Below are 72,089 nucleotides of genomic sequence, written 5' to 3'. Positions count from 1 at the left end.
TCTTGCTGGGTGACTTCAGTCACCCTGAAATCTGCTGGAAATGCAGGGCAGCAAGCTGCAAGCAGTTTAGGAGACTCTTGAAGTGTATTGAAGATAAATTCCTAATCCAGGTGTTAGAAAGTCCGACCAGAGGAGATGTGTTACTGGACCTGCTGCTCACTAAGGCAGAAGAACTTATTGGAGAGGTCAAGACTAGTGGTAGCCTCACCTACAGTGGTCATGTCCTGTTGGAATTCATGGTCTTGAGGGATACAGACAAGGTGAAAAGTGTAGTGAGGATCCCAAACCTTAGGAAAGAGAATTTCCAGTTTTTTAAAGACTAGTGAATGGGACCACCTGGGAAACTACACTTAAGGATAAGTGACTAGAAGAGAGCTGGCAGCTACTTACAGACATTTTTCTTAGAGCACAAAAGCTCTTGATTACCCTGTGCAGAAATAAGACAAGGAAGGTAAGAGACCAGCATGACTGAGGAAAGACCTCCTGGTCAAAATGAAACATAAGAGGAAAATGTATAGGTAGTGGAAGTAGGACACATGTCCATCTTGGGAAGAATACAGTGATACTGCCTTGGGGTGTAGGACAGAGATCAGGAGAGCTAAGGCACAGCTGGAGCTAAATTTGGCAATGGATGTGAAGAGTAGTAAGAAAGACTTCTGGAGTTACATTAGTCAGAAAAGAAAGACAAAAAAAATTTATACTGCCTAATTAATGAAACAAGATCTCATGACAACAGACATGGAGAAGTCTGAGTTACTAAAAATTTTTGCCTCAGTTTTCACTAGTGATTGCTCCTCCTACATCTCTCAAGTGCCTGAATTTCAGGGTAGGAATGGGGGGTATGAAGTCCCACCTGATATAGGAGAAGATCAGGTTTGAGAACATTTGAGTAACGTGAACATAGTCCATAGAACCCAACAAGATGTATTCCAGAGACCTGAGGGAACTACCAGATGTAGTTCCTAAGTCACTCTACATCATATTTGAAAAGTCATGGCATTCAGATGAAGTCTCCAGTGACTGGAATAAGGGAAACATCACACTAATTTTTTTTTTTAAAAAGGGGAAAAGTAGAACACTGGGATCTACCAGGTATTCAGCCTCACCTCTGTGGCCATTAAGATCACGCAATAGATCCTCCTGGAAGCTATATCAAGGCATATAGTTGATGGGAAGGTGATTAAAGACAGCCAGCATGGCTTCATCAAGGATAAATCGAGCCTGACTAATTTGATGGGCTTGTACAACAGAATGTGTTGGTAGATATGGGAAGACTAACTGATGTCAGCTACCTTGTCTTCTCCAAAGCCTCTCGCATAGCCCCACATAGCATCCATGTCACTAAACTGGAGAGATATCAGTTAGATGGATGAGCTAATTGATGGGTAAGGAATTGGCTGAGTGGCCACATCCAAAGAGTTGCAGTCAATGGCTCAGTGTCCACGTGGAAGCCAGTAACACGTGGTGTCCCTCAAGAGTCCGTATGGGGACCAATACTGTTCAATATCTTTATGAATAACAAAGAGTATGGGATTAAGTGCACCAAGCTGGGAGGTGCAGTTGCCATACTTGAGGGAAGGGGTGCCACCCAGAAGGACCTTGCCAGGCTTGAGGAGTGGGGCCATGTGAACCTTGTGAAGTTCAAGGAGTTCAAGTGCAAGGTCCTGCAGAGAAGGACTTGGGGGTACCCGTGGCTGAAAATTTGGATATGAGCTGGCAATGTGTGCTTCGCAGCCCAGAGAGCAAATCATATCCTGGTCTGCATGAAGAGAAACATGGCCAGCAGCTCAAGGGAGGTGATTCTTCCCCTCTACTGCACTCTCATGAGACCCTGCTGGCAGTATTGTGTCTAATTCTGGTGTCCCCAGGATGAGAAAGACATAGACCTGTTAGAGTAAGTCCATAGGACAGCCACAAAAATGGTCAGAGAGCTGGAGCACCTCTGCTATGAAGGCAGACTGAAAGAGTTGGGGTTGTTCCACCTGGAGAAGAGAGATCTCCAGGAGGACCTTATTGTGGTCTTTCTGTACTTAAAAGGGGCTTGTAAGAGAGAAAGACTTTTTACCAGGGACTGTAGTGACAGGAGAAGGAGTAATGGTTTTAAACTAAAATACAGTAGATTTAGATTAGAGTCAAGGAGGAAGTTCTTTACTAGGAGAGTGTGGAGACAGTGTAACAGGTTGCCCAGAGAAGCTGTGCATTCCCCATCCATGGAAGTGTTTGACGTCACATTGGACAGGGTTTTAGCAACCTGATATAGTGAAAGATGTCCTTGCCCCTGGCAGGAGGGTTGAAGGAGATGGCCATAGAATCATAGAATATCTCAAGTTGGAAGGGACCAATAAGGAACATGGAATCCAACTCCCTGCTCCTTGCAGGACTACCAGAAAGTAACACTGATGTCTAGGAGTGCCATCCATATGTTCCCGGAACTCTGATAGGCTTGGTGCTGAGACGACTTCCATGTGGAGCCTTTTCCCATGCCTGACTACCTTTTCAGTGAAGAGCCTTTTCCTGATGTCTAATCTGAACTTCCCCTGACACAGCTTCATTCCATGTCCTTGTGACCTATCACAGGTCATCAGAAAGAAGAGATCATTATGTCTCCCTCCAGTGCCCACCTTGAGGAATTTGTAGACTGCCATGAGGTCATCCCTCAGCCTTCTCTTCTCCAAGCTGAACAAACTAAGTGACCTCAGCTGCTCCTTGTAAGTTTTGCCCTCAAGACCTTTCACCATCTTGGTCACCCTCCTCTGTACATACTCCAATAGTTTGATGTCCTTCTTATACTGAAGCCCTCAAAACTGCACACAGGACTTGAGATGGGGTCTCACCAATGCAGCGTAGAGTGGGACAATCATGCCCTGGCTATGCTGTGCTTGATGCACCCCAGGACACAGTTGGCCCTTTTGTCTGCGAGGGCACACTGTTGACTTATATTCATCTTGTCGTCAATATAAACCTCCAGATTTCTTTCCATGGGGCTCCTCTCCATCCTGTCATCCCCTGATTTGTATGTATAATCAGAATTACCCTGTGCCAGGCAGGGAATTCGGCACTTGCTCTTGTTAAATTTCGTATGGTTGGTGATTATTCAGCTCTCCGCTCTATCCAGATCTTTCTGTAAGGTCTCTCTATTGTTGAGGGAGTCCACAGCTTCTCCCACTTCAGTATCATTGGCAAACTCACTTAATGGACATTTGACTCTTCCATCTAGATCATTTGTAAAAACATTAAATAGCACTGGCCCTAAAATCGATTCCTGGGAACCTCACTTGTAACTGGTCACCAGCCTGGGATAACCACATTTACTATAACTTTCTCAGCCCAACGTATCAGTCACTTGCTCACCCAACATATTACAGACTTGTCTAGCAGTGTGCAGGACAGCTTATCCAAAAGTATATTGTGAGAGACAGTACCAAAAGCTTTGCTAGAATTCCTAGAACACCACATTTACTGTCTTCCCTTGGTCGACTAGATGGGTGACCTTGTCATAAAAGGAAATTAAGTTAGTTAAGCAGAACTTTCCAATCATGAACTTGTGTTGTCTATGGCCAATGACTGCTTTGCATTTCGAGTGTTTTTCAATAACTCCCAGAATAACCTTCGTCACAATTTTACCAGACACTGAATTGAGACTGACAGGCCTGTGATTACAAGGGTCTTCCTTCTTACACTTCTTGAAAATTGTGACATTTGCCAAATTCCAGTCAACTTGGACCTGTCCAGACTTTGAAGACTGCTGAAAAATAATGGAGAGAGGTCCTGTGATAACACTGGCCAGCTCTTTCAATACCCTTGGATGAATTGCATTTGGTTCCATAAACTTTTGTGCATCCAGCTGGAGCAGCAATTCTTGAACAAGTTCAGGGTAAATTGGGAATTTATCATCCCCCAAGTCATGGTCCTTCAACACAGGGCTCTGGGAGTCCCATGGCCCATTGTCAGTTTTGAAGACAGAGGCAAAGAAGTTGTTAAATGTCTCTGGTTTGTCTGCATCTCTGTTTGGGAGATGACTGACCTTGCCAAGCAACAAATAATATCTCTGATCCTCCTTTTGCTGTTAACATATTTTTTTAAAAGCGTTTTTTGTTGTCCTTCACAGTGCTGGCCAGTTTGAACTCTAATTGAGCTTTGACCACATGAATTTTCTCCCTACGGTGGTGAACAGCACCTCTGTAGTCATCTCATGTTGCCTGTCTTTACTTCCAATGTTCATACACTTGCCTTTCCTAAGTTCTAGAAGAAAGTCCCTGCTCAAACAGACTCCACTTGTGTTCCACTTGCTTGACTTCTGATACATTGGAATTGCCTGCTCCTGCTCTCATAAAAGATAGCTCTTAAAAAGTGACCAGCATTCATAGACCCAGCACTTTCAAAAGCAGATTCCCAGGTGATCTTACTAACCAGCTACTTCAGCACCATGAAGTCTGCTGTCCTCATATCCAGGGCCGAAGTTTTGCTGATGATTTTTCTCCTGTGACCAATGACTTGAAACTCAACAACTTCATGGTCACTGTGACTAAGACAGCAACCAACCACCAATTTGCTGATGAGCCCCTCTCTGTTTACAACAAATCTGGGAAGACACCTTTCCTAGTTGGCTCCTTTAGTACCTGCACCAAGAAATTATCTTCAACATGCTCCAGAAATTTCCTGGACATGTTTGTGTTCACTGTATGATATTCCCACTTGACATCTGGGCAATTAAAATCACCCAAAAGGATAAGGGCCATTGATCTAGAGATGTCTTTTAATTCCTTGCAGAATAATTTGTCAATGCCATCGTCCTGGCTAGATGGCCGATAGTAGACTCCCATAACAACATTGTCTTTATTTGATTTCCCCTCATCCTTACCTAGAGACTCTGAAGTGTGTCATTGCCAACTGTAAGTGCCATACAATCCAACCTCTCACATACAGGGCCGTGCCTCTGCCTTGCCTGCCCTGTGTATATGTCCTGAAGCGCCCATAACCATCCATCATGGCACACCAGTCACAGGATTCATCCAACGAGACTTCATTTACAACAATGGTGTAGTAGTTCTGTGCCAAAGCTTCTAGCTCCTCTTGTTTATTCTTCATGCTGCATGCATTACTATAAAGACATCACAAATGTGCTCCAGTGTACTCAGCACATTGTGAAGCAGACTGAAGGACCTCACCAGCACACTGTCCCTCAAACACTGGCGTGATCCCCCTAGGCTTATCTCTAGAAATCCTTGTTTTATCCCCTTTCCCCTTCAAATCTTGTTTAAAGCTCTTTTGACGAGCCCTGCTAAGTCTTGTGCAGAGGTCTTTTCCCCTCTTTAATAAGGTGTACCACATCTGTCACTAGGAGGCCTGGTGTCTTGTAAACCTTTAAAGATTCTTTCCAACCCAAGTAATTCTTTAGTTCTATAATTCTATGTTTCTATGACTGTTTCTATGATTCTCTGATTTGGAAGACCAAACACATATTAACATTTTGAAACAAAACAAAGTATGACCTAATTTGCAGCTGCCCACTGCAACTGTTCAGTACAGCTTACTCTGTTCTTCCTTTGTCTACTACCTATGCTCTAGTCTTTTTAACATGACTGCCAACATACATGAGGGGAAAGAAGTAGATTTTGATAGAACTGGTGAAAAATCTTTGCCATTACCTGGTGTAAATGCTCTGCTTCTCCTTTGATTTCTACATGAGATGATGAGGTCATGGCTTCAGTTTCAAATGGGCTTCTTACCAGTATCAGGATCATGAGGTATCTAACAAACTATTTTTATAATCAGAGCTCTGTATGCAGCATTAGTTTTGTGCATTCCTCAGGTGTGCATCTCATTTTTTAACGAGACCAGTGCAGATGTCTATGGCCTTTTGCACATAGTTATTTAAGTGGCAGAAGCTTATAATTCAGTCCTGATAGTAACCGGGTTTCAGCCAGCTACAGAAAAGTTGGTGTACACCTCTAGTACAGAGCATGTTTTCTTTAACAGTTTCAGAAAGGCTAATTTGGGATGGCACTTACGAGGATGCAAAGGGCAGCTAGCCCTACCTGGTGGGATAAATAAATAACGAAGATGGGAATCCACTTAGATATAAAAGGCTTCCTGCTGAATGTAGAGAAAGACACGCAGGCTGTGAACAGCTCTAAAGTGGAAGATGTTGTACCCTTTAGAGGGACTGAAAGCCACTTCGGCCTGATTCGAAGGAGGGTAAAGTTATTTCTTTTTATTGCTTTTAAAAAAGTGTAATGAAGTATAGAAATATTCCTCTGTTTAATGGAAACTACCAAGATGACATGAACTTTCACTTCTGGTTTGCTGTGGCCTATTAGGTCCTTGCTAAGAGGAAGGGCAAACAATTTATGAAAAAAACAAATGTCGGAAGGATCTCATAAACTTGTATGGTTTGGGATACTAACTCAATCATATTTCATTAATTTAATGAATGTATAGATAAGTATGGAAATATGATACAGTTAAATTAAGCACTGCAGTATTTGATATCTAAGTTTAAAGTCCTGAGTTAGTTTTTTGAAACACTACATGAAAACCACAGAACATAAAAATTTTCAGAAGCAAATGGCTAACTATGCTAGCACTTAAGTTCAGGGCTTAAATAGGAGGCAAAATGGTTGGGCAGGTGAATCAGCAGACACCATGTGTGTCAGCTTCTAGAACACAGTGGGGAGAAGATTTTAGGACTTTATGTATTTAATATAAAATACAAACTTCTACACTGTTGGGAAGCTGGACACCCTAATACTCGTTGGGGAATATGTATGAAAATCATAAGCCAGAGAAGACCCATTTTTGTATTGTATTCTGAAAGCATCGCATTTCTTTGTTTCTTGTTCTCAGTTTTGTGTGCTCATGCTTACAGAGTAAAGACTTTATAATTAAGCTCTTTGACTATAATATCTTATGTTTATGTCTTCTTTATTTTGACTTCTGCATATGAAAACATTGTTTTTTCCTGTATGTCAAGCAACTTCAGCCTACTCCGTCAAACACCTCATCACATCACACACCTTTTCATCTGCAGTGCAATTCAAATTCCTGGTTTAGATTTTCTTGATATATGATGTCAAAAAGCAACTAAGAACATATAAACTCAAACAAGGTCTCACCTCTCTCTTTTTCTCCTATGTGCAATCCTTTCATTCTGCCTTACTGTGATGATCTGCTCTGTGCTTTTAATTCTGATGACAGCACCCCTCAGTTTCCACTGAAACATGTAACTTTTAAAAAGAATTCAGTGTTTTTAAGAAAATAATCAGAATCCTGAAAATTTTTACTGCATAATCCACATTGATTCTCTATGTAATATTTTCATGTTTGTTATCATATATTTTACAGTTAAGCTACTGTATTGAAACTGAGGAGTCCGCAAGCTTTGTATGGAGCTTCTGTTTTTGTTTCCTGTGGAATGTACCACACAGAATACTGTAACTGAGATTTCACCTTGTGCCTCTTGCTTTTTCTTGTCTTCTTGGCTTCAATACTTCATTACTTCTATTTCCATTAGAATATACTTTTGCATGGCATGACCATTGAGCTGTACACTAGAGTCACGGTTCTTGTGCCCTGCTGCAGTGACATCAGAATGACATGGTTAGTTTTTCTTCTAGCTAGTTCAAATAGCTAAGGAAATGGAATAATAAAGTGCTTTACTTCTTTTAGTACCTAGCCCAACGAAAACTTCCCAGGATGAGTCTGTTTAACAGATCTTTACAGTGATATGGTGTACTGGTTTTGGCTGCAACAGAGTTGATTTTCCTCATAGTTGCTACCATGGAACTGTGTTTTGCGCTTGTGCTGGCAATAGTGTTGATCATGTGTGGTTGTTTGTGCTTAAATAGTATCAAGGCCTTTTCTGCTTCTCATACTGCCCAGCCAACAAGTAGGCTGGGGATGCACAAGCCAGGACAGCCGACTCCAACTGACCAAAAGGATATTCCAGACCATATGATGTCATGCTCAGGAAAAGAAAAAAAAAAAAATCGGAGGGAAAAGGAAAGCAGGACTTTCAGAGTGATATCATTTGTCTTCTCAATAAAGCCCAGCTTTCCTGGAGATAGTTGAACACCTACCCACCAACGAGAAGTAGTGAATGGATTCCTTATTCTGCTTTGCTGGCAAGTATAGCTTTTGTTTTACCTGTTAAACTGTCTGTATCTCAGCCCATGAGTTTTCTCACTTTTACCCTTCCTTATTGTCTCCCCCATCCCACCAGTGGGGAGTGAGTGGCTGTTGGTGGTTTGTTGCCAACTGGGCTTAAACCATGACATATGGGAAGGGATTTTTTTTTTTTCCAATACATAGCTTGGTGTGCATTCCTTTTGAATATATCTAAGCACTCAATACTATCTAGACCCATGGAACTAGAATGGTACAAAATACAATACTGTTAACACAATTCCACTGTGTATTTTCACCTACATCCTAATAAAATGATGTTGTTGGAGTAGAATCTCATTTGTGTTTCTCCTTCATTTTTTTCCTTCCTCTCTCTCTCAAAAAAAAAAAAAAGGAGCAGTCAAGCTTTATTATCTTTGATTCCTGATTTTATGAGCAGCATAGGAGACATGCAAATGAAAATCCATTAAAACGTCCACATCTTTAACAAACCATATACACTGCAGCTATATTTCCAGTGGTCAGCTTTACTTGTTCCTTTTTTCATTTCTGCAATATATTTTTACAGGAAAGCTATCACTGTAGCTGAAAATTTAAAAAAAATAACAAAAAAAAATCTATACAACTTGAGTCTACTTTACACTGGGGCCTTATATTCACATATTTTTTCTTGGATTTTTGAGAAGCAGCTTTGCTCTGGTACTCTTCATCCACCTACATGCTCTGGTTAGATATTTTTAAATTCCAGTCATCATACAGTCAGAATTTGCAGGAGGTTCTCAGAGAACTTTTTCCCCTCTAGCTAGCTGTGGAAAGGACAATGCAATTAATAACAGATGTTATAGAATGACCACGTCCTTGAAAGAATGCCTTATTGGCACCTCCTGCTAATTGTATCACATATAACACAAGTAAAAGCATAATAAATCTGAACTGGGGGACATTTTATGCAAGAGCTCTTCTCTCTTTCCAGACGGTAAATTGCTCAGCTCTTGAAATATCTATAACCTTGTGAGACCCAACTTGCATTAGCCTAATTGCCTCTTTTCTTCCTCCCTCCCCTTCCTTGCTCTCCCTCCTGTTTTTGTTCCCTGGATCTGTAACAACAGTATTTTTTTGTTGATCTACCTGTTTTAGTGCTGTAAGGAAAGGATCTATATTTGCTGTCTTGGACAGAATTTTCTCAGGTCTGTTCTGCAGACTTATTAGTGAAATGCCTGTTTAAAGAGCTTTAAAGCACTTTACTTGATACCGGAACATGACTAAATGCTGAAGAAGTTTAACAGAAAACTAGAAGAGCATTGTCATTAACTGTGAGATGGGGTGAGCTTCAGATGGATCAACAGATATACTCTATTCTATTTCTGAATATTACTTCCATGATAAAAAAAAGTCCACATGTACCAGTAATTTTTCTTTCTTACAGCAATGAATAAGCAACAAAGAAGTTTTGTGGAAAAAAAAAAGAAAAGATTGATGAAGTCTTAAATCTCTTTGTACCTTGTCATGACATGGCGATGAAGAAGGGCCACTTCAGCAGTTTTCCTCTGTTGACCGTGGACAAAGGAGAAGCTGTTTCTCACTAAAGTTCTATTGGATTTTTGTTTCATTTCTACCGACATCATTAATTTCAAGCCTGATTTTGATTCAAGAAGAAAATAACAGAGAAGTGAACAGGAGCATGTATACAGAGCTGTGTGCAGGAGACCCCCTTTCAGGCACAGAATTATGCTACAGCTGCACACAGTGAACAGCATCTACAGTTGCAAGTTCCCTGTCAATGTGTAGTTGACTTTAAGCCTAAAATACTTCCCTAGCTGTCCTAGTGCCTGTATGGAGAAGGCAATTTGACAGAGAATTGGTCTTTGTGGGATATTTCAGTAAGATAGGACAAAGCCTGCAAATGATTATTTGAACTCCATTTGTGTCTGTATCCAAGGCAGAAAGGTGTCAAGTCACTATAATCCAATCCCTAAGCACCTATCATGCCCTTTGATGTCTCCTGTTCCATGTTGTGTGCTGGGGAGTGATCTGGGGAAAGGAGGTCCATCTTCCCTGGACAAGAGTAAGACATAGCACATCAATGCAATCCCCAGAGGAAGACATGCATTGTATTGGGAACAAGGACTTCCAAATCTAAGTCCCATTCCTGTTACTGACTTTCTGAATCATCATTTTGCAATTTACTTCATTTTCTGGTTTTGTTTCTGTTTGTGAGGTTTTTTGTTTGTTTATTTTCCCCTGTTCCCTCTTCTGTTTTAAACAGAAAGCTCCTGAAAAGTACCTATCCTGAGGACTCCTTGGTGCTATCGGACTATATAGGAATATTAGCAACATAATGAACTACTTTGGTATGTACTTTAAAAGCCATGTGTCTGTATTAAGAAAAACATAGAAATACAAATGGTATTCCTGAGAGACTGCTGAAATCTGAGCTAAAATTTATTCTTATGATTTTGATTTTACACCTTGAAGTGTGCCCTAAACTATCTATGAGTTTGGTTTTTTAGCAAATTCATCTGACACTTTTTTGCTACACAGCTTAGAAGAGTGGTTAACTGAGTTCTCTCATATGACCCTGTGAAGTCATTGTAGTCTGACTCTGCACTGACCTAAGTCAATAATAAGATTCCCATTGGTTTTCTGAAACAAGAAAATGAGCTTGAAAATACATTTATTTTGGAGTATATGTATGCAAAAAAAGGAAGAAAAAACGTTATGAATAAAATATATTTTGGTGCCAAGAAGAAGGCCAAAGGTTGATGGCAAATAGGGAAAGAGTACACAGTATGAAAAATAACTGAATAAATGGACAAAAACTAGAATGGCCTAGTTAATTACACAAAAACTGCTTAAGTCCCTAACTTTTCCAATGTGATGCAGGTTTTGGAATTTTCCTATCTGCCTTATACATACGCTATTTTATTTCATCTTGCTGGTATTACTACATTCTGAACTAGAACTGTACAATAAATTGTGATAACTCTGGCATCATTTGCACATCTGAATATCAGCTTTCAAATTCAGAGAAACTCAAACCTGGAAAAATACAGGAATTGATGCATAACATCAAGGATGCTATTTAGTCCCCTAAGAATAATTATGCTAATACTGTCTTTATATGAAGAATAACAATTAAATGGACATAGTGAAATTTGTAGAAAATAATGGAAAAATCTTGTGTGTCCAAATAGGCCAGACCTTGTAATTACAGGTAAGTAATATGTATACTCCAGTAACCGTGACTGTTCACTCAAATACATATCATGGAATTTATTTTCAGGTAATGTTTATCTCCATACCGAGCATCAAACAGACACCCAACTGGCAGAATGCTGATCTTAATGAAGGATAATTTTCTAATTAAATCAAAAGACCGAAAATCCAGAAAACTATGCTCTCTCCCTCATTACAAAGTATAATTTGCATGTCACTTTAGAAAGGATTTATTTACCATATATTGACTTCAGCCTCTGTACTATAAAGATGATAATATTTATGTACTGTTATACCAGTTTCCTTCAGATCCTAACATGCTTTGTTTTTCTGACCAGATTACCATAAAGTTATACATCCGTGGCTCTACCCAGTCCAGTGTTTCACCAATGCTGAAATGAGCAGGACCTGCTCGAGCTTCATGGAGAGAGGCCCTGGCTTCATACTCCAGCCTCTATTCAGGCCATGCCTGGCAACTGATAAATCTTGTTTTCAAGCAGTTCAGCTGTTGAACCTGAGGAAAATCAAACTAAAAAAATGTGAACAGGACTTTTTTTAAGACCGTGTGTTGGGGGTTGAATTTATTAATCTGAGAGAAGACTGGAAGAAAGTCAAAGCCAAATGAGGAAGCAGGAACATGTAGTGATGAAGGTATGGGTTAGGAGAGAGGAGCAAATCATACCTCTCTCTTTTGGTCACAGCAAGATCCTAGATTGTCTCAGCTGCAAAATGTAGTCACCCTAACAGTAGGCATGTGTGCAGCTGTGTTACTATGCTGATTGTGTGCTATGCATGTTGTACAACTATATTTATCATGCCATAATTTTCTACATATTTGAGGGAAATACATACTAATTGTCACCACTAAAAGGCTACCTCTTCCTATACACCAAATGTTATGACATTTCCATAGCTGAAAAACAGTTTGACCTGTGTAACACAGTGTGGAAGAGCATCATTTGAGGCTGTTGTATTAATACATGCAATATAGTTGAATGATTAAACTCGTATTTAGATATTAAAACTGATAGTATATTCTTATGTATCAAAGCTGGCAATTCACTCATACTTTAATATTGCTGTAGATATAGTGCTATCTTTTACAATTCTGTTATTTCCTGTGCTTCATGCCTTTATTTTTTCAATTTATGCTCCAGACTTCGAAATGAAACATGTTTTCCTTATAGGTCACATCACTTGCTTCCGTAAGTGCACAGTTTGGGTTGGTGGATCTGACTGAGACGTAAATAATAGTGTGTTCAGATTATGATACAAGAAAGCTGTCATTCTATTTTTTTAACTGTTAGGAATTTTCTGAGTGTCTTCCTCTTTCTCCTCCCCTTCCTCCTGCTGTGACTCAAAGATGAGTACAAAGCATGCTATATGTAATTTTCTTATTTTTAACACAGAGCAGTGTTGCATACTTTCTACTTTTTTGATTTTTAACTTTTATTTTACCTTCTACAGGAAGGGTCAGAAGGAGGATCTGGGAAACTACAGACCTGTCAGTCTAACCTTGGTGCTGGGGAAGGTCATGGAGCAGATCATCCTGAGTGATATCACACAGCACATACAAGAAAACCATGCAACTAGGCCCAGTCAACATGGGTTTATGAAACACAGGTCCTATTTGACCAACTTGATTTCCTTCTATGACAAGGTGACTCACCTAGTAGAAGAGCGAAAAGCTGTGGATGTTGTGTACTTAGACTTCAGTAAAGCCTTTGACACCATATCCCACAGCATTCTCCTGGAGAAGCTGGAAGCTCATGGCCTGGATGGGTATACTTTGCAATGGATAAAGATCTGGCTGGAAGGCCAGGCCCGAAGACTTGCGGTGAATGGAGCCAAAACCAATTGGCGGGCGGTCACAAGTGGTGTTCCCTAGGGCTCAGTATTGGAGTGAGTTTTGTTTAATCTCTTTATCATTGATCTGGATGAGGGGACTGAGTGCACCCTCAATAAATTTGCAGATGACACCAAGTTAGGTGGGAGTGTTGATCTGCTGGAGAGTAGGAAGGCCATACAGAGGGATCTGGACCGGTTGGATCATTAGGCTGAGGCCAATTGCATGAGGTTTAACAAGGCTAAGTGCGGGGTCCTGCACTTGAGACACAAAAACCCCAAGCAGCGCTACAGGCTTGGGAAAGAGTGGCTGGAAAGCTGCCTGGCAGAAAGGGATCTGAGGGTGTTGATTGACAGCCAGCTGAACATAAGCCAACAGTGTGCCCAGGTGGCCAAAAAGGCCAACAGCATCCTGGCTTGTATCAGGAATACTGTGGCCATCAGGACTAGGGAAGTGATTGTCCCCTGTACTGAGCACTGGTGAGGTTCCACCTTGAATACTGTGTTCAATTTTGTGGTCTTGGAGAGAGTTCAGAGAAGGACAGGAAAGCTGGTTAAGGGCCTGGAACACAAGTGTTATGAGGAGTGGCTGAGGGAACTGGGGCTGCTTAGCCTGGAGAAAAGGAGGCTGAGGGGAAACCTTATCGCTGTCTATAACTACCTGAAAGGAGGCTGGAGCATGGAGTGTGTTGGTCTCTTCTCCCAAGTAACAAGTGATAGGGCAAGAGGAAGTGGCCTCAAGTTGCACGAGTGGAGATTTAGATTGGATATTAGCAAAAAATTTTTCACGAAAGGGGTTGTCAGGCATTGGAACAGGCTGCCCAGGGAAGTGATGGAGTCACCATCACTGGAGATGTGTAAAAGGCATATAGACAAGATTCTTAGGGACATAGTTTAGTGCTAAAGTTAGGTCGCGGTTGGAGTTGATGATCCTGAGGGTCTCTTCCAAGCAAAATGATTCTATGATTCTGTGATTTTCACAAGCGTACTCAACCCTTGCAGCAAATACCCATCAAAGTAATGTTTTATCTTGGCAGACAGGACTTGTCACCTATTATTGTTCAAATATTCTGAACTTTTCTTCAGACTTGCTTTAAATTTACTCATTTTTCAAGGTGAAATCCCTTTACTTCCTGAAAAAGAACAAAGGAAAAGTGTAATTTAGACCATGTTCACTGCCTCTGATGCCTTTGCTCCATTTCGGGGTAAAATTTTGTTGTCCTTCCAACTACAAGGTAGTGGATTGGAAATGTAAGAATATGTGAGTGCTTCTGTATAGCATAGTGCCCGAAACTTAACTGCAAAATAAAGCAGGTAATGTTTTCTCGTTCTATGATACTAAAAATTATAGCAGGACATAAGAATGTGCACGCTATTTTTTTGGTGATATCTAGGAAGGAGCATAAAAAACCAAGGTAGGGATGAATTCAACGCATTGCAAAGTATGGTATTGCGGTGTCAGGTAATCAGCAAAATCCTCAGATGTCTTGTAAACTGCAAGTCGCACTTGTATTTTTGAAGCACTTTGAGGTACCTTTTTTCCATGCATGAATTTGCTTATACCCACTATTTCAATCCAATCTGTACTTCTGTTACCCGAAACATCCTATCACTGAAAATGCAAGCATGGAGCTGTGCCATGCTGTGATGACACTAGCCAGAAGTACCAAGGAAGACTAGTGACAATAGTAAGTAGAATACACAAAACTGTAATGCCATAGGTTCAGCACAGGGGTAGGTCTCCAGGCAAAATCCACTGCTGCTTTCCGAATCCAACCTCTTGCTAAACATACTTTGTAACCCTTTCATCTTTCAGGCACAGCAAATAATCTTACAGAGACTACGAAAGCTTATTCAAATGTGTAAGTACAAAGTCTTTACTCGTAAATACATTCTTAACATCAATTTATAATATTGATAATATCAAACGCAGTATTGATATCATTGTAAAGCTGCACATGGAATAGACTCAAAAGTCATCAAGTAGGACTGTGGATGAAAATCTGAGTAAAAAAGGTTTTCTGAGCATTACTCCTGGGAATCTTACTAATTTATGTTCATCCCTCTTTCCTTTCTGAGATGTTAATCTAGCAAATCAATAACAATGGTGCATCTTCAAGCCAAGATTTGTGATGTGTCTAGCAACCACACTTCTCATTAGGACAACTATGAATTGATTTGAAACAGAGAACACATCACAAGAGAAGATGACTATTTATCTGTCCGCAGTTCAGCAAGTAAGCATTGAGAGGAGCAAGAGCTGGCATACAACGTGACTCCATCTGATGCAAAATTAATCCACAGAAAGAAAATATTGTCTATGAAATATGAGAAAGAATAAAAGCTCTTTATTCATTCTTACCCTCTTTACTTTTCTTTGCATTTTGCTTTTTCTGAAGAATTTACTCATGTGAGTGGGTGTATAAGTACATATTCACTCTAGTTAAAGGTTAGGAAAATTTCATCAACAAAAACGGATAGCTATACTAAAGTTTGATTTGCAGAAGGAGGACAACACAGCTTATTCTATATATAATTGCTTTTTTTAACCTTGTACCTGTCTTAGTAACTTAGCAGATCAAATTTCAGTAACAAGGATCATTGAATATTCAATTTTGAAAAAAATGCATCATTATAATAGAAGAAAACTATTTAGGGAACTGCTTTATTTCTCTTCTTTCTTAGTAATATAACATTCAATATCCAACTTCGAAATCATCCTGTCTGACCTCCTGCATCATAAACACTATTTCTGCATATGCCAAGGATTGACAATCTTTTTTAGACAACATATATATAAAACAATCTAAACAAAATAACATCAAGTCTGAAAGAAGGTTTAACCATAAAAATCAAATATCATTCAGAAAAGCTCTGTAAACAAGAAACATGAGGAAAGAATTTGCAACAGTTGCACGTAATGGGCTGAAGTAATACATTACTAACTGTATGAAAGAAAGTGAAAATAAAGAGCACAGAAAGTGATCCAACATATGTTGAGGTACAGCGAGAATATTATTGCATTTGGCAAAACGAAATGATACTTAGTCAACTGTCACACAAACATCATTATGGAAATGGGTATATTGGACACAGTATAGTCAAGTTTTATGGCAGCAGTAGATTTAGATATTTTGTATGAAATGGAAGGAAGAGCTTAGAGCTTAAAATAAGTCTTAAATATATTCTGACACAAGCAGTGTGTATGTCATTGATATTTCTTAATTTAATATCCACTGTATATTTTCCTGGTATGGTAGGACAGGGCATGCATTGTTTCTTACTCAAGTGTATTGTTAAGCATTTGTTGATACAGTGAGGAAAGAAGTGTGTTAATGGTCTTTCCACATGTTTCCCAGTTAAATAGGAAAGAGACATAGGAATAATACAGTGTGTTAAATAATAGAAATCTTCCTTTTTTTAATATTAGTAGGACTCCTGGGCTGATTTACAGCTACAATGAGTTTTCTTTTAATTCATTCCTCTGTACTAGTTTTGTCCCATTATATCCAGAGAACTCCGCTTTTCTGGAAGTCCTCATAATTATTATTGTCATTATTGTTGTTATTAACACAGAATTATTTAAAGATACCAATCCATTCAGAGTCTTTAATATATGTATTTGAAGAAAGGTTATATTTGAGGATAATTTTCAAGACTAACCAGTGCAATAATCAACCAAGTAATCAACATGTTTTATCCTGCAGCATTCTACATCTGTTTTGGATATACTGTCAGAGTGTAGTTATAAGTAGTACAAGTAGTAGTATGATAGACTGAGAATTATAGCTCGCGTTTGTGTGTACAGTAGGAATATTTTCTGACTTATTCCATCAAAAAGCTGAAAGATGGATGAATTCATAGCAAATAGGAACAATTTGGATATACACCTCCATAATTTTCATCTTATTGTTTTGTATGGTCCTAATCAATAGTTAGTTACTTCGGTTTGATAAATTTTAAATAAATTAAAAGACTTTTGTCTTCTGTTGTGATTATTACAAACAAACAAACAAATACCTACAAAATGCATCAGTCAGAATAAAAGAGAAGCAAAGACATAAAAGTGTGTTCCTTCTGTTGAAAGAAAGGGGATCTTTTTTTTAATTGCTGTGATGAAAAAGTTCAACTGAATTCTTCTATAGTGCCTGCCAGTGAATTTGTTAAACATTGATCCAGTGTCTTTGATCTGTGTTGCTTATCATGTTGCCATCTCGTGAGGTCTTTCAAACCACTTTTGTAGGAGTAGCACAACCACTGATAGTGAGTCTCATTTAGTTGCCAATTTTGCTTACAAACTATGGTCTCTTTTCTGTTGCTATGGCAATATGATGTTATACAGTAGATTTCAGTAATTGTCTCTTAGCTGTAGCTTGTGTAGTCCTGGAGAACAGAAGTCTAAGAAAGCAACTCAGGTATGGTTTTCTGCTTTATATTGTGAACGGAGCAGGTATCTGCTGGAGCCATGCATAGAGTGTCAATACATTATTTCTAAATAAAAATCACAGCAAAGTCACTCATCTTTCCTGCTGTTTAACGTTCATATTTTTTTATAGTGTCACATGGTTCTGCTTTGTGTTGAAGTCCTTCATCAGGTTTAATCAAAGATAATTACGTTATTAAAAGTATATGTCTTCCAACATTTTCAGAGAGATTCACGAACACAGAAAACATTTCAAAGTCATGAACAAGTCTATTGAAAATGCGAGACTGAATGGTAATGTTCCATCTTGCAAAATATTTTTTTTTGGCCAGGTGCCTCACTAAATATTTGTTTTTGTCAGAAGAAAACTCTACTGTGAGGGATAGTACTGTTGATGCTACTAACAATCAAGAACTTTTGCTGTTTGATGCTCTTGTTCTCATCAACAGCTCCGAATGGGCAACTGAAGGCTTCATAACTGCAAAACTTGTTGACAGATGTAGCAAAGAGACAAAGTCCCAAGGGGATAAGGCAATCACACTTCTTCTGAATTGATGAGGACTGAAGCACACTGGCGTGTCAAAATAGAGACATGTAACAGGATGCATGAGTTCTGTGGATAACTAGGAGACTCCATTCTGTGGATCCAACCCTTCAGTAACTCATAAAAACACCCATTCAGGCCCAATAAACCTGGTAACTGACTAGAAATTCACATTTTAATTAAACATAGTTTATTGTCCTTCCTTCTCCCTGTTATAGTCATATTCCAACAGCTTCTTTTTACACTTTCCATTCTTTTATATGTCTATATACATTCTTCCATTCTTCCTTGCCCATATTATCAGTGCTTTTTTTTTTTTCAAAAAGAACAACAGATGTCAGTTCAAACATCAGTTTTAGAGGAAAGAAATAACTCTCTCAATCCTTACAGAAAGAAAAATTATGTAACGGAGATCTACAACTGCCTTGCCAGTTGGTTTCAGTGTCTCACTATCCTTGCCGCAGAAGAGTATTTCCTAATGTCCTCTTGACTTTTCCTAGCTGTAGTCTGAGCTCATTAGTTCATTTGTCCTTGTTTTAGGTAAGTTCAAGTCAGTGGAAGTTAAAGAATGTGCTCAAAGTTAGTAGATATTTTTCTTGAATCTCTATGTTAATTTCATGAATCATACTTTCTTGAACAAGCACTTTGTGTCGCAGATAGCAATGGCAATGACATGTCAAACTAATCAAACACATTGCTTTCCATGCCCATAGTGTTATTTCATTGTGTAATATTTTTACCTGCCGACGATTTAAAAAAAAATCTCTTCCTACTTTGGTACATCTACAAATGTTCTTTCTGCATAGTTAATCAAATACATTTGATCATAATGTATGAATCCAAACTTCTGCACCAAGTTCTTCAAGCTTGCTATAAAAACATGTTCCCTGATGGAGAAGTTTAGGATCAGGACTGGTTGAAAGGATGTGACCTCATTAGAATTTTCCTTCATTTCATGTTCAGCTGTAGCACAGTTTTTTCATCTTTTCCCTCCCTCTCCTGGACACTGGACCTATATTCTAGTATAACCAAAAAAACCTACTTAGGTGCTATTCCACTCCTTCTACTTACCATCATGAGTTGAAAATAGACACTTAGAAATCAGAAAAACCAGCTATGCCTCTCAATTTCTTTTATTTTTTTTTCTTTATGTGAAGTTCCTGAGATTTATGCCTGCTTTTTTATGTATTTATATTATTGTGTATGATTCTGGGAGTTATCTTATATTTGCCATTTCTTACAATAAAGACAACATATACTATCTGGTATGAATCTCAATTTAGGATTCAAGCTGCTAGAATTCAGACCTACTTTGATGAAAACCACATAATATAGAGTTACAGCTTACACTCTTTATATTTAACTGCCTGACCTGATTTCTATTGACAGAAATGGACATCAGTGAGTGACGTATAAGGCCATAACTGGAATTTTAACATTTTCTATGTCAGATACTTTGTTATTTGCAATTGTTCTTACTTTGTAGATAAACTAGCACATGCTTTGCTTTGATTTCAACTGAGTTTTCATTTAATCAGCCTTACTATACTAAAAGATGACTTGCATCTTGGTTAAATTATGGTGAAGGCCGTGCTAACAAGATTTAGTTCATGTTGCTTAAATGATATAGTTTCCTTATGTTATATAGCTTTTCAGTTTAAAAGAGAGAATAACTTTCTAGCTCAGAAAAATATAGAGTTTGTAATCTCTAAGGTGTATCAGAGGTTTTTCAGATACCAACAGAGCTGTCCCTTTCCAGATTAATGATTAGAATTCAGGCAACATTTCACAGAAAGAAAGGTGGGCAAAACCAGTTACCTGTTTATTATTTTTTATATACTAGCTTTGGTATATCCTTCAAGCTCTGTAAACCTTGTCAGTATGCCAGCTGTCAAGCATATCAGACCTTGTACAACAACAGTAGGCCAAAATATTTTATAAAGCTCAGATATTCTGTTGTAAAAAGAAAAAAAAAAGCCAGACTCAATTCTTTTCTCTTTATAAGATAACTTTGTTATTTCTCTCTTAGTGTTACTTAAATCCTATCAGCTGTGAGACATTTTTAGATGTTTTCTTTTGCAGATATAGAACAGACTTAAAAGTTGTGAGGTATGCAGATTTACATAGAGTATATTTCTCTCTGCAAATCTATCTTTTAACTACGTAATATTCTGTCATTAATACTTAAGAACAGGATGATTAGACAAGGTGTAATAGATTTATGAATTTTTGTAAGATGCTGTCTGCTAGACATTTTTCATCTGGTGATCTCAGGGGTTTTTTGACTTTTTGTTCATATCTTATTGGGTTTGGTTCATGAGGATAAGGCAAAATCTTTAATGTGTTTGTTACTAGAACTCACCATAAGGTAAAAACATAAGAGGTGAAATGTAACTTAAATGTCTGTAAAGATAGTTGCATGAAGGTGTATAGAAGAACTTCTGTTGTGTTAGGCTAACTCTTAATTTTGACCCGAAATCTATTTTTACAGCACCTAGAATGAGAAGAACAAGACATTCAAATAGCCTTTTCTGCTGTGGTAAAACTTGATATGCCTACTGGTGAAGAAATAGTTAACAGATTTTTAATATTAAGATATATAATAAATAAAGCCATTTAAAACCTCTGGCATTTAGTGTGTTTTGTAGTATGAACTCTATTCCAGAGGAAATCACTTATTTTCAGAAATGAACAAATAAGCTTTACAGTTAGTTTACTGGAAAGACTATTCAAGCTTGTGGACTATGATCAAGCTATGATCTAGCTCTGCTAGCTCTAGCTAGAGAATGATAGGAAAAAATCCTCCTGAGTTTTCCTCTAGAGATGTCATATTGGGTGTGAAACAAGTTATTAACCTTTAGGTATGTCTGAGTTTAATTTATATGTGTAGAAGAGGAATTTTCAGGAAAGAAGGTATGCTTCCAGAAAGTATGTTTATTAAACCAGATACAAGTCAGTTTCAAATTTAATATTTGCAGTAACTCGTTTTTCTATATTGCAGTGACAACTGCAAATGCCCCTCACTCTGTGAATAATTTCATTAAATACCTTTCTTTTCATACTTGCAGAGTGCTATAGAGGATGTTATCAGAAACAGAAGTAATTTGAGGGGTGAAGGTTGATACTGATGCAATATCCTTCATCCATAATGTGTCCTACACTTCAGTAGGCTAAATTATTTACATATCTGCTTTTCATTCATGTCTTCATTTTAATTCCCCACACACCTAGTAATTCTGCAGTGAACTTTCTCATTATTTGAAATTCAATTCATTATACTAACGTCTTGCATTTAGGGCTTGTTTCATGCAAGTAGCTGTAATAACATCATTTTTGGTAGTAGATCTAAAAATCATTGCTCAGTGTTTTCAAAGCACAGTAAAAAGTTTAGAGAACATCAGTTACCATGATTCTTCTAACATGCATATATATCTGTGCTTTTACAAGGATATCTGTAAGAAAATCTCTCCATGGTACTTAAGAAAACATGCTTTGGTATTTGCATTTTAGAAAGTTACAGAAAAGCAAATGACTAATTCAACAGCATGGCCTCTGTTCAATTCCTTCTCAAAATCTCCACGGCTGTGCTGGTTTATCTGGAACATCTTCTTTCTTATGGAAGCTGAAAGAATTTGTGTATTATTCATCTCAACTTAAATAATAGTTCAGAATATTTATTTATTTATTTCTTCTCTGCAGCTTAACTCTTCCCTTTCTTCTTCCCTTCAGTTTATCTGTTAGCACAGAATCACAGAATGTTAGGGATTGGAAGGGACCTCAAAAGATCATCTAGTCCAATCCCTCTGTCAGAGCAGGAACACCCAGATGAGGTTACACAGGAAGGTGTCCAGGTGGGTTTTGAATGTCTCCAGAGAAGGAGACTCCACAACTTCCCTGGGCAGCCTGTTCCAGTGCTCCATCACTCTCACCGTGAAGAAGTTTCTTCTGAAATTTAAATGGAGCCTCCTGTGTTCCAGTTTATCCCCATTGCCCCTTGTCTTACCATTGGTTGTCACTGAGAAGAGCCTGGCTCCATCCTCCTGACAATCACCCTTTACATATTTATAAACATTAACAAGGTCATCCCTCAGTCTCCTCTTCTCCAAGCTAAGGAGACCCAGCTCCCTCAGCCTTTCCTCATAAGGGAGATGCTCCACTCCCTTAATCATCTTTGTGGCTCTAATCATCACTGTCTACAAATCCTCATGTCACCTATTCTCCTGTTCCTTGATCTTGACAAATATTCTTTTTTACACAACTGAAAAAGCTAAAATCTCCAATACTATGTGGATGCTGCAGAACCCAGGAGTACGTTCCAACTCATACCTCAGGTGTGGGCTTTGACCACACTCTATTTCTGTGCTAAGAATGAGATGAGGACTGGGATCCAGGTCTGCTTCCCATCCCGCCATCCTCATATCTTCTATTTGATGGGAGGGACACCAGTGGCTGGGAGCCAGAAAACAACTCCCCACATCATTTTAAATGCTCTAAACTAGCCTGAAAGTGTTAGTCTAATCCCATAAACCCTGGGCTCCTGGGACTTCTGTCTGAAGCAATACTGTGCTATTCTGCCACAGAGGGAATCATTATTTCTTTGATCATTCTTGGGTTCGATTTTACTACATCTGCTATGCTGTCAGTATCTACTGTAGGTGAAATAGTCAGAATTAACTATATACTTGCACATAAGACAACATCATACTATGTCTTAATTCAAGACACTGGTTATCTGAGTGTTCAGGGTAGCTGAGAGAAGTTTAAAACAACAATCTAGCAACTAGTCTACAGAGACTGACTTCCTTCAGAGAAATATTAATATCATAGCTCCTCCTTCTTTGAACACATATGTAAAATTACAGTCTCATGTTCTGTTTGTTAATAACTTGGCTTAGAAAATATTAACTGTGCTGTAACGGATATTGAGTATTTCCATGTATGTGAATTTACACTGGTCTTTAATTAAATTTGTATGTGTGTAAACTCACAAATGGGGAATATTACAGGGCTTGAAGGTCATTAGTGTAAGCATACAATTGATTGTGCTTAGTTTCCAAATGCCACTCCTAGATCTTCCAACATTTTTTTTTTCCTTAGGATATTAACAATTATAGAAGATACAGATCTCTCTTCCATCCATCCTGAAAGCAGTAGGTATAGTCCAATGCAGATTTTTTCCCGATATGATGATAAGAAATAATATATTCATTAGTGCTGTTTTAAAACAATATTTGTTAACAACTCTATATGTGCCTGCACTGCAAAAAATACATCATTAACAGGAAATGACAGCTGTGAAAACAATGCACACATAGTCACCATTAAAAAGCGCTAAAATGCAGCTATATTGAGTGAGAAGTCAAAGAAACCATATTTTAAGAGGAAGTGTACAGCAAATTTTCATATTCATTGAAAAAAAGATCTACAGATCTACTGGAAAGTTACAAAAAATCATATACGATAGTTCAAAATCTACACACAAGAAAAGGAATAAATACTAGGAAAGAAAATATTTTGGTTGATGTAAAAAGTTTTCAGGGATGGACAGAAGTCAGTTTATTCCAATGACTCTTGGTCTTCATGAATGTTTTCTCTGGTGTAACTGCCAGATTAGTTTATCTGGGTCTGTCATTCCCCACTCTCATCTTCCTGTTCACTCTAGCACCTTCTTCATGTGTTCCTCTAGACGTGTATTTGCTTATTACATATCATAGCACTGTCTCAGGAAGATTTCTATTTAGTGTTACTGACAAAAGGAGCAACACTTTCGAGAACTGAATTCTACTGCTTTCTATATTTTTGTCCCAGTCTTAGGAGGTTTTTGTATTGGTGGAAGATATGATTCTGATATTGTTGGTAAGTAAGAGTTAACAATATTAAAAATGCAGAGTGGAACTATATTTTTTATGATTGTTCATATCCTTATCCATATCACTGATAGGTAGTTAATCTATTTAGATTATTAATGTTAAAGCAGCTAAAATTGAGAGATAATAAAAGTGCCTCTGGAAATAGAAATAACTAGTGGATGTATGTAGTAACTTGTGTATGTATGCTTATATCTTTGAATATGGAAAACTTCACTGATGTAAGAATTTCATTTCTGCTGCAAATCAGTCTACCGAAAACAGAAACGAAGATACAGATGGATGATTTTATGATCATTTAGATAGTTTCTGTGCAGTTTAATAGTAATTCATCCCTTTTCCTAGCAGTTTCCAGCCAGCTATGCACCACCCCAAAGTGTACATGAGCTCTCACTCACTACAGATTGATGTCTGATGATCAGTTCCCTCTAGCCCTCCATGCTCTGCAAATTTGACTCTTCCCAAATGGTATGAGAGAGATGAATTAGTGTTTTAATGCAAAATATTATTATATAGAGAGCCAAACCCACTAAGGTGAGACTCCTGTGCTATTCTAAATTTTCTTAAAAAATCAAAATCTAGGGAAAGAATATCAGGTAGATACTCAGGCTGACACACACATGTAGCAAGATAAGGGAGATTATCTAATACTTGGCCTCATCATTCTAGGGAAAATCTAGAAATTATGATATTACTGAATTCTTGATGTGAAGTAACTTCTGCAGGCAGCAGATGCTCTTGTCCCCATTGTGTTGGATGCTGTAGAAAGCTTTGACAAAAAAAATGAAGCATCTTCTCTCTTAAACTGAAGGATAATGCCCAGCTTCAGCACACTCAGGATAACTTAAGCATGGGTTGCAGAGAAAGAGAGAAAAAATGTATGAACAAAGCAGAAGAACATAAGCCACTGTTCATTCTTTTAAGGCCTCTGTTGCATAGACAAAATATTTGGAGGATTTTTGTAACACAGTTTAAAAAATATGACTTTCCAATTGTAGGTAACAAAATAAATGTCTGAGTTAATACAGATGTTCAACTGGCTTATACATGACAAGTAAGTCTAAGGTTGTTGAATTGTGATTACTCAGGTAAAAGGACAGAGAATAAAACATCAGCAGGGTGTTTATTGCATGGCCAGTGTAGAAATATGGAATTGTAGTTCTGAACTAAGAATGACTAGGCAATCATCATTATTAATTTCAGATCATCAGAACACATAATACAGAAGATTTCAAACTGCACCTGCAAATGTTGTATGGATTTAGCCTAACTAACACCAGTATAAGAAAGTGAACTTTCAGTTAAAACTTCCATGAAAAATAAATTGAAAACCTGGACAAGATTTCACTCAGTATACCTGCACCCTCCATCAGCTCGAAAATCTGGAGTGTTGGAGATAAGGGATGAAAAATTATTCAAATAAAACAGAAGGATGAGGTAAAAAGTGGAATGTAATGGTGCTGGGGGAAGAATGGAGATACGGCCAAGCTGCCAGTTTGGGAACTGCATAATGAACATGAGTATGTTAATACTCTATGGGCCTCCCATGCTCCTTCTCTGTAGTTCCTCATACATTTTTTGCAAGCCCTTTCAAGTGTGAGAGTTCTTCTGCATCTCTGAGTGAGAAGGTACAGATAAGTACTGGAGCGTAGACTTTCTCCTTGAGGATCCAGATTTTAAGCTTATAATCAGGTCATCCCTCATGTGCTGCAGGAAATGTTTTCTGATGATCTTATAGTGGTCTAATTCCTACCCTGTTCTTTTTTTTAAAAAAAAAAAAAATTTTATTTCCTTAGAGATGTCACTGCTTCTGGGAAGCATTTGTTTGCTTTTGGATTTCTAGTGACCGACTGAGAAGTTATGGGACAAAGAAGAAGACACTATTACATGGTTTCAATCCTCTTACATGAAGCTGCTTGGGAGCTTCCAGGACACAGACATGGGGAAAATGCCTTTTGAGAGGTCTAAAACAAATATATTGCTATCTGTACATCACTAGGTCTACACAACACCAGCCTTTGCCTAGAGGAAGTCTGTATTTTAATAGATATTGTAGAACAGTTGCTTGAAAAATTATTTGCAATCAGTAATAGCAGGAATCATATTGCCAGCTGAAACAAATCAGTGTTAAATAATTAGAAAAATCAGTAGCACTGCTAGGTTGTATACTTAGACTGTAATTAATACAATAATGAAAACACAAGAGAAGTCATTAAATAATAAGATATGTTTACGCAAAGGTGCAACATCCTAGTAGATTCATGAGTAGTTCTCATCCACTAGGAGAGTACAGCCCCCCCAAAAGACTTTTTTCAGGGAAACGTTTTTCTAGGAGTAACTAGGGAAGAAAAGGTTAATTGTACAACTGACTGGTGGGCATAAGGGTAGCTCTATAAAAGGTATTTGTACATCAGTGACAAGCAAGTCAGTTTCAACCTGTATAAAAGCAATGCACAAGGTCCCATTCTATCAACTGAATTGAATAGACTCTGAGGAAATCTTTGTCTGCAGTTTTTTCTTCCTTCTTATCAGTTAAATAAATGCATTTCAATCATGACAACAATTTGTGGTGCACTTCAACTTTTTGGTTTAAATGTCTTGTAGTATGCTGATTTTTCACTGTGGTCCTCTGCCTTATGGGATCAGCAGGGCTAGTGGTATCTGCATAACTATCTTTCTTAAAGTTTATTTTCCTTTTGTGCAACTGGTCATTGCAAAGAAGAGTTCAACACCTGAAATATATTTCCATGCATCAGGAATACTGTGGCAAGCAGGACTAGGGAAGTGATTGTCCACTTGTACTTTGCACTGGTGGGGCCCCACCTCAAATCCTGTGTTCAGTTTTGGGTCTCTCACTACAAGGAAGACATTGAGGTGCTGGACTGAGTTCAGAGGAGAGTGACAAGGCTGGTGAAGAGTCCGGAAAACAAGTCTTAGGAGGAGTGGCTGAGGGAACTGGGGCTGTTTGGCCTTGAGAAAAGGAGGCTGAGGGGAGACCTTCTCACTGTCTACAACTACCTGAAAGGAGGTTGTAGCATGGAGGGTGTTGGTCTCTTCTGCCAAGTAGCAAGTGATAGGATGAGAGAAAACAGCCTCAAGTTGCGCCAGAGAAAGTTCAGATTGGACATTAGGAAACATTTCTTCATGGAAATGGTTGTCAGGCATTGGAACAGGCTGCCCAGGGAAGTGGTGGAGTCACCATCCCTGGAGGTGTACACATCAGGTTCTTAGGGACATGGTTTAGTGCCAGTGTTGATGATCCTGAGGGTGTCTTCCAAACAAAATGATTATATGATTCTATGCAAAAGGGAGATGTGCACAAGTACACTCCTACGACTTTAAATGCTGCAGAGCTCTGCACTAGCATAGCGTCAGATGGTAAGAAGAGAGGACATTTGGAAAAGTTCCATAGGATGTGACCAGAAACAAGAGTAAAAAGCAGTGCAGAGGCCCAAGTGCATATGCTTCTGATTGTGGAGAGTTAGCAGGAGGGATTATTGAAAGAGATTTTACAAAATGGTTGCAGAGAGCAGCTGGTGATCTTCAGGCTCACAGCATAAAGGACTCGACAGATCTCACAGTCATGGACAGGCTGTTGTGTTGCATGAGCTCTTGCAAGCAGGAATCTGTGTTTTCCCCCTTGGAGCACCATTCTGCAAGCAATGGCTGTTAGGGTTGTTTTTATTTACACCAATTGTTGTCTAGAATAAACTAAGCAGATTTTAACATCTAGCAGCAGGGCAAAGCATATATTAAGACAGCAAGGAAGAGCAGGTCTTTAGGGAAATGCTGCACAGTGCAGAAGAATATTTGCATCCGTTTTAAGGAAAAAAAATAATTTTGACATTTTTTCTACATGGATTGAAGAACTTTTGCCTGCAGATAAAATACAAATATGAGTCAAAAATGAGAGGTCAAAAAACACTTTAATATGAGCAGGTCTTTTGATATCCCATAGTTGTACCCATTCCTTAACAAATTCTGCTGGAAAAGAAATGCTGTTGAAGAGTATTAGCTTTGTCTAGTTTACAAAATATCACAGAAATCATGCTGGCTTAGAAAGGTTTACCCAATGCAGTTTCTCTGAAAGGCTGATCTAGTATTCACCGAGATTTTCAGATGAACTCAGTGTTAGCTGTTGATATCAAGTAAGACCTGATGTAATTACTGTATTCATCAACAAGACAAAAAAGCAAGAGTTTATATTGGCAGTTGAATTTATTGAGAAAATTAAGACTGATACAGAAGAATTTGAAAAATCAAAAAATTAATTTCAGGAGAGGTTAAAATGCCAATGGCACTAGAATAACACCATGAAAAAATTATAAGAGAGAGGGCAAAAAGATGCAAATGTGAATGTCAGGTTGCAGACTAACCATGAATATATAGAAATTTGTTGCTAGAATATGTTGCTGTAAAATTACATTTTGAGCTAGAAAAACGTTAATTTCGGATTACAAAACAACCATAATGCCAATCAGGAATTATAAGTTACATACTCCTGAAAAGAAATTGTTGAAATCAAGAGAATAATAAGGTCTGTAACACTAACTGAACTGCTGGATAGTTTTGTAACTGGATTCACAATTTCAGGGATATTTGGTGAGAAATAAAATTTAAAATAGTATATAAATTTGAAAGATAGTCTGTCTGAAGAGGGTTTTTTGTTTGGTTTTTGTATGTGTGTGTGTGTGTGTTTGTTTGTTTGTGTAGGACAGTAGGACAAGATGAGAAGAACAGAGGATGAAACTAAAATCAAGGAAAATATCACAGATATTCCTATCTCCAGTGTATAACTGGAAAATATTTTTTAAACTGATAGAATTATGTAGTAACATGTCTGGATCCTGTATTGTAATGGATTGTTAAAAATAAAACACAAATTCTCCATTGATTGAGTCAAGGTGGTTTTTTTTTTTCATGTTGTATGCGTAACAGGTTAAAGTTCATAAATCATATCATGATATGTATTAAATATGTACAATGTATGTGATCCCAGATATATAAGGCAGATGAGATATAATATATCCAATAAATATTAGATATGTGCATCTGTGTGTATCTATTTATGTATTATATAAATATAGGCGTAAGTATACAAGAATCAACATTAGATAATCTATTCAATGGCTACCAAGATCAAGATTTTACTGTGTGTGTTGCCAATTCCTGCAAACATATGAAATCTCAGCTTTGAATCTGAACAGGCAAGGCAGAGAAAAGTATGAATGGAAACAGTAGTACAAAGAGATGATGACTGATATTTGATGTACAGTCCCAACATAAAGTTAATGGTAGATCTTCCTAGCTTCTCTTGTAATGGATACATAAAATCATATTGCATACAGGAGGTATATGGTCTTACTTCAAAAGCTAAAATCCACTTTAAAAGTGATGTCTTAGCTGTTTCAAAATATTAACCCAAGATTTGTGCCGTCTCTTGTTTTGTTTTCCTAATGCCAGACCTTGTACAGGTGACCTCAACAAAGCCACGGATCTATATATTTCAATACTTTTAGCTTAAACTGCATTTATTTCACAAACCTACCACAATTTTGGTCACCAAAATTTGCACACCATAAGGAAGGGAATAATTGCTTTAATAATTATCATTTATCTTGGAGCAACTCCATGCTACTAACACTATATGCAAATCCTTAGTAGAAACACAGCCATCATGCTCCTAAGAGATGAATCCAGCATGTGAAAAACTTTGTGAAGAATCTGTAATCTTGGATCGTAACAGCTGCAGCTTCACTTACTCATTTAGGTTGTACAAGGTGTTTACATCAATGTCCTCTAATGTGTTCATAGACTGTGCATGTCTTGGGGAGGTAAATTGCAGTGGAAGCTCTGGTCTGACACAGCACCAACTCACCAGTTTTCTTGTACAGAGCCTAAATAAACGTTTTTGTTGAAATCAGTATATGACTAACACTGTTCTGAAGACTTTACAGCCTCATTCAAGGACAGAGTTTTGTAATGAAGACTTCCTACTGGGACTTTTTTTTGTTGGCCAATCATTGGTTTGGCTATTAAACAGTAGACTGGAAAAGGCAATGCACACCACTATTCAAATACTTGCCCAGATGCATCTGAAAGACGACAGACTTAGAGCTGATGTTATTTCCTTATGTTTTATACATTGGTTTATTTTATAAAGTTTCACTGCCGAGACTTGACCATTAAACACAATTCTACATGTTCTATTCAAAGCAACTTCCCAAACGTGCATTGTCTTCCTGCTTCTACTTCCATTACCTCTGTGTCCCTTACTGAGAAGATATCAGGCAAAGGTAAAGAGACTGTGGAACTTGTGAGTTTACAGTCCTGAGCTCTCGGATGGCTGTTGCAGAATTCCTGTTTCTTACAATCTTCTCTTTGTGCAAAGCACAGTCTTTCCCACAAATGTAGTTTTATACACTAAAAGCTATCAGACTTCCACAGACTTAGTATGGGATAACTACATATAATTCCTAAAGAACCTGATGCTTCATATCTATTTACCTATATAATTTTATCATTCATGTAATAGCAGAACAAATTAGCCATAATCTCAGATTTTGGTGCACATTAAACTGAGACATGCCCACACTAATACGCTTTCTGATAAATTGAATGCTTACTCTTTCAGAGCACAAATCTTATTTTGTGTCTAGTAAAGTCAAAGGAGAGAGAGCTGAGTCTGCAGTAGGACTGCTTACTCAGGGAGAATTGGAGATTTATTAGCAGATTTCATTAAATATATAGAGGGACGCCAGCATTCAAAGTTGTAAAAATAAGATGCAAGAGAGAAACAATATGTACAAAACAAAACAGTTATCGTGACACATGACAGTGTCACACAGATCCATGCCTATGAAAACTGTGGATCTGTACTATTTATAAGGACAAATTTATTCTAGAATCTTGACTTTATCCATTTGTTTAATGTGTTTGGCTCTTTCCTAAAGGCACTTTCAACTTGACACTGACGGGCAGCACAGTGATGTGATCAGTGACACAAAGGGCTCATGTTGCACTGGATGTGACAAGAAGCACTTTGCTTTGATTATAACTGGTAACTCTGTTAATGGGAAAGAAATAATTACACTTCACTTTCACTTCTGGTCCATCATCTGTCACTCTAAATCTAATGTCAGAGAAAAATACAGATTTACTTGTCTCAATTTTTGATCAGATATTGGAACAGGTGGAATTATTAACTGACCAAATGGTGACAAATGCCCTCAGGTTTTATTATGAGAGGGAGGGAAAGTCAGCTGTGAATGCTCTCTGTATACTAGATGTTAGTTAAGTATTTATTGAATATTTTAATAAATAATCTTCCAATGCTACATTCATTCTAACAAATATTTTTAATTGTGTTCTCAATAGTGTTCCTTTATTCACTGCTACTCTTTGACATACTGCAGATACTATAATTACAAACACCCTAAATTTTTCCATCATTATGTTTACTTGAAAAATTAACTAAGTATAAATAAGAATTGTGAAGGAAACGAGTGAGATTTTTGATTGTGGTATCTTGCTCCTGATTTACAATGGCAGATGTATAAGCTATAAATGAAGATAAGACTGAAGTGTAATGACTCTACAAACAACTGCCAGACAGCACAGCTGTTAAACCAAGGAAGTGTGTTTGTCTTCAGCTTGCCAGAGGAAATTAAGCAAAAAAAAGGGTTACAGAATGCCAAAAGTATCCATTAATAACAGCAAAAACACAAAAGTCATGAGGGTGTTTTATGTTAAGTCCCAATGTCATCTTCTTAGAGGTGCAGTGGGAATGAATATTTTAGGCTCATCACCGTATTAATACAATTCAGTGTCTCTTCTTAATATGGGGAAGATACAGCAAATGACAACATGGTTTGCTCTCCATATCTTCGCAACATATAAGCTCCTATGTTGTCCTGATCAAAACAGAGGGTAGCTCCTTCCACCAGGAAGGAGCAATGACAAAGTTTTGGAGACCTGTCTAGCCTGCACGTAACATTTCCAGGGATGAGACTGAACAGAATTGCCTGGGAAGTTGTGAAATCTCCTGTACTCAGCTCCCCTTAACTTGATAAAAGTTTTATTTATACAACCATTTTAACCTCATCCATTGAAATTTAAGTCTATTGCCTTTTGTTGTGCACTCTGCAGTCATAGGGAACAGGTGATTCTTCCTGGTTTTGAGGCAGCTCATCCTCTGAGTTGAGGTCTGTAATTCCGTCTTCCTCAGTTTTCTCTGGTATGAGATTAGACAATGGTGACTTTTTAAATCTTTTGCCATAAACCTTATTATCATGTTGTCCAGTCATCTTTTTTCTCTTCTGTCATTTCTCCATGCCCCTCAAGCATCGGATATGACAAGGCTAGGATATAATATGTTTTATGTGAAAACATCTTCTCGTTTTAAGAAAATAACTAGTTATGTCATATATTTTGGTGATAGAGTCTTACTTCCTGGTTTAATTTTTTAGAAGCTGTTTCTCATTCCTGTAAAATCCAGCATTTCTTTTAATCAGGATGGAAAACTGTAATGAAAGTGAAGTTGAGTGCTACAGGAGAAAGATAAGCACTTAAAAAAAAATTCTTGTGAAGTATTACTTTCTTCTTAAAAATATTTTTTGTTTCGTAGTCCATAATTTATTAGCTACTTACTAGAAAAACTAAACTGAAATGAAAATGGTGAAGAATCTTTCATTTTTAACAGTGTTCATATTTCTTTCACAATATCTATAAACATTCACTTCAACTTACCCTGAAGATTATTAGTGGATTTTTAGTGCAGGACAGAGACCAAAAGACTGAAAAGTCCAGCATAAATAATCACCAAAAAAGACTGCACCTTTAACCAAAGCTGAATGCTAAGGTTGCAGAAGTGATGAAGACAATAATGAGCATTAAAAGTACAAGAATGGATTGAAAAAATTGAGTATTTTTGCATTTCTAGACAAGATGAAAACATACTGTCCATTATTACAGATCAGAAATTTAAGATCTGCAGGTGAAATAAAGCTTAAAATGAGTGATTTTTATTACCTCCATGCATCTCTCATTTTGTCTTCTGACTCCAATTTGGTACAATTCACATGCATGTTAAATATATATATGTAATTACAGCATGTATAACACTTGTCAGTACATGAGGTCAGTAATTTCTTTCACTTTAAAAACATTTCCAAGTAAATCATTACTCAGAAATGAGAAGCAAACAAGTGAATTAAGTATGTAGTGTTATGAACAAAAAGGATATTTTATCAAAAATAGCATTGAGCATCAGATTTTTTTAAAGATCAGGAGGATAGTGTCATATAAAAGTTTTTACAGTAAAATAAAGTCTGAATTTTCTAATAAATAGAATTTCCCCAAACCCATGAAAGACTCTGACATAGAAACAGCTGAATCTACTAATGTGTCCTCCACTGTATTATTTGGGCTAATCTCTAATTCACAACATGTTTTACAAAGACATGAATCCACTCTGATAAGTGGTGAGGAAAAGCAGTCTTGTCTTTGTCCTATCATGATGAGATAAACAAAAAATCAAACATACAAAACCCCTAATGAAGACAATAATTAGATTCAGTGCTCTTAGATGTTATCTTAAACACAAAAAAGAATGTGTGAGTTGTTTTTTTTCTTAATTTAATGGTGTCAGGAGTGACAGCATGGGAGCTTTACATATCTGTTAGAACACCTAGTGACTGTATAGCTGAAGATGATTAATTTCCTGAGCTAACTCCTGAATAATCCTTTGAAAAATATGTAACTCGATATGAAGAGTAAAGGTAATGTGACAATCCCTTGCCAGTCAAAATGCGTCTTTTTCAAGAAGAAGGATTCAGGTCTAAGGCTCAAGCTTATAGTTACTTCCTTTATCACGTTAACTAGAAGTATAACAAAAACAGTGAGACTTGCCAATGTTGTAGCCTTAGCCAGCAGAGAAATTATAGGGAAGATATTAATATAACCAAGGGGTCACTTACCTTTACCCTTCTCTTTTATGTGGTTTGAACATGAGCCCAATAGTCAACAATTACTATTAATAATCGTTGAAGTAATATGGTCTTCATTAATGTAATCCAAGTGTGGTGAACCCTGTCACTGTTATTCAAATAAGATGTTGATTAATTTTAATAAAATTTATGGCTACAGTTAAGAAAAGCTTATGTGACATTCCTTTAAATTTATTTTGCTATGAACACTAAAAATGACCGTGTTGGGCTATTACCCTATTTACCCTTTAAGAAAACTCTGTCTTTTTAAGGGAATTATTCTAATGTTCCTCATATTTATCTTTTCAAATATAGGAAATCTGTCTGCAGTTCATTTACCGTAAACCTGTATCAACATTCAGTGTTCATTATAGAGGGAAAATATTTTATCCTATTTTTAATTTACTGCTGAGTTTTTCATAAATTCCTCTACCTAGTAGAAAGCTGAATAAATAAAATTGTGTAAATTTGAAATTTCTGTCAGTCAGAATCTGTCAAACCAATGGTCAGATTAGTATTATTGTTTCCTATTCCACTCTATAGGCTTCTATTTGAAAGTCAACACTGAAATTTTGTGATTATATTATTTTTTTTCAAGCACCCAACAGGCTAATATCAATGCTATACCTTGCAAAAAAAAAAAAAAAGACTTTTTCTCATCTTGTTTTATGATTAGATATTACTTGACATTGCCTTATCAATGTCATCTTTACACTTGTATCCAATTAAGGGTGAGGTTCGGTATCCTTTGTGTGTTTAATCTCTGGATAAAAAAAAAAAAAAGTAATTACATGCTCAGCAGAGTTGTTGCACACAATGCCATTTTTGATGAAGTTTTGATTAGAATTGTGATTAGTCCATATGTTTCAGATGGCTTCCTTACGCATCCTTCTCTTTCTCATTTCTCCTCAAACTAAATATTTTCTTCTTCTTGTCATGATTTAATTCATTGTCTTGCAAGAATAGGACCACTACCTTTGAGTCTTGGCCTAGGTACTTTATAAATAACTACACTCTACCTACCAAAACTATTCCCTTGAATTTTCTACTGTGTGCAGTAGGTTTTCTCACTGTTAGCCTGGGCATTGTGCTGATGCTTTCTAAAGAGTTATTCTATTTTATTCCAAAAGAGGTTTCCGGTATTGTGTTAATTGACACTTTCCTTGTACAGATACCCATACACATTTTTTCAGTGATATGCAGTCAGACATACATTGTAAATACAGATGTTTATCAAAGAGAACATCAGAACTGCAGCAGACTAAAAATACCGGCACATTCAAGATAATGGAGAAAATAACAAGATGCAAACACTGGTCTCACCACACAGGATTGGGAGAAATTTGTATCACATTGTACTCAAATAAGCTAATTCCATGTGTTCCATAAATTTAAAGTAACTCCTTATACCTTACAAAGCTCAGCTCATTGAGAAAAAAAAAAAAAAAAGTGAATACAACAGGAAATAATATTCCTAGGGGTTTTTTTGTCTTGGTCCTTAAGTTTGCTATTCCACCCTTCAGAAAAGGGCAGGAGTACCATGCTTGTTGCTGACTATTTGACAACTTGACAAATGAAAAATAAAAGAACCCACTTACCAGCCCTGAGAGATGACTATAGTATATTGCTCTGTCGTTTGACAGATGACCTGACCATTGCCATGGGAACCAGCAGGAAGCAAAGTGCCACATGATAGAAAGCTGCTACAGAGTGGTAAAGGCTAAAAACATGAAATAAATGAAGGGGTTTAAAGGTTAGGAAAATCCTGGTAGTTCCCATGTGTAGTCTGACTATGAAAATATGTTACAGTCTTCAACAAGCTGTGGTAGAAAGAGCACGGAGATTAAAGTATGAAAAATAGTATTTAGATCTTCTCACCCTTAAAATTTCCAGGTTTATCCTTCATGCATGTGCTTAGTATCTAGCAGTAGAATGTAGAGTTAAGGATTGGCATTAAATCACAGAATCACAGAATCACAGAATGTTAGGGATTGGAAGGGATCTCGAAAGATCACCTAGTCCAATCCCCCTGCCAGAGCAGGAACACCTAGGTGAGGTTACACAGGAAGGCGTCCAGGCGGGTTTTGAATGTCTCCAGAGAAGGAGAATCCACAACCCCCCTGGGCAGCCTGTTCCAGTGTTCTGTCACCCTCACTGAGAAGAAGTTTCTTCTCAAATTTAAGTGGAACCTCCTGTGTTCCAGGCTTTAAAAATGCAACAGAATGCAACAGAAAAAAAATGCAACAGAAAAAGTAGAGTAAAATCAATAGTGGTGTGAGGAATGACTCGAGCAGCTTGTGTTTCTCAGTGGTAATCAAAAAGTAATTTCATATCCAATAATTTGTATTGATTGTTTGTGAAACTGTAATGCATTATACTAACTCACCTCATTGTCTGGTTATAAATATGTGTACCATTTTTGTTGGGCTTTTTCTTTTCTTATCGAGTTTCATTTTTCTCTAAGACAATTTTTGTTTTGTGTCTTTAATAAATAGGAGCAAAATAGCAGGCTATGAATATTATTTGAGCTAACAGTTGCAACTTACTATCTGCTCTCAGCTCTGCCTGGAAGAGAACAAAGGGGCTCATGGTATAACAGAGCCCTTGAACTAACACCATTTACAGGTGATTCGCTCAGCAGTTGTCAAGTGTTTTCTTCTTTCAGCTGCCCATGAATTGCTCAAAGAATCGGTTCACACAGAATTGTATTTGCTTTTGAATGCAAAAACATTCCATTGTGATACGATATTAGAAAAATGCAGCACATTATGCAGCATGCATAAATTCTGTTAAATCCATTGTAAAGACGCTGCAAATGGAGCAGTGGAGCAGACTTCGTTTTGTCAAGATCTTCATTTAGAGACAGTTCTGGAGTCTCATGAACCCAAAGATGTGGCAGACACTAAGGGCGTAAGTGGTTACTGTTGACTGTTCAAATACATCATGAAAGAACATGAAATTTTCAGGCAGACCTCCCATTTTATATCATAAATTACTCTGTCGTATTTACTGTTCTTCTTTCAAAATATGTTTCGACTGAAAATTCCCAGGATTTGGATGTATTTTATTAGGACATTTTATTAATTTATTCTCCAAGACAACTTACAGTATCAAACCACCATAGATTCTGTTATTAAAAATTATTTTTTGGTTTTTGCTGCTTCTGATATTTATGGAGGCCTCAGAGAATGTAATTCACCCCATGGTGTCCAAAAACTTAATGTGAAAAAAATCAATGTTACTTTGAAAACCATATTTTGTACAGTGACTATTGAAACAGATACACTGCATTAAAAAAAACACAACTATCATCTGTCTGTCTGTCTGTCTGTCTATCTATCTATCTATCTAAAATTCTTACTTCATCTGCTATTCACTGGGCAGTTTATACTGAAAAGGATAACCAGTTGCAGAATGTAACTTTGAGCCACGTTACCAGGCTGTCTTTCTAAGGTAGTAATTTCAAACTCAGTCTAGTGAAATACGTAGCCTCCTGGCTGTGTAAACTTTGTGAAAGGTGCAACAGAGCTTACAGAAGGGTGTCAGTGGTACATTGCACAGAAAGTAAAACAGTGCATTGCAGTGCTCTGCCCACAGCTATCAGAAACCTGGAGTGTCTCTTTGGTGAAAAATCTGATTCCTTTACACTTGTTTTTGTCCCTTATCAATCAATTGAAATAATTATTTTTTCCTAGGAGAAAAACATTTAATTATTTTACTTGGTGAAGTCTAAACAAATTTATTTATGGCTCATTGAGGTGTTTATCTCTGTTACACTTCTGTGCATTATAGGAACTGTAGTTTGTAAATGTTCCATATATATATATATATATGATCTGTAATTTCTGTTAAGCCACATTCACTTGCCCTTATACCTGAAATATATCTACCAGGAGACAACATAGTCAGGACAATGTTATGTTGTACCCCAGGCTCGTTTTCCCCACAGAGACGTCTTTCTAGAGAGCACTAATCACGTGACTCTGAAGTTGTCACACCATGAACCTCACTAGGCTCATTAGCAGTTCATGAGATAGTTTTAGATCAAAACAAAACGTAATGAAGATTTAAGATATATTCGGAAAACTAAAGCACTTTGGTTCCATTTGTGCACATGAAAAGTGAAATATTTTTATATGATTCTCCTGGCAGAATGGGTGAAGGAAATAAGTTTTTTCAAACATGTAGATATTTCATTAATGTATATCTATATTTCGAGACTCAAAAATGGTATTTTCTGATTTATGTCTCGTATTCAGAAACAGAGGACTTCGGCACTGTAAGCTAAAGTTCAAACATACAATTCATGTTGATATGTATATATTCAGCCTATGTATTTATTGTTACTTAACAATTCTGAATGCAGTGGAAGAGAATTCTTTCCATCTCTTTTTATTATATTTGATTTGCTGTTTTAAGGAGAGCAAACAAAAACCCCCAATATAAATACTTTTTTTCATTAACTATATTAATGTCATCCTCAGCACTTCTATAGTACTCGCCTGGTTAGTAGAGTGCCAATTTTAGTTTTAGTTTTAATTTTAATTTTAATTTTAATTTTTATTTTTATTTTTAATTAAAGTAATCATAGATTTTGTCTTTGGTTTGCATCTCTTATAGAGTTATGTTGTACCCATAAACTATTTATAAATGATACTTACAGATGATTATTTGTAAATAATCAGAAGTATTCATCAATTTGTTACTCTGCCAGAAAAAAAAAATATGGAAGGAATCTGATGTATCTTGCTTCTGGTCAGATGGAAAACTACATCAATATAACTGTCTTGCTGCTGTTATTTCCTTCCAGTAAATTTAACAATTACCTTTGTTCCTCTTGGAATCAGAAAATTCAGATGAAGAAGACTGAAAATAAAAATAATTCTGTATGGCCACTAGCAGTCTGAGTTAGCTGAAATTAAGTGAATCTCAGCTTTTTTCTGGCAGTGGTTGGTTCATATTTCATCTGTGCTGTTTCATCTCTATGGTGAAAAAAGCAGCAACTTTTCCATTTGAAGTACAGTACTGGAGAGAAGATGGGTCCCTCAAGTGCTACTCTGCCATTCAGACACAGTTGCATTTTTCAGTCAAGCCTTGCCTTTTTTTTTTTTTTTTTTGGTGGATATTCTGAACATGTTCAAGATTTAAAGACAGAATATGTCTGCGTGTATTTTAGAAGATTCAGGATAATAGGGTATTGTATATACTGATTAAAATGACTTTTGCAAAATCTTGTTCCTTGTTGGAGGAATATGAAACAATTTTTCAATTTTCATTCCTCTTTTTTAGAAGTTATTGTGGTTTGAGACACTTCAGTGAGTTCAAATTCCACTCACCACAGACTTACACCTGTTGGTTGAATCATTAATTGCCATCTCACTCTTTTTTTAAGCTACTCATCACATTTTATTATGCAAACTATTTTTGAAGCTAACTTTGATATATGTAGAAGAATAAAATGATGCTTGTGATTACATTTCAAAATCACAAACTAATTTGCAAATATGTGTCAAAGCAATTTTTTTCAAATCCAGAGAAGAATACCCAGAAACATTTCAGAACAAAACACCTCCTTTGGCATAAATGCCAAGTGAAAACTACATAATAAAACATCGTAAATTTGAGATAAGTGCTTGAAAAATGCTAGGTCTGTCACTTCTCACTGCTTAAATAACTTTATTTAGTGCTAACCCAATTAGTCATGAGAAGCATCTAACTTAACATGGTATCCTCCACACAGCTGCAGGGTGATTTGCAGAATAAGGTTCGGAAGGTGGAACTGCATGTACAGGGGTATCAGCATCTATACCCAAACTTTGCTTCTGCTCAGCAGATAAAGCTGCTGTAAAGGCACGTAAACTTCCATTTAGCCCACACGATGTTTTAAGGCCAGATAACAGTATTTTCTCTGTTAAAATATTTTGTAGCCACATAGTGATCTTACTGCCATCAAACATAAACTGTTTGGTTTAACGCAATTTAGATACCTTTATTTTTTTCTTGGAATAAAAATTTCACTCGTTTTTTTTTGTTTGTTTTTTGAGTTACTCAGGGACTTAAATGCTAGATGTTATCTGAGGACTTAAAGTTATATATAAAACATATCTGGGTATAATAAAGAGCAATTGTAATTCAAGTGACATTTGAAATTGATGATGTCTGGCCTCTGTGGTTTCTCCTTGCAAACATATCCTTCCTCGTGAAGTCAAACTCTCCCATAAGCAGTGAAATATTTAGGAGAATCCTCTGGAGAATATTTCAGGACACCTAAGGATTGTCTTCTTGTTGTTCCTGCAAAAGCCATCTCTGCTGACGACAGAATAAGCCTAGCCTCCTGAGGGCATAATTGTCTCAGTTACTCTGTGCCCAAATCACTTTAGAAACTAGAATATACGTACTAAGAACTTACTAAATTAACATATGGATCAAGTTCCAAAATTATGCATGACGTAAACTCTTCAGTGGAAATTATTCAAAGCTATGAAACAAAAGTGTCCTAAGCTTCATTTGTTCAATTTGGAAAACATTTTTCTTACTTAGCTTCAAATATAAGAAAACTGCATTACAGTAATGGTATTTCTGCTGTTTTTCTGGAAAATGGAGACGGTCCTTTGTTGGCTTCCTCATCCTCCTGTGGAAATGCAACAACACACATAAAGACAAAAATAAAGTCAAACAAGATATACAGACGGGGAATTTTTTTTCCCTGTTTTTGTTTGCCTAATTCTTAACACTTGTTATTTTAAACTTGTGCATGTCAGAGTTCCTTATGATAATGAGAGAGCATTTTTATTGTCATTCTACCGATGGGGAGATTGGATCATGGAGGGAGATTTAACTTGGTTAGGATGTCCCAGTGATGAAATCTAGGAGGGACATTATCCTTGTACAGAAGAGGTTTGCCATCTTGTCATATTGACTCTTAATCATATTAGCAACGATTTTTTTAGTGTTCTATGTTGCATGAACTAAGCTATTATAAATTATTAGGCAGAAATATATATCCCTGTGTTGGATTTTACCCTTTGCTAGCTCTTAATCAGACTGTAAGATGATATTCCAAAGGACAAAATACTATATTCTTCACTCAAGAACTTTATACATGCTCAAATACAGTGTTTCAGAAAGATCAACATTTTCACTGCTCAAGTAGGATATATGTAAGGACGTCTTTTCCCTGACACTGACATATTCAGGCTTCAGTTTGTTTTCATGGCATTTTGAGCTGCCTGTTCCAATAAAAAATGACACAGGTATCTCAAGTAACAGGAAAGACTGAAATGTCCCTGAGTTAGACTTAAAAGTCTAATCTGTACTTTCAGCATTCCTGTGTTATAATTGAACACAAATGCTTCTGAAGACTAAGATGGTGGAAAACAACACAGATTTCACTTTTTGTTACCTCTGACCATTCATTAAAATGTACTTATGTTGTGAATTGAGATGGACTATGTGTAATGGTGGACCCAAATAATTCTTTGAAATGTACTTGTTTATGCCCAAATCTTTGTTGTTACAAAAGGGGTCTCTATTGATAAGCCTTCAAATGGCACTTGAGGTTGAATATGTTAGTTAAGGAGAAAAGTAATTAGGAAATATGTGCCTAATTGATGATTAACAGAAGTCTTCAGATTCGAAATTGTGCCTTGATATTTCACTTATGGCTTTAGAAATAATTGCTACTGGCAGCTTTAAATGATTTGTAAGTAGTCAGTTACAATTCATTACTCCTCTTTCCTCTCATGACTGTGTCTTCCCAGAAATAAGCACATTGGTTCATCTCTCTTATGTTTAGGGAACAAGGTTAGAATAAACTGTTTAGTGCTTATGTTACACTGATAACAATATTTCTACCTGAGTTACAGCTAATAAAAAATATGAAGCCTAGCAAACGGCACAACATAAACAATACCAATGACCTTTAAGAGCAATGATTCCATCACTCTTTTAGATATTTGCTATTTGCCTTTGCCTTTTTTTTTTTTTTTCCCCGCGAAGGGGCTTTCCTTTCTTCTCTTTTCAGAAAATTTCTGGAGAAAAAAAAATTCTTTTGTAAAACCAAGATTCAGCACAAAGGAAAACATACAAAAATAAGTGTCTACTTTCTTTATCACTGAAATTCCTTTCTATCTTTGTATCACATGTATTACTAATATAATACTGGATTTCATACATCAATAAATCCTTTCTTACATGGAATTTTAATTTCATACACATTAAACATTTAGGGGTTTTATGTCATCATACTGTTCTAATTTCATGGTATCTTTGAAAATAGTAAGAAAATTGCTCTGAGAAACATAGGTAAAACCAAGATCACAAAAAATAATGTGTCCTTGGAAACAGAAAGTGCACAGCACATTGTTCTCAAACCATATTACTTACACATACTGGGTAACAAAAAACATGTTGAATCCTGAAACCATTATCTTTCTGTTACACAATGTTGAGATATCCTCCATATTTTTTAGATGAGGGTCAAAATTAAAGTATTTTGAAAAGTTCCTGCTCTTTGAAGTTACTAGTTGAAAAAAGTGCAGCAATAAACTGTTAGTTATAGCTCATATAGCTTCCAAAAACCTAAAACCTGTTTTTTATTTCCATCAATTTGGCTTATGCTGTTGTCTGAACAGAATAGAGAATATCTGTGTTTAACAGATCAGAAAATTAAAGAAAGGTAAAAGGCCAGCACTAGGATGAAATGATAAATCATGGACACATAGGATGGCTTTGGTTGAAATGGACATTTAGAGATCATCTTGTCCAACCCTTCTGCCATGGGCAGGGACGTCTTCTACTAGATCAGGTTGCTAAAACCCTGTCCAACACAAATTCAAACAGTTCAAGGGATGGAGAACGCACAGCTTCTCTGGGCAACTTGTTACACTGTCTCAACAAGCACTCAGTAAAGGATATCTTCCTTACCTCTCATCTAAATCTGCCCTCTTTGTTTAAAACCATTACTTCTTGTCCTGTCACTACAGGGCTGGTAAAAAGTCTCTCTTCACATTACTTAGAAGCCTCCTTTAAATATTGAAAGGCTCCAATGAAGTGTCCCCAGAGCCTTCTCTTCTCCAGGCTGAACAACCTCAACTCTCCCACTCTTTCCTCACAGGAGAGGTGCTCCAGTCCTCTGACCATTTTTGTGGCCTCTGCTGGACACTCTCTAACAAGTCCATGTCTTTCCTCTACCGAGAACCCCAGAACTATACACAGTATTGCAGGTGGGGTCTCACGATAGTGTGGTAGAGGGGGAGAATCACCTCCCTCAACCTGCTGGCCATGCGGACCAGGGTATTATTTGCCTTCTGGGCAGCAAGCGCACATTGCCAGCTCATAGCCAAATTTTTACCTACCAGTACCCACAAGTCGTTCTCTGCAGGGCTGCTTTGAATGTATTCATTGCCTAGTTAATACTGGTACTGGAGATTGCCCCAACGCAGGTGCAAGACCTTGCAGTTGAACTCCTTGAACTTCACAAGGTTCACATGGCCCCAAACCTCAAGCCTGGCAAGGTCCTTCTGGGTGGCAACCCTTCCCTCAAGTATGGCAACTGCACCTCCCAGCTTGGTGCACTTAATCCCACACTCTTTGTTATTCATAAAGATATTGAACAGTATTGGTCCCCATACGGACTCTTGAGGGACACCATGTGTTACTGGCTTCCACATGGACACTGAGCCATTGACTGCAACTCTTTGGATGTGGCCACTCAGCCAATGCGTTACCCATCAAATAGTCCATCCATCCAACCCATATCTCTCAAATTTAGTGACATGGATGCTATGTGGGACTATGCCAAAGGCCTTAAAGAAGGCAAGGTAGCTGACATCAGTTAGTCTTCCTGTATCCACCAACACTCCATTGTAGAAGACCACCAGATTAGTCAGGCCTGATTTATCCTTGGTGAAGCCATGCTGGCTGTCTTTAATCACCTTCTTGTCATCCATATGCCTTGACATACCTTCCAGGACGATCTGTTTTGTGATCTTACTGGGCACAGCGGTGAGGCTGAATAGTTCGCAGTGTTCTACTTCTCACCTTTTTTTAAAAAATGGGTGTGGTGTTTCCCTTATTCCAGTCACTGGGGACTTCACCTGACTGACATGACTTTTCAAATATGATGTAGAGTGACTTATGAACTACTTCTACGAGTTCCCTTAGGACTCTGGGATGCATCTCATTGGGTCCCACGGACTTATGTGGACATGTTCCAGCATTGAATCACCAAGACAGAGGAGAATGAAAATCTCATTTTTTAAAGTATAGCCTCCACTCAACACTGCTGCAGACAATGGAATGAAACCAAGGACAGCATATTCTATATTTCATTCCTATTCATACAGCAACTAGTAGAGAATTAATGAGTACTGACACCAACTTAATGGTCTGGCTTAGCTGAGGACTACTGTAGTAAAGATGTGGAATGCATCAAACTAGGATCATATAAGAAGACAAGACATTTGGATGCTCCTGTACCCTCTTTCTTCCAAGGCCCATAGCATGAAAAGATATATTGCATGCATTTCACTATCACATGTTCCAATTGAACACTTACCAGGGTTCCTGCATGAGTTCCTGCATGAGGAACTCATATAGAGTTTCACTTTATATAATATTTGGTATATTGAAGTTTTTAGCACATACATTTCATGTATATGTATTTCCTTGGTTTATTTTGATTTACTTCCAAATGTATTACAACATTTAGGGTTTAATTTATATTGAAAAGCCCATAAACTCTAAACTACAATGTTTAGATTCATTTATTCAATTTTGCTTCATTTTCAAATATTTCTTTCTTCTTCATTCCTTTTTTTTTTCTTAAGTATTTTTTTCTTTTAGACAGAAATCTCAGAAAGTCTACCTCTTTTATACAATTCCCAGTGTAATACAGATGTATGAAGAGGAAATTATACTCTGGTTCTAATGAAGGAAGTAAGAATTTCGTATTGATTTCAATAGGATCAAGACTGGACCTAAATCTGTACCTGGCCAATTACAGTATTTTATCTGTGTTTTTAATTAAGTGGAAGGTTCTTTATATATTTTTTTTTCATTGTGTGATCAGACTTCAGCTGGAAGGAATTCTTATGTTGTTTACTCTTTCTGTTCAAAGTCTTTTCCTAATCATCATCGTTGGAAGGAATTTAGCCCTTCATACTTATGGGAATCAGCTGTCAAATACTTTGGAACTGAAATTGAATTCAAGAAGTTCAAGTAATAGAGACAAAAAGTTCAGAACAGTGGTACTTCCTGCACTTTTTAGTATATTGCCAGTGGCAGATTTTCCATTGTGCCTTTCCTCTTTCGGTTTCTAAATCTTTTCTTACTATGTTTTCTTACATAGTTGTTAGGCTACAGCTAAACTACAGCAATAGGTATTATAAAAAAATTCTAAGACAGTTCAGTAAATCCTTCTCATCCCATTTCTTCTCCTCTCAGATAGCTGCACAGAAAGAGATTTCTAGAGTTTTTCAGCTCAGACTTGTTTGAGGAACATTGAAACATGCATGATACTGTATCTTTTTTTCTTTCTATTCTAAATCAGGGAGAATTATATCACTAGGGAAGAAAAGTGTCAAAATCCTATGATTGAAAGGTTTCTAAAATACATTACTTCAGTTTTTTTTCTTTTCTCTTGAAACTTACAGTATTCATTTAAGAAGGTACTGAGGAACATGTCTTATTGAGGCAGTGTCTCAGAATAGCTTGATAGGTCTAGAAAAAGACTCAGGAGAACGTATTTTCTGTTCTTCTACCCCAGAGCAGAAACAGCTGCAGTTTTATTACTCACGACAGGGATCTTGTAGGCCGCTTTTAAAGACCTCCAGTGCTGAAGGCCCCAGTAAGTCTATACCAGTACTTCACTCAACTGTGGGAAAGTTTTTCTCATTTCTAACCTAAATCTACAGCTTTTAATGGCTGAATTGCTTTTTAAAGTGCAGGAGAAAACAAAAATGACAGTGTTGTATAGAAGTTATAGTACAGTTCTAAATTAATTTACCCATTTTTATAGCACAGTAAAGACTATTAAATATCTTCTTTATAAAAAATGCCTTACCATTATGAAATGAAAGAAACATAACTTTTTCAGAATTCTTATTTTTATACACTTTGACCTAGGCGTGTAGAATGTAAGTGGACATCTTGACAATTTCTCAGGTCTTCTTGAAAAATGACATAATGCTGCTGGAGATGACTTGAAAATGAACTATATGCTGGAAATTCATAGGTTTATATTAATAGTTTGAAATCTATCCTGATATAGTGTTTCTATCAGAAATCAGTAAACTTTTTTTTTTTTACGATATCTATGAAATCTTATATTTTTTAATATCTGCCTAGATAGGATAATTCCTTATCTGTCTTTTACTATTCACTTCATTTATTTATAGGATAATTTACTAATTAACTCGGTTTCTCTGTTCCCTTTAGTTAATGAACATTTGAATGCAATGTCTAGATTGTGCAGAGTAAAGCTGGAATATCATTTCTGACTCTGCAAAATCCAATGCTGCAGTTAAACAGACATCTCCATATTCCTTTAACAATTGAACAAAAAAGCTATTCTTCATGAAAACTAGAACCACACATCATGCTTTAAAAAAAGCCAAAAAGACACCAACTTTGAGCAAACAAACTCTGGGAGTCTCTGCTTATTTGAAAGACAAAGAAGACTCAATAATGCATTTCCTAGAATGGCAGTTAGTGGTATCTTCAAATGGTCTTCACTAGAAGAAGAAAACACACTACTTTAATCAATACACTGATAGTCTGTAATGTAAAGATTAAAATCAGAATATTTTAAAATTTAATATTTTGTCTCTCTGTATAGCACTTTGGAAGTCAATATCTTTACAAAGCCAGTCCATTTCCCTGCTTTGAAAGCATTATATATTTAAGGTTTCTAAATAATTCATCCAGTCCATGTGATTAAAAATGTAAAAAGTAAGTCCATCCATTATCTTCTGCAGCTGCTGCCTGGATATTAGTTCATTTTTTTTTTCTTTCTTTCTTTTAAGCTGCTCAGTATTCTTTGCCTTATCGCTGAATTGAGACTTCAGTGGCTACATTAGAAAGGTGTATTAGCCCCACTCAGCTGCTAGAAAAATGTCTGCTCTTCCTCAGATAGCGAATTTACAAATACATGGGTGTTTGTGCACATGTGCATCCTTCCCTGATATTTACTTTTAAAAAATTCTATGAAATAAGGCTATCTCATTACCAAAAGTTAAGTTGATGTGATCAGAAGAGGGAAAGTATGGTGAAAACAGATGACAGTACTATGACATGTTGCATAATTCATCATTATCACCTCTGGAAAAATGGAAGAATTGCTACACAAGTAGGATAATGTCCTGCTTAGATTAATTAATGCAAAGGCAAGGGCAAGGGGGGAAGAAGGGAAAGGAAGGTCCCTTTCATGGTAAGTAAATAAACATGTTTTAGAAAACAGGGAAATATGCTTATTTTTACGTAATGAGTTTGCACATGGAAGAATTACAATGATTAAAAAAAGGAATATTACAATGGTATTTATGAAATACTGAATTACTATGCTTGACTGACATTTGCTGTACTTTTAATGAGTCCTTTACAATTTAGTTGCAAAGTTGTTAAAGCAATTTAAATATTTTATGCATATATGGATTGCAAATGTATACTTGAACTTAACCAGTTTTACGTTAACAATAAAAATAATTTAGCCCTTCTTAATTTCCTAACCAAATCCATAGCTGCACTGTTTCTTTTCATAAATAAATAAATTCCTTCCATTATAAAAAAGAAAAGTAGCAACAGAAAAAAATGGTAGAATTTGCTAACTCTGCACATGATAACTGTTATTTATCGAACCTAGAAGAGGCACATAGAATTAGGTGACACTTCAGTTTAGATTACTAGTTTTAAAGTACAATGCTTAGAACCGTGTGGAAAAATCACTTCTAAAGTCCTTTTCTAAAAGTAAAAGGCATAATTCTATTTTGGGAAGCATACAAAACATTTCTGATTTTCAATGAGTATGATAGTAAATATGTAGCTGTTGTAACCTATGATCTGGATACATTACTTCTGTATTTCACAGCTCTCATATATCAGTCTAGTAAGCCTTGCATAAAAAATCTCAGAGTGACACTGAAGTTCACTAACTAAGCATATTTTCTAAAAAAAAAAAATAAACAAAACTTTTCTTTCAAGGAACATGCTGGTCTGTACATTCTTTGGAATACTTTTAATCAATTCCAGAAGTTGCTTAAAATTTTATTTAAGGCTTTGCAGCTGTCCAGTGGAGAAAAGGAGGTCCAAATCTTCAAAATTGTGTAGGTTTTAAGATTCCTTTCCCACTGCATCTTGGAGTTTGAATGTTTTATAACTAGCTACTTAAGAAAACTATCATTTTTCTGTATAGCCCTCTAGCATTTTAACTCAGTTGACAGAAACTGAACTCAGGGATATTTTGAATGGAAGAGGCTGGCAGGAGGTAAAAGCTTCTTGGCCTAGGCAATTCGTCTCCATCCTCAAGCCCATACAGGCCATTAGTTTCAGAGAAGTAATATCAGAAGTGTCAATGTTGAAAAAGTTATAGTATGTGCTTTATCACCAAATATCCGGAAACAAGTAGGCATCCTATGGGCTGTAAGGAAATGCACACTGCATGTTTTATTGTCTCAGGTAAAATTAAAAATATTTGAGTGATTTCTGTTGTAAGTTTTGAGAAATATTTCAATTTTATCTGGAAAGTTTTTTGTTGTCCTTTTCTAATATACTGTTCAGGGTGCTGGAGAGGTGAATGAACATCTTTAAATGAACTTTAAACCTTTAAACAAACTAGCTATGAAAACGATGAACTACTTAGGATCAGTTCACCAAGAAAAACAAATCACATACTTTAAATCAACAAATGTTGTCAAAGAAATATTTGGTTCAGTAATTCCAGGGACATAAAGCCTATTCAGCAGGAAGTATTTGCTGTGAATTACTTGCTCCATTCTCATAAATAATATAGTAACTACCCTTTGCTCTAGACATAATTTGTTTGTTGTGTTTGTTGTCTTCTCTACATACTCTAAATCATGTGACCTAAGGAGTCTGATTTGCTGCCCTGTGGGAGGTAAGTTAGGGCTACAAAGCCATGAATGCTTTGCCAAACAGCTTGAAAATTTCATTCTTCCCCCATTCTTGTCACAAATGCCTCTCCCTCTTCGTACTGGCTGAATATGTTTGATTTTAAATTTAACTCATACAGTAATGAGATGAAAATGCTAGTTCTATCAGTGGAGAATATTATAAGGATACATCTGGTTTGTCCTTTAAAATAATAATGAAATATAATCTGACTCATTCTGCAGCCATTTAAATCAATTAGTCTCTGTAAAATAGGATCAAATCTCTGAACTACCTCAAGGATCTTTTGCCCTTAACCTGCCTGGACATGAGGTATGTAGTGACTGAGTTAAGTCAAACATTATATATATTATTTTAACATTTTCAGTTTTGTCCTCTGGAGAAATGTGCTCACTTTTAGTATTGCCTATTTCTCACTAGGTAGAGGAAAAAGTCAGAAGTCGGGCTTTCAATCTATCCAAGTCCCTGATCTTAAAAGATCAACAGCAGGGAAAAACCTCAAAAAAATCTGCCTTAGCACTGTATGTTTTTCCATTAAAACATAATCAGTCACCCTTCTGCTCCACTGAGGCAGCTTTTCTGTGCATGCCTGAATGCATAAACAGTTTTGAAGATTTTGACTCATACCATTCTATACTTCAGTTTCCCTGTTTATACATTCATACATGTCAGAGCCAAAGAGAACTATTGAATCATGCCATCTCTTGCCCTGCTTAGCTCAGGCCAGCCACTTCCATCCAGTTATTTCATCCTAGAGAGAGCCCAATAACTAGTCTGTCTGCATAAAGGTGATAACAATACACGGCTTTTTCACTGAATTTTAGAACATTAATTATGTGACATGAACCCTTTTAAGGGATTTTGAAATTGGTCGAAGAAATTTAATCCAAGAAGTATATGCCACACCAAAGACTAATATTTGGTGACTTTGGGTAGTATCTAATGTTAGAATCGTAATGAATAAGCATTACTTGTCTGTTTTCAAAATTAGTAATGCAAAATGTTAATTGTCTTTGATTAGATGCAAGGAAAGTACTTGACAAAAATAATATGATCACACCAATTAAAAACATAGTAGTAATTTTACCATCTTCTCCCTGAATCGAGTTTAATTCACACCCATCCTAAATTTGTTAAATCTGCAGGTCTCAATGAACCCACGTACAGATTAACCCTGAGTGAATACCCTTTTGATTAAGGAAGATTTGTCAAGCTCCAAAACAGGTGAGTTCTGTCTGTTAATGGGTGCTGCTGCCATGGGCCAACCACCGTTACTGTAATGACACAGGGATAAGGCTAGAATCAGAAAATTAGATGTCTTGGTGAAAGAAAGATGAAAACGTTGAACTAAAACCAGAATATTTCCACAGAACAAAATAATTTTCTTCTGACACACTGTCTGCTACTAATCTTTGTTGTTTCCTTTCATCTTCTTCTGATATGGAAGTAGATGGTGTGTCCCTGTCCTAATCCAGTCTGAAGTACTATCAGATGTTGGTCCAATACGCTGTACAAGTAAGTTGTAAATACCATAGTTATTTGTCAAAATATATGTCAGTATTAATTTAAAATATTTTATCTTAACAACTAACTATTCAAAGAACCCAGTTTAATTTCACTGTATGTAGGTATGGTGTGCTGCCCTCTGTGAGAATGTTTTTATGGGGTCCACAAAGCATCCAGCTATACTCTTTCTATTAAGTTGTTCTATATTTTGAGATGGCTAACGGGCTTTTTGGTAATTGGTGAAAATTTTGTATTTTTCTAAAAAATATTAATTAAAAAATATTTTGTTCTTGAAAACAGAGTGTGTTCCAAATACATGGCTTCTTTTTAAAAATGTTCATCAAAGATGAATGGTGAAGGCTAAGCTATTCTTTAGGCATTGTTCAACTTGTATTCATGATTTCTTCACTCTTTCCCATTCGCAGGGTTTCAACGGTCCCTGAATTAGTGATGGTTACTTTCCAATGGGACGACTATGCTTCTTTTAAGGAAAAAATATCATCGTTTCTAGGACAATTTCCAAATAAGTAGCATTTTTTCCCCAAGATTTGGTGCACTTTCACAGAAACCTGTGATACTTTGGAAGTCTGTGAATGCAGCTGACCAGTTAGAGTACACCTTCTACTTTACCTTTAACCAAAAGAAATCCAGTTTGTGCCTCTGAAAGAAATTGCTCCATGCTGGGAACTAAAGCACAGGACATGGTAACAATTAGGAGATTCATTTCAAAAGCACATGCTGGAACTAAATTAAGGCAGTATCCCAGATAAGATCATAGGCTCATCTCCTTCCATGATTGTTTATTCTGAATGGACTCACAAAAAACTGCCACTGCCTTGTGGAAGGAAGAACAGTAACATTTAGAAAGAGGTTTAAAAACGGAGACAAGAAATGCAGATGAGAAAGGAAGGACCAGAATAAGGGAAAAGACGATTCCCTTTCTTACAATTTTAGTGTGTGGGGTTTTTTTTTTAACCCCAAACAATTAAAAAAATAAATTAATATGACTAACAAATTAACATTGATGAAAGTGAAAATATTGTGGGGGGGAAAAAAAAAAAGGTAAAATCTCACTGACTGCTCCTTTTCTCTATTGGAACATGATTTTCTGGTGATCCTGCTGAGCTTCTCATATAAAAATAACCTAAGAAGGCATAGTAATACTTGTTTTGTGTGTGAAGACAAAATGATGGTACCAAAACTGTCTTTCTGAACTGGGTTCCACATCTGCCCAATGCCTATCTAGGGAACAAAACACAAAACTACTTTCTTCAGGATCATGATAATCAGCAAGACGGTTTCCTTAGCCTTCTCCTAAGTTAAATTTTTTCTCTTTAGTTTCTTTAAGCAAAGTCATGTCTCTCACTTTCTGCTATTCATTCCAGAAGCATGGAGCAGAGAGAAAAAAGATTTTTTGATCCATTTCAGGCTTCTTTCAAATCCAATTCAGGGTCAAAAATCAGTGTAATTCAAAGTAAAAGCTTATGAGATGTTAATCTGTTAAATGCTTCACTCACTCTCTTGTTTTTCACTGAACTCTCCCGTGCTAGTAAGTCCTCAGGTCAAGGCATTTAAAAGAAGTTCTGTTTTCAGCAGTTTGATTATCAGGACACATAGCGTTTATTCCTAGAGGCTAAAGGATGTTTTCCTATTGCATTTAGTGGAAGACCATTCATGGGATTTTTTAATATAGCATAGTCATACTACCTCTTCCTCTTCCTTCTACGGGAAAAACAGGCAATATAATTTCTACATCTAAAATATTTCGATGTCATCATTGGCAAGCAGATCCAGAAGTTTACGTTAGTTTTCATTGCTGCCTACTATTGTATTGAACGGTTATTGAATAGTTGTTATAAAAATGGTGGTTTTTCTGAAATATTTTATACAGGGTTTTCATGCACCTATGATTTTAACAAATGCTTACAAGGGGAAAAAATGAATTAGTTCTGTAAAATATTGTAAAAACAAAAACCAGATCCTATGCTGAATATCTGACATGCATAGGAGCTAGAGTTCAAGTGTATGGAAGAGGCTGTATAGGAGACGACTATAAGTCCAGGGTGAAAGCTAGAGTAATTTTGAGAGTACATACGTTCTCCTTCCTCTCCAAGACTTTCTCAATAACAAAAAGTGACTGGAGATGTAATATCTAGTGTTACTCTGAGAGTATATTTTAACAATAAAATCTGATTTTTTTTTTCCCCTTCATGTTTATATCTTACATGAACTTGGCAGATATGTGTTGGCAGCTTGAAAGTGGATTGACAGAAAGAGTTTGCCTGTTTTATTTTTTTTTTCCTGCTCATCTCTTCTAATTTTCATTCAAAATTGTTAATCTCTGAGCTTCTCATTTGGTCCTCAGGCTCTTACTGAACTGGGTGTGAATTTTGAGGAGCCCGATGATAGCATAGTGAGTAAAAAGGAAATTATAGAATGACCAGGTGTAATTAAAGGTGCATCCCAGAATTACCATTTCTAACATTTTTATCTTGACCTTTCTCTCTCAGGCAGGGGGAGAAGAAGGAGAGAAAAAAAATCTAAATTAATGAATACTGATTTTTAGAAGAATTTATTTAAATAACTATCCTTTATAGATGCAGGATCTTGTAGGCAAGGTCCGATCCATAACCTAAGCTGAAGAGCACCAAAGAGCAACAGAAGAGCAGTGAGTAGATGCAATCTGTCATTTGTAGGACTAACGTGAAATATTTGGTCATCTGCAGCTCATTGTGACCCTTCAAGCAAAGGAATTTGTTGGCTAGCTAAATGCAGAGTTTCCTAGGTGATGAAGAGTCATCCTGGCAACTCCCCACTTTACCTGTCTTCCTTAGCTGTAATACAATAAGCAATAAAGAGGCATGCAGTGGCAACAATCAGCCTCTCAAAATGAAAAAAAAAAAACCACATTTATTTCAAAGAGAAAAGGGAAAATAGCAAACAAACAGGAAAAAGTATTGTTAATATTAGAAACAAGATATAACTCACACTTTTTGGAAGTAAATTGTGTAAAGAACTTGATCTCCAGTATTTTTTTCAGCAAGTAAAAAAATGCTTTATTTTCCTTTTTATTTTTAAAATTATTTCTAAGAGTAACTTCTGTTGAAAAACTTTTTTTTTTTAATGTATTCCCAAGAACATGAAAAACTAGGGTTTCCTTCAGACTGAAAAAGCAAGAGCAAACTTGTTGGGATGTTTCATCCTATGCTAGAAATTTTAATTAATGGCCATGGGTATTCATATCACAGTAGCACTAGTCCTAGCCACCTAGACCTCATTTTGTAAGAATTGGACTAACACAGAAGAAAGCGTGAGCCTGTGATAAGAAGTGAAGACGGTCCAAGTAGCACAAAGAAAGCATATTCTCATTTTGATGGAGCAGCTAACCCTGGACACCATTTTCAAGCACATTAAGGATAAGATAAACATCAGGAGTAGTCAGCATGGCTTCACCCAGGGGAAGACATGCTTGACCAACTTAAACTTCAACGGTGAAATGACTGGTCTGTTAGATGAGGAAGAGCAGTGCGTAAGTCCTTTGACACTGTCTCTCATAAGATCCTCAAAGCTGTTTAACAGTCTGGATGAGCAGTGAAGTGAATTGAAAACTGATTGGATGGCTGGGCCCAAAGGGTGGTCATCAGTGACACGAAGTCTAATTGGAGCCTGGTAACTCACAGTGTAACCCAGGGATCAATACTGGGTCCAGTCCTTTTTAACATCTTCATTAATGATCTGGATGAAGGGACAGAGTGTACCCTCAGCAAGTTTGCTGATGACAAAAACTGCGAGGAGCCCCTGATAGGCCAGAGGCCTGTGCTGCCATCCAGAGGGACTTTGACAAGCTAAAGAAATGGGCTTACAGGAACCTCATGAGGTTCAGCTATTGGAAGCCTGAAATCCTGCACCTGGGGAGGAAAAAGTCTGACAAAAGGCCAGGAAGACAATTGAGGTACAGGGAAATCTCCCGTATAAGGAAGGGCTCTAAGAGCCAGAACTGTTCAGCTTGGAGACGAGAAGGCTGTATATATATATATATATATGTATGTATGTATGCATATAAATACCTGCAGGCAGTGTATAAAGCAGATGGATTCAGGCTCTTTCCAGTGATGCCTAGTAAGAGAGTAACAGACTAACCAGAGACAGTGGGCATAAAATGGTACACAGAAAGTTCTCTTTGAACATTAGGTTACACTTTTTCACTGTAAGGGTGGCTGAGCACTAGAATAGGTTGTCCCGGGAGGTTGTGGAGTCTCCATACTTGGAGTTATTCAAAAGTCATCTGGACACAGCCCTGGGAAACAGAGTTTAGCTGACCCTGCTGGAGCAGACAAGCTGGACCAGGCGACCTTCAGAGTTCCCCTTCAATCTCAATCATTCTGTGACTCTGTGATTCCATGATTTTGTTTTGAAAAGCCATGTTCAGTGTTGACATCCAAGTTTATCCTCTGCTCTGTGAATCCTCCTAAGGTGAGTGACCTGAAAAACAGTAAAAATCAGTGGTTTACCAGGCATCCCACGGTTTATATGTCTTCTCCATCACAGTGCGGATAACACACAGAAAATTGTCATCTCTGTGTTTTATCTATGCTCTGTTGAAATCTTTTTACTCTGTTTCCATATATTGTAAAGATTAAAATTAAAACAGAAAACTGATTGTTTAATTTTTCTTCATATTAGATATTGAGGGAATTTTTGAGTAGCTGGTAAGTTCCTATATGTAGAGCTTGCTCTTTATAAATCTATTAGCTATATGACATCATACTGACAGAACAGCAATACTAGTTAATTACGCACATGTAAAATTACTACCCTTACTCATGAAAAAATAGCACTTCAGTCTTTTATAGCCTTTTTAATTCTACAGTCTGAATATTCTTATTGGGAGAATGTGAAATGAGAAGCAATGAAATTACTTGTCCAAGCTTATATAAAAGTTCCACAGCAAAGCTTAAATAAAAAGTAGACATCCTTAGTCCTAGCTTAATGGTTCTGCTATTAATACTGTCATGCAGCAATATATGAAATATCTGCAAGACAGTGCTAAGACAGGAGCTGAAATAACTGGTTTCCCCCTTATAATTCTACTCTTAGATTCTACCTCCACAATATTATAAAACCCATAGCATGAATTACCAATACAGCAGGGATTTGGCAATTTTTCTGTTGAAATTGTAGCTATATTGACAGACTTAAAAAAAACTGACTTCAGTGCAGCCTGCTTAGTCGCCAGCAAGAATTCACTTGGTGAAATGGACTTTCTGAAAAGCACCCATTTTCCAAATGCACTCTTCTGTTTCCTGATCATTACAGTACAAAATACTTGGCAAATCAGATGTTCTGGAGCAGAATCAAGCGCTCCTTTGCTTAGTAGCAAAGAAGGGCTTTGAGTTTTCCCAAGCATTGCAGAACACCTATTGCTGAGACTGTACAAGTCACTTACAGAGAAGACAACCATTCTCAGGAATCTGCTTTAGAGACACTTATTTCCAACTGTACTATGCTGTGTATTTTTTGTGTCATCAGAGGAAGTATGTTATTTATGTTGAGAATACATGATGTCTTAACAGGTCTCTAGGTTCACCTGGCAACATACTCCCATATAACTGCATATGCTTTTGGAAACATAACCTTTTCCTACTTCCATTTGGGAAGTATTTTTTTTGGTTGCCATAGGCTGGGGACAGAATATCTGCAAAGTGTGTCTACTGAAGTGTGATTCACTTTAGAGAATATTTTCAAGTGCTGATATCCCTGACTTTAGAAATGCTTGCAGGCCATCTACTTTTTAACCACATTCAAAAGGTTGGCTCAGGAAAGCAAAACCACTCACTCTGGCAGAGTGAATTAGGATCATATATTTAGCAGCGACTATATGAGTTATTAAGTCCAGTCCTCTGCAATTCAATGTGATGAAATGATGCACAGAGAGCCCATCCCACCACTTCTAAATATCACATCCCAATCTTCCAAATATCATGGTAAAAGACTAAAAGATAAAATTATGAAATACCAATGAAAAAGCTGAAGAGAAATCAGAGACCTTACCAACATTCAAGATTTCAGAACAAGAGAGAAATCAATGGGTAGCATCTGTACACAGCGTTAAAGGGTAAAACTCCAGACTAAAATGCCTTCCTGACATCAGAGATGTCAGTCAATTTGATTTTGTGTTATTGCAAAATATTCGCCAATTATCTGAGATTTTACAGAAGCATTAAGAGCACTGGACTATAACATTCTATTCCAGGGTCTACTTCTAAGCAACCTGCAACTCTTCAAATAAGGAGACTTGCAGAACCTAAGAAGTACCTTTTTGGCTACCTCAAGCATGGGACTAGTGCAATATTAGTACAGTACAAGCAGTGAAGCAATCACCTCCTTTAAAACCTGTTAAAAGTTAACAGCTCATGCATACTCAGGGACATAAAACCCTAGCTCAATTTTGTACCTATAAGAATTTTCCTGTCTATTAATATCACACGGTATTTCATAAACTTCTCAGCTGCTATCCTTAAATAGCTTAGTTTCCTTGAAGTACTGGAGTCTTTCATACTTACTTGTTAAGATGCAGAACAGAATAACAACTGACTTTTAGATCCCCATGAAGAATTTCTAATATCCTTACTACTAAGACCTGTATATCTGTAGGCCTCTCTAACTGCATGTATTGCTAATACTTGGATGGTGATCCTTGTTCCCATAGCATTATTTTGTCTCTTAAATTCTACTGAGACACTAATCATTAGTAACATTGCTAATTGCATCCTTTGTCCTAATTCAGTTACATCAGTATCTTGTTCCTTCTTGGTCTTTCCCGATACAGAGACAGGCAGTAATTGGAAAACTTAAGACTCAGTGCATTGAAAAATTAGATATGTGTACTCTAAGAAAAACAACAACGGGTACATAATTCATGATACATAAATGATTTTTCTTATGTCTAGCTCAATTAGACATCTCATAACAGGTCAAAATATGTAGTCAAAGTATATACAGACACCTCTGATTCTCCTGAAATTAACGTCTGCATCTCCATATTGAATTCTCTTGGCAGGATTTATTCTTTCAAAATATGTGTTGGAGACTGGACCTTTTTCCCATGTTATCCTCTAAAACCTTTGTGAAATTTCCATTCCATTCCCATAATCACATGAAGTATACTGTTTTATGATTTTCCAGAATTTTCTTTGAGAGCAATATTACTTGCATTAATTAAGGTGTCTAAAAGACATTTATACAAGGTTCTTAGGGACATGATTTTGTCCTAGAGTTAGGTTATGGTTGGACTCAACGATCCTGAGGCTCTCTTCCAACTGAAATGTTTCCACGATTTTATTATGCTATAACACTTTGTTCAGGTCCAGATTTTCTTTATATTAAAGACCCCTAGAAAAATGCTGTCTATAATTTAAATAGGGAAAAATAAGTTTTGATATTTCAAGTTCAAGGTTCTTTTTCCATTGTGAGTCAAGGCAGTGGAGGAGCAAAAGGGCTTCTTTATTTGTAGAGAAGATTTAATGGACAGTGAGGTGCTGTAGTGCACTACTTGCACCAATGTAGTCCAGAGAAGCTGTAATGAGAAACAGGAAGCAGAAACATTGTGAAAATTGCTTAGGATATCACCTTATCACCACATGGCAGGCATACAGAGATATTACCCTGAGAGCTTTCTGTGCTGTATAGCAAATCAGAAGTTACTTTTGGGTAAGTTTGGGTTGGTCATACGAACTGCAAAGTAACAGCAGTAGGTAGTAATGTAGAAGAGCAGTGCAGGCTTTGGAGACAAGCTGTCTGTCTCTTCTACATCTCCACCTACCACAGCCCAAGAAAAAAATCTCTAAACAAAAAAATTGCTACAGCCTAAAGATGAAGAGAGTCATGCATTTTCCTTTTCAAGTAAGGTGCCATAGAGGCTTAGTTGATTGTCTTTTATGGGGTACTAGACCTTGAGATGCAGGTGCAGTTGAGAAACCAATTCTATGGATGGCAAAGAAACACAAAGAGATAAAGTCTGAAAACTCAACTTAGAGATAGTTAGACTTGGTGTCTTCTTACTGGATATTATAGTATTATGTTTTACTGTAATTACCGTACAGATAAACATCCTAAAAAAAATCTTTAAAAAAAAATATTCAGATATGAAAATACAAAAAGAAATTCTGTTGAGAATAATAAAGATATAGAATCAAATACTCATTTGCATATGTCTCTAGTCTCACAACCTTGAATATTTCAGTTAAGTCTTCTAATTTTGAGTGACATTCAAGGTGATAGTCTTTAAGCTTCTAAATAATTTTGGCTAAATGATTTGAGGAATGATGCTGGTTATCAATCTTAAATGGCTGACTAGACCCATTAGGTTTAACCATAAGTCTATACAGAGAGTCTTCGTACAAAACCTTGCATACACATAGTAGGCTGCTGTTCATCTTGGCTCATATTCTTGCGATGTTTGCAGTGACAAGGACCATGGGGAACAGGGGAAAAAACCTGAGAAACTGCAGAGGACTGCAAGTATCTGAGAGAGGAACGAAGAGAGCACTTGGCTGTGACATGTCAGGTGTGGCTGAAAGGATGCAGTAACAGTGACTGTCAATGTGCAGCAAAAACTGGATGCTGGAGAAGGGACATGAGTCATGCATTGTTTAGGTAGACAGTAAAACTGAGAGTTCAAAGTTAGTCTCTGCTTATTAGGAACTAAATGGCATAAGGAAAATGTCTTGCAAATAGTTTTTAGGGAAGCCATTGTTTTGTTTGTGTCTCTTAGGATGAGAGAATAGCACAGCACAACATAGCATAGCATAGCATAGTAAAGGATACTGTAGAGTAGAGTAGAGTAGACCAGTTTAGTTCCAAGTGGATGTGACTTCAAATGATCATCTAGTCCAACTGCCCGACCACCTCAGGGCTGACCTAAAGTTAAATCATTATTCAGGGCATTGTCCAAATGTGTCCTGAACACTGACAGGCAGAGGGCATTGACCACCTGCCTAGGAATGCTATTTCAGTGTTTGTCCACCCTCCTGGTAAAGCAATGCCTCCAAATGTCAAGTCTAAACCTCCTCTGATACAGCTTTGAGCCATTCCTGTGCATCCTGTCACTGGTACCAGGGAGAAGTCTTCATCTTCAGTTCCCCTTCTCAGGAAGTTATGGAGAACAATAAGGTTGCCCCTCAGCCTCCTTTTCTCTGAACTAGACAAACCCAGAGCCCTCAGCTGCTCCAGACCTTTCACCAGCTGTGTCGCCCTCCTCTGGACACATTCAAGTACCTTAACAATATGAGTGGACCTCATTAATCCTGCAGAAAAGCCATCTCCTTTTAAAAGTAGAAAGTTCAGGTGAAAATCGGGAAGTGGCATGGTTACTTTCAGTCTCATGATTTCAGTAGCAAGATTTGTGATGTTTGGGCTTTACAATACTTGTATGCATTTCAAACACTTTGTGTTTTAGTCTTTTTGGCTTCTGTGAAATACAAATAAATAGTTATTATTAGGTCTATCTCTAATATTGGTTGTCCTAAATTGAAACACTGTTCTGAAAGATCCTATGTGTTTTCAATAAGTTATTTTTGTGTCTACTCAGAAATCAATTTCATATAAACAACAGGAATTTCATTTTATTCTATGGATTTCACTGCAAAATTATTTGAATTTCCACCTCTTTGAAACTGATGAAATAACAAACTGTTTCAAAGCATCTAAAAAAAAAATAAAATACTTGCATGTTTAATGTTTTGTTTTGGTTTTTTTCCTGCTGAATCTATTTCAGCATATTTTAAGTGAACTATAGTTGTCTCTTAAATAACATTACTGACCACTGTAGAAATTCATCGCTGTTTCATTTCTAGTTTTTATTTTGGCTGAAAGGGATATTTTCCCCAATTATATTTTTAATAACTTCCAATAATCTTTTCGTTATATATATATATATATATATATGAGAATATTAAGTCTTGAAGAATTCCTGCAGAGTGATAAAACACCTTGACCTAGATCAATACACATTGGCTAGTCAGCTCTCACTACTTTAGGCTGAATCACTTCTCTGTTTCAACCTTTTTTTTTACTGCCACTGACATTGATTTAGAGTGTGTAAAAAGACCAAACTCCACCTTAAAGATGTAAAATCTAGAGTTTCTTGCTCCTGTTGTACTGTCTTCCAAGGTGTTTTTCCTTTGTTTTGTACATGTGAGGAAAAGGTAGATAGAGCCCACCAGGGGGAGACCCATAGCCAGGTGGTTTATACCTGGAGAAGCAGAGAAAAAAGTTTCAAGTCATCTTTAAGCTGTTCTCCTTTTGGTGAAACAGCTGAAATACACTCCAGACTTTTCTCCTGGAATAGTCAAATTTTCCTCACCTGGCAGAACTAAGTGACATGCATGAGGACTGATGTCCCTGATGAACAGGTGGAATGTCTCTTCATTCCTCAAAGATGTGCTTGGCCAAGCCTGTGATGTGCTCTTCTGAGTGCATATACAGGAGAAAAATGAAAAAAGAAGTAAGAACTTTTTTGATACTGTTGCTGGGTTGCAACTCAGGAGTTAACTGCTGTCCATCACTGAATAAATCTAAAGTTGAAAGTTTCCTGTCTTAGAAACAGAAATTTAAGAGCAACAAAAGACAGACATTTGCTTGTGTTTGTAGCATAATAGTATCTTATAAGATAGAAGTCAGGATTAATATATATTGAGAGTAATATTTTTCAGTGTGTATTTTAAATTCTTCATTCTCTTCTTGAATTCTTATTAATGACAAGATTTTAGCCATGTCTACTTAGTTAATAAAAATCATGCAGAAGATGAAACAAGCATTATATCTTGAGCTATATTAAATACCACCTTTGCCTATAGTAGAAAGCCTATTAGAACTATTGAGCCTTCAAAATGTACATATAAATATATGATCAGACTAGGAGAAATAAAAGAAACAAGAAAAGAAATTGCAATTTTCACAGTTTAAAGAGCTAAGGTTAGATGTCTCAAAAGTTCACAAAAATCAAGAGGCATGGAGTGCTTATCTTCCCTTTACAGTTATAGTTTTAATCCTAGTGCATCTAAGCTACTCACACGGGTTTTTTTGAGTTGGTTGTATGGTTTATTGTGGTTGTGATACAAATACCATACCTTGCAGGCCCATTACAAGAGTTATCACTCTCAGATTTGCAGATAAATATGCAGGAGAAGGTATTTCCTACAGTGTCTAAGACAGAATGAACTGAGTTCATAGAATCATAGAATGTCCTGAGCTGGAAGGGATGCACAAGGATCATCAAGTCCAACTCCTGTCCCTGCATAGGACAGCCCCACAGTTCACACCATGAGGGTGTTGCCCAGTCTCTTCTTGAACACTGTCAGGCTTGGGGCCGTGACACCTCCCTGGGGAGCCTGTTCCAGTGCTCCAGCACCCTCTGAGTGAAGAACCTTTTCCTAATGTCCAACCTAAACCTCCCCTGGCACATCTTACTGCCGTTCCCTCGGATTCTATCATTGGTCACCAGAGAGACTGGTGCCTGCCCCTCATTCTCCCCTTGTGATGAAGTTGTAGACCATTATAGCAAGCCAGATCCTCCACCACTGGCATTAGTCATCACATCGTTGGTTTGTCTTCATTTCAAAGTATCTGATATTCTTGATTAATACTTAACTGGCGAGACAACAGAATGAGCAAATTATGAGTCAGGAAGACCAGAAGTGCAATGATGCAATCTAGTGAGCAATAAAGGTGAGATTAAAACACATATAAGGAAAGATTGACCAGTAACCATTAATAAAATTTTTCAGTATTACCTGAAAGTAGAGTACCAAAGAGAAGATATCAAACTGGCAGTTGATCTGGAAGTCCAAAAGATGAGATCTACGGAAAACTAGGGGTCACCAGCATAGCTGTGCTGTGAGTGACCTTGCTGAAGGGGTATAATTTCTTCTTTCATAATTGTAAATGCTTTTCATAACAGTAAGTATTACTAACTACAAAAGCTGAAAAGAAAGATCTTTATAAGACTGAATTAATTTTAATTGTCCTTACTGCTTCATATATAATTCATCATTTCATATTTAATTCATTCCACTTTAGTTGCTGAGAAACTGTAATTTTGCTATGTACAACTTAGTGAAAACTGTACTTTGGGAACACCAGTTACATGGGATGTTTGCCAAGTAATTCCAGTGTCGTGCTGCTGTTACTCATCAAGGACCAACGGCAATGTTGTCGACTCAGTTTTGGTCACACTCCTTGCTGAAGATGGTGTAAGACGAAGAAGCTGAACTCTAATGCCTCAGACTGGTTTCTATTGGTACGTTTTTTTTTTTTCCTATATTCCAGTTAAGGAAGCTGGGTATAAAAATCAATGACAGGGGATACATCTGGTGTCACTAAATGTCAGCTAAGTGATGCCAGGTGTGCTATAAAGATTGAAAGTATATTTTATTAGTCTTGTTCCTAGCTTTGATGAAGCTCTGAAGTGGCTTTCAAACTCTCCCAAAACTGCCATGTTCAGACCTTATAATCAGATCCATGTTCTTTACTTCTTTTTTGGAGCTGCGTAAGACCTCTTTGTCACATCTTCTTTGACTGCTCTCTGAGAGCCACTGGTCACACTCTTACACTATGATGCTCTCAATAACCTACAAAAATCCTGGTTACTTGCAGAGCCTGCTTGGTTTCAGTCTGCTAAGTACTGTAATTTAAAAGGTAGCACTGAGAAAAATACAGAGTTTGAAAACAGATTTACAGGTAAATTCACAAAGAAGCCAGAGTCCCAGGGATGGCAACTGTTGCACCCTAAGGAGGTGTGTTGTTTTTCTCCATTCCGTGGTCTTCCATGCATGAACTTGCTTTGAGTCTCCATCACCATTCTTGCTTGTTTCTGGGTGCCATCTCCTGGACTTCTTTGATAACATTTTCTCTTTTGCCTGGCCACAGCTGGGATGAAAGGTCTTCTGGACATACCTTATCTCCTCTGGCTTTGGAAGTCCTGACCATCCTCAAGACTTTCTCCAGTACAATGTGATCCATGTCCACTCTCAGATGAGAAGATGATTAACATGCATGTACTGTCCAGATTTTGTAAAAACCTAACTAATCTAGTTTTATATATGTGTTTTTCTGTAATCATAGTATTTCTAGAGTAGTATATCTGCAGAAGCTGACAGATTTTAAAGACTGCCAAATCTAAAGCAGTACCCAAGAACATTACTTCACTTAAGATTATTCGTGGTTTGGTTTCAGTACCCAAAACTGCCAGAATGGTCAGTTTCTGCAAAAGTATCACAAACACAATTTTATGTTTTCATAAGTACTGTTATTACATTTTCATTTTCTTTGAATACTTATGAAGAAGATAATTGTAACATAAGGTTTCCACTCATATTTCAGTTTATTCTGTCATTGTTCTGATGTTGAAGGACAGAATCACCACCAATACAAAAACTACATTAGATTAGATTACCATGAATAAGCTTTGCCATTTAGAAGAGGAGGTACTGTTTGGTTTACTTTGTCACATTTACTAGAAGGAGATACTGACATTAAATTTGAGGCAACTCGAGTAGAATCATGGAAGAGTCTGGGTTGGAAGGGACCTTCAAAGGTCATCTAGTCCAACCCCCTCTCTCTGAGCAGGGACACTTTCAATTAGGTCAGGTTGCTCAGAGGCCCATCCAGCCTGGCCTTGAATGTCTCCAGGGATGGCGCATCTACCACTTCTCTGGGCAACCTGGGCCACTGTTTTACCAGTCTCATTGTAAAAAATTTCTTCCTTGTGTCTAACCTGAATCTCCTCTCTTCTAGTTTAAAACCACCACCCCTTGTTGTGTCATAACACACTCTGCTAAAAAGTTTGGCCCCATCTTTCTTGTCGTCTCCTTTTAAGTACTGAATGGCCACAATAAGCTCTCCCCAGAGTCTTCTCTTCTCCAGGCTGAACAACCCCAAATCTCCCGGCCTGTCCTCATAGCAGAGCTGTTCCATCCCTCTGATCATCTTGGTGGCTTCTCTGGCTGCTCTTCAACAGGCCCATGTCTTTCCTGTACTAAGGGCTCCAGAGCTGGATCCAGTACTCTAGATGGGGTCTCATCAGAGTGGAGCAGAGGTGCAGAATCACGTCCCATGACCTGCTGGCAAACTTCTTTTGATGCAGTCCAAGATACAATTGGCCTTCTGGCCTGCAAACGCACATTGCTGGCTCACGTCCAATTTCTCATCCATCAGTACTCCCAAGTTCTTCTCTGCAGGACTGCTCTCAGTCCCTTCATCCTCCAGCCTGTATTGATACTGGGGGTTGCCCCAATCCAGGTGCAGGACCTCGCACTTGGCTTTCTTGAACTGAGGTTTGCATGGCCCTACTTCTCAAGCTTGTCCATTTCCCTCCGGTTGATATCCCATCCCTCAGGCATGTCAACTGTACCACTGAGCTTGGTAGTATTGAGTACTGGGATACTGAATTGAAAATAACAATATGCCAGAGAATCATATACATATGAACACAGCGTAATACCATTTTCTCATTGCTTTTGTTACTTAGCTGAGATGTCTTTTGCAACAAGTACTTTCCGTGCAGAACTAAGAAATGCAACTGTTAACTCTTCATATAAGCACCAACAAACACATGTTTTCATCATACTATTTTTTCAGTGCTTTTAGTTGTGAAACTGAATGAAGCCAGGGATGTTCTGGTCACTGAAAATTTTGGGTTTAATCAAAGCTCCTGTTCAAAGAAAGTGAATATTTTTTTTTGACATCTGTACATCACTTTTAAAACTATTGGTGGTCTTAATATGTTTCTTTGAGAAATAAGGTGGGTGCTTATTACAGCACAGAGTTAATGTGATCCTTGGATCCTTGCTCTATATACACTTCTGAAGCGAGTTTGTAAAATTTTGCCTCCAGTGGATTTCTGTATTATCAGCAGCATTTCCTGCAGAAGTCTTTTCTGGAAAATGAACTTCAGTGGTTAATGGCTTGCAGGCTCCTGAAGGGGATGGTTATTGATAAAGGATTGTTTTTTTCTCAGACACCAGATGAATGTTTTAAACTCCTTATTTAATTTTATAATTCCCTGTATTTCTTAGTGTCTTCTTGTATTTAGCTTGCTTTCTTCAGGTTGCCATTCCAACGCTCGTATGTTCTATTCCGATATTCACTTAAAAGCAAATTAATGATTCCCAAGGCTCACAACATGAGCTAGAGCCTTTAGAAGATTTCTTCATAATCGTTTGATGTCCCTGTTTCAGATAATCAAGTAAATGTCCTGAATTTGATTAATATAATTTGCAGGGAGAAGGAGGCAGCCAAACTTCTGATGGCCCTATGTGTTACTGGAAGCTGCTGGAGGCTACAAGAAATCTGGATGCCTAAGGCAAAAGGCAGTGATAACTGGGCATTATTCCTTTTTTTTTTTTAATTTGGTATTGTGTTTTGAAGAATTATCATATGTGGACCAAGAAAGATCGCTTTGTTGAACTGCTCAGTGATGATCAGGAAGGATGCAAGCTAACAAATTTCAAGTGCATTATAAGATGCTGTCGAAGTGTAGGTGTGTCATTTATGCTTTGTGGTTTCCCTCCAGTGGTGACACTCAGATTTCTCTAACTTATGGTATAGTCTGACTCTGATTTAGAGGAATTCAAATAGGAAGATTGCAATGTGTCAACAGGACAATGGTGACATTGTATTCTAAGAGATTCCTTCACTTTGTAAGAATTCACTGTTATGGACAATAATTTTTTTTCTTGTTTGTTTCTTTTCCAAGTACTAACATTCTAAAAACTTCAGACCACCACACATAATGATATATATACAGGCTTTGTAGTGATAGAGAGAAAAGGAATGTAATTCTTTTAAATGAGTTTAACACTTGCACAGAAAAAAAATGGATTCATTACACAGACTGAAGTAAGCTTTAGCTAGAGAATTGAACTTTTTGTTAGCATCTTTCTTAAGAAAATTTATTTGCCCTTCCCCTCATTATGCTTCCATAATAGTAGACGTCAAATTGTCAGAGAATTTAAGTACAGCTATAGATAGCTCCATTGCTCCAGTGCAGCTGTTAGAGAAATTACTCTCAGTTCTAGGGTGCCCTGACACTATCAGCGTGAGTTTACTCCATAAGGGAAAAAGAAAAACCAGTCAAGATTACGTTAAATATATTTTTCCTATGTGAAAGACTGTGGTACTTCTAAATTGAATTACTAAGCCATCAGCAGAACATCTTTATTTGATGAAAAAGTCTAAAAATAATCTACAGTGTTTTGGCAGTTTTTTTAAAAAAAGCCATTAGTAAACATAATTTTGAACAAAAGCAAGGAAAACTGAATGACCTCTTTTTCTGCCAAGAATGCTCAGCTATGCTCAAAACCAGCTTGTAATTCTCCTCTTCAGGATCCATGCCTGTCAGAAAGTCTTCTAGGCATTTGCCTGATAAATGAACCAATAAAATGACGAACATGTCCCTCTGTGGACTGTTGACAACGTGCAACATTATTCAGTGACTCTTGGCTGCAAAAAATCAAAGTTTTTACAAATCAGCTGACTGAATTCTCATTGTATTGAGGACTCCAAATTTACCTTGAATGCAAAGATTTTATATGAATTGCTATTAGCAACTTATCATGGATTTCATTACAACTATAACCATAAGAACAATGAGAGATCGTTACAAAGCTATACTGTAAAATACACCAGTTCAAATGGTAATGCAGAAAAGAGGCTGATCAAGCCCATTCTACTAACAAAGTAATGCAGAGAATGATGAGCCTGGGGATCTGTGTGATGAGGTCATAAAATGTGACATAAAGAGATTGCACCTTTAATGTGCCATTGATTTCACCATTTCACTACCCTACTCGAATTTAACTGAAGGATTTTCTGTTGGTATAGCTACTAATTTAAGCTCTGAGCAAAAAGATAACATTTTTATAGGTTATGTGTCTTGTATTATGGTACAAGTTGCTAGGGTTTGGGAGAGCTAAATGCAGATAAAAATGTTAAGACTTCTTCCCAAAAGCTCAAAATACTGAAGTAAAAAGTTTAATTTAGAATTTCATTCTTGTCTAAACATCTTATCAGTTTTACAAACAGAAATTTTAGTATTGTAGGCAATGGAAAACCAAAAGTACTGCAATTGTTTTGGCAATTTCACAAAATATTTGAAGTGATTTCCTGCTTTTTAAAAATGACAGGAATATATTTAAATTTATCTATGCTTATCTTCTGAATGAACTACATTACTTATTTTGTTATTTTTTTTAAACTGTGGAGTTAAATTCCTGGTTTAGTTTTTGTATGCATTTTGGCTATGCCTATTTTTACTGTTTTTCCCAATTTTGAATTTTGGATTTGTTTTCACACATGTGGCTGGACATTTTTTCAGGCAAGGAAAGAAAATCAGGCGTGGATGGAAGGCGACTCTAAAACAATCTCAAAAAAACCCTGAAAGTAACGTTAAAATGGTATTCATGACAGTGGAGTAGCTATTTTTTGTTATTATGATGCCCAGTCTGGGGACTGAAAATGTGCATGTGAATTGTATCTTCAATTACATTTCAAACATCTTACATAACTGAAATAATATAAATATAATTTAAGGTCAGAGTGGGGTATACCTGCTTTGGTTTTACATTCATTTCCTTTCAATGTTTTAAGCCTATCCCACCAGTTCAACTTCAAATGAAATTTTCATGTCATTTCTAACTACATTCCATAACTCATTTCTTTTCTGCTTTCACTACTGACCAGTTCTCTTTCTGCCTTCTACCTGGTCCTCCTTTTTGCTCTGTAAAAAAGTGAATTTTCGCTCTGCATCTCATCTATGCCAACTTGTGATTTTTTTCCTCAGCTTTGCCTTGTATTCCCTGCATTTCCATCAGGTTATGTCTTTTTAAGCACAGGTGGTTCAGTTGCCTTTTTTATTACATCCCGGGGATACTGAGGTGACAATCAAATCTGATGTGTTCCAAACCAACTCAGGCAATGTTCTGTAATTCAGGGGGGTTTTTTTGTTGTTGTTTTTTTTTTTGTGAAACCGCCAAGTATTTCCCAGTAATCTATAGGAAGTTGTTTTAATGTAAAAGAATGTGACTGATTTAGCAATAGAGCTGCTACTTAGTTGCTAAGCAGAACTTTATAACTTCTGTTGAAAACTAAAAAACTGTAATTATGGCCTTTATTATTATTATTGGAAAAAAAAGGTCTTAATAACATTATTACACATGCCTATGGTAGCTTTAATTTTGATTTGGTCTGATTTCATCTGTTATGCTGCTTCTGCTAAAGATCAAGAATAGAATATTGGCACTCTGAAGTGAGGGACAATGACTTAAAATAAATAGCATCATACAGAATAAAACATTGCAGATTAGCTGTACTCACTACATTCTATGAAGGTGAGATTTATCATTATTCCTTCTTTCTATCATCTAAATGTGTTTAGCAAAATAAACAAGAAGGGTCTGAGAGGATTAAGACCTGAGTTTTCAGTTCCACAGCAGATGAGGTGCCATAACTCTGCAGGTTTCAGAATAAAGTTTTCAAAGGTTTTTGCAGCCATCTCTTAACCTCTGATATCCCTGAATCTGGCATGGATACATAATAGTAATAATGGAAATTATATATGGGCATTGGAATTTAACACATATTTTTCTTTAGCTAAGTCTGTGACCAGAAGTTTTCAAACTTGCATTATCCTCTTACGTTGTTGAGGGTAAGAAGACAACGCAGGTAAGAACCACATAGCTGCTCTCTCATTCCCTCCTCACCCTCCAAGTAATGAAGAAAGAGCGAAGGAGGAGTAAAAGCAAGAAAATTTGATGGCCAATATTTTTTAATGAGTGAAGAAAAAGTAGAATAAGAGAGAAACAAAACAAGTTTTGCAAAGGCAGTCACCAACCATGTCCCATGGGCAGACTGATGCCTGGCCAACTTGTCCTGTGGATGCAATTTTTCTCTTTTCTGTGTGGTCTTTGGCCAGCAAACTCAACATGGCATTTGTCATTCCCCTGGTTGTTGCTTGTTTTCTGGGCTACAGAGTGCACCTTCCAATGAACACCTTTCTTGTAGGAACTTGCAGAAGAAAACAGCAGACTGAAAAATGAGAAACTCCAGGTCTTTTGCTTCCATGTACCTACAGAAAGGAAAAGTTCTCTTAGCTTCCCAAAACAAGGTGTCTCAGGATTCTTTTGGGGTTTTATAATGAAACAGGTAGAAAGAAACCTAAGTCATGGGCAGAACTCTTTTATGACACAGGAGGTGGGTGGATACATTGAGTAGTAAATTCAATTTTCCAGTAGATTTGTAACCAATTTTATTCTATAATTAATTGTATGCTTATTTAAAAGCTGCTATCCAAAACTATTTGATTTTCACTTGTAATGGAATTTGGAGGAACCATGTAATACAGATGTAAACTGTACAAATATGAAAATTTGACATATAAACTGCAAATTTAAAAAGGTCACCATAGCACAGAAAACTTGATGTATGAAGTGTGTTTAGCTCTTCACTAACCTGTATTTATGTGAGACAGGAATGGCTGCATAAATGACAATGGATTTACATTCTTATGAAAATTAGAAGAAAATAAGAGTCACGACTGAATTTACAGATAAGCACATTAATTTCATTTGGCAAAATCATTTTGTGACAAAACCGCATTCTAATTTTTCCTTAGTCAGGAACTGACAGTTTGGTAAATACATTAGTTATGCACATGTCCTTTTAAATAAAATATAATTGCCTTAAGGTTTTTTCAAGTGTAAGTAAATTTTAACTTTGTTATACTTTTTGAAAAACTCAGGCATGTTGAAGTTAGTTGACTTTAAGTGTACCTGTCCACCAATGTGGTTATCCTTGTCTAATTAGTTTTGCTACATTGCTGCAATAATTTTACTTAACATGGCATTGAATTGGGGCTCAGAAGGCAATCAGCAACAAACAATCATAATGGCCTTTAATTACACTTGCTGATTGAGCAATTAGTAATTGATTATGCCGTTTTGCTTTTGTATAATATGTGCTAGTCTTTCTTGCACTTTTTTTTTTTCATTATAATGCTTCTGGACACATGATGCATGCACATTTGAAATCACATGCAAAGTTCATCTCAAATTCTTACTGCATTTAGAAAGGAAATTTGTAAAAACATGAAGTGGCAGAAACATGAAATAAGCAGTAAAAACAAAATGGTGTATTGCTCTACTAATTTGGATTCAGATGTCCTCTCTCTGCAAAAATTATTATCTCACTCTATTTGGATAGAAGCCACCTTGCAGACAGATGTGAAAAGGTATGGTGACAACTCTGGTGAAACATAGATGTGGATCAAGATGCACACATATATTTGGACATGCCATTATTGATCCATAAATGGTTGAATTGCTGATACTGGGGTGCTGAACTGATAAAATGGATGGACCACATGTGTACATCTTTTGACAGAGGAGCAATTCTCAGAAAATTACATATATCAGTAAAATACTACACAGCTGCCTGTCTCCATTTAAAAAAATGAAATTACATAAAACAGCTCTACTGAGAAATTCCTGATATGCACCGCACCAAGAAACCATTGCGTGGACAAACCATTTGGATTGAGGCAACAGACTTGTTGGGGAAAAAAAAATGTATGGTCATAATGTAAAGGAGTAGTAGTATTTGGTAAATCTAGCATAGGTATACATAGCATAGTGCATAGAAAACAAACTGGCCAATTCTTTCTTAATCTTTTCTTATAAACCATGTTTCCAATTCCATTTCTGATTTTTAAGCACTTTAAGCCTTTTCAGTTTAAGTTTCGTTTTTCCAAAATTCCTAGATGCTTCCACAGTTGCAGTATTAGCCCAAGACTCAGCTTCCTCAGAGAATATCCATGAAACAGACATTTGATTGATTTTGGTTGCATATGATTTGTCTTAACTATGCACGCAGAATATCTACCCACATTGGTTCATACCTGTCCTCTTTCTCCTAATAAACATGCTTATTTCTGCTAGCAACAATGCAAAAATGGTGATGCACCTCTCACAGCAACCCTCTGTTTAGATAAGATAGGGAAGCGTACACCAGTCCTCCTCACTTTGAACAGATTTTTTCTGGCAGAACATGGCAGCATGTTTAGGAGTAATCAGATGTGCGACTTTATTTTACCATGTCCAGCTTAGCTTAGCTCTACAGGACTAAAACAACAGCTGACATGAAAGAATATTTCTTTATTCTGTTGTTCATAAGAATAGTAATTCCTCTCTGACTTTTAATTTCTATGGCAAACAATAGATAGAATTTTTTAATAGAATCTTAGTACAAGACAGTGGAAAAAAATTAGATCTCTGTTGCTGTTGCAGTATCATAATGTAGAAGATGCCTAGCAGGCCAGAGTTACAGATCCAGTTTCATAGTGGAGGTTTTTCTATCAAATCTGGAGAAACATTTTATGTGTAAATGTAAAGAACAGCTAG

The sequence above is a fragment of the Caloenas nicobarica genome, chromosome Z (assembly GCF_036013445.1).
Source record: "Caloenas nicobarica isolate bCalNic1 chromosome Z, bCalNic1.hap1, whole genome shotgun sequence".
Classification (NCBI taxonomy): Eukaryota; Metazoa; Chordata; class Aves; order Columbiformes; family Columbidae; genus Caloenas; species Caloenas nicobarica.
Note: the sequence above shows the minus strand (reverse complement) of the source record.